Here is a 72,089-nt window from a genome sequence, read left to right as displayed (position 1 = left end):
ACCCGCTGGGGGTTTGGCTTTGGATTGCCAATTAGCTCGTGATCCATCAAGTGGGTGTATCGCCACAACGAGGAGTAGCTTGCCGGGAAGCAAGTGAACCTCGGTAAAAAATCTTGTGTCATCTCTTGCCGAGGTCTCTCTTGTGATTGTGTACGTGATTGATTGGATATATCTCTTCTCTACAACGTCAGTATAACAATCACTATCCTTTCTTTACATACTTGCCTACCTTGTTAGTTTAGCTTGTGTAGGTTAGTTCTTGTTAGTATAGAGTTGTTGTGTAGCCTTCTCTAGTTGTTGTGTTTTAGTGTTTAGCCTTCTTGCTAGACTTGTATAGGTGGCTTGCATAGCTTAGTTGTGCTAGTGCTAGAATAGCTTCGCCACTTATTTTACTAACTCACTTGTTTAGTAAAGTTTATAGAATTTTTAATAGGCTATTCACCCCCCCTCTAGCCATTTGGACCTTTCAAGTGGTATCAGAGCCGAGGCACCATTTATTAAAGGCTTAACAACCTACGGTGAAGAAATGGCTCTTAGTTTGCATATCAACAACACTAAGAAGGCACCTTACTTTGATGGCATAAATTATGTTTATTGGAAGGTCAAGATGACCGCCCATCTCAAGTCAATCAATAGAGAAGTTTGGAAGGTGACCGAAACAAAGTTTGAGGTTGCAAATGAGAATGCACCAACACCGGTTGAAGAAAAGAAGCTTCAATGCAATGACATCGCAATTAGCACTACTGCAGAAAGAATAACTGTGGCGGGCATTTTCCCTTTTCCGTAGCGGGCAACCGCGTCCGCCACGGCCATAAGGCCACGGTAAATCGTTGCCACTTCCGTGGCGGGCGCGGCTGACCGCTGCGGTTAATCTATTAACCGCAGCGGGCAACGTAAAGAGCCCGCTACGGTTAATTCACATTTACCGCAGCGGGCTGTTTACGTTGCCCGCTACGGTTAATGGATTAACCGTAGCGGGCATTTTATGTTGTCCGCTACGGATGCTGCTATTAACCGTAGCGGTCGGGTTATGTTGCCCGCCACGGTTAAGTGTTTTTAAATAAAAAACACACTGCAGAACCATTGCTGCATATGAATTTAAACAATTTACAAATTCCAGAATCTAGATTTCATTTCAGAAACAGAAGATATATATATATATATATTATACACATATGAAACCCACGAATCCGCTACACATCACAATTCTACTGCGTGGGTGTAATCCGTCGGCCGTAGCATGGTGTCCCATCTCCTAAGCTTCTCGAACTCTGGTCGAACTAGCAATTCACCTTCATTGTCGAAGAATGGTTCGCCTTCGAGCACACATTTCTCTAGGATGAACTTATAGATGTCCGCCTTGATTTGCTTAAAAGCTTGGCGTTCATTCTTCATCGTCTCTCCATGATTCTTCACTGCTTCTTTGAGCTTCTTCCAGCTGTTGGTGTACTCCTTGCTTTCCCTTAGGTTCTTGTAGGTGTACAAGCCACATGCCTTTGATCCCAAGGGTTGTTTGGCGCACTGCACGATCGATACAAAAGCATTAGAACACATATATACCAAAAGCATAATTGAACTACCTTTGAATATACTTACGGGGAAATCGCGTCGGATTTTGAGGTGGTGCTTATGCCTCTTTTTGAATTTCTCCGTTCTCCGATCCCAGCATTGCGGATCCTTGAGATATGCACTATAAGCGCTGCACGAAGTGTATTAGTGTTAGCGTCAATTTAAATACGATAACCGTAAAGGATCAAGAAGCTCGGTGACTTACTTTTTCAAGCAGTCTTCGAAGGCCTTGTACCCCTTTTTGTTCGGTACCTGTAACGAGTCAAATATAACAGCCCGACCATCTTGAGGATAGACGAGGAAGGCAACCCAGTGGCCGCCGGCTAGGTCATTTCTACACCATTGAAACAAGTATAGGTTATGTCAATGAGAAGGCATGACCCTAGCCACTTTTGCTCTACATGGATGTTTTCGACTTACCCAAAGTGGTAGGCAGCCATAATACAATGCGGCCCATCCGGGTTGAGCTTCTTCATTACCTCAAAGATGTACGTTGACAATTTCTTCTTCTCCTCTTTCATGTTTTCTTCATACTTCTTTTCCCTCTGCCGCACGGTCAACTCTGGGTCCGTTATCTGGAAACCCTTGATCACTCTCTCAGCAATATGCATTGGAGAGAGGTATAGGATAGGATGGTGTCTTTTGTTGCTCATAGTGACCGTCAACCTGCACGGACAAGTCATCGTGTCCTAAAAATCATATAGTTCTCCAATACAAATGTAGAGATTGGTCTATGAAGGTCGCAATCATCACTTACAGAGAGAATAAGGTGATTTGGACGATGTCAAGGTCTTCTTCCCGCAATAGGTTGTACATGTCCTGGAAGTCCACAGGCAGCTGAATAATGGCACCGGGCAAGTGGAACAACTCCGAGGGAATCTTGACGGTGAAACCTGTCATCCCAGCTTTTGCTGCTTCCATATACCACAGGTGGAACTTTCTTGTATCCCACTTTTCATCGTCGATGAGCTGGGCCTTAGGTAGCATGAACTTTCCAAGCTCATAGTGGCCAGGATAGTCTTCCGCCTCAGGAAATAGATTGATCTGTAGAGTATTTGTAGGCCTGGCAAAACATAGTTACATATGTTATTACCATTTCATGTGTTAGAAAGGTTACGAGAATATTATGCTTGTTTGTCACATACCTTTCAGATGTAGTAGTGTACGGGAGCACTGTGGCGGTCATGCCTGCATTCTTGCTCGGTGGAGGAGGGGCTTCAAGCATAGGAGTAGATGTTGGCGGTGGTGTCTTAGTCCTTGTTGCCTCCTCCATGCCTCCTTCTTGTTGTCTGCTTGGGCTCCAAGGCGGACTATTTGTAGGAGGGGCACAGGTTGCCCCCATGTCATTGTCCCCCTCATCTACTTGTGCCTTCTCCTTATCTCCGCCATCGTTCTTGTCTTGTGCCTTCTCCTTGTCCTGGCCATGGCTATCGCCATCACCTTGTCCTTTGCCCTTGTCCTCACCATCGCCTTCAGCATCATCGCCACTGCCATCAGGATCATCGGGGGGACAAGATCCAGCCACCGATCATTGTGATCCGACAGTTGATGGCTGCGATCCTTGTGTCGGTGTCGAAGTTGGTGTCGGTGGAATGATCTCAATGTCTTCCTTGTTCCACAGAACTTCATGACCAATGGCCTGCCCAAGAAATCTGACATGTTGTATGTTTGGAAGATCCAATTCATACTCTTCTTGCTTGGCACATTCCATAGTGGGGTCACGACCACATAGCCTTCTGGGATTTCCTCTGGGCTGAAATCTATGCTTTTGGGATGTAGCATTCCCTCAGCTATATACATCTTCTTGGATCTTCCGAACGGGATCAGGAGCTGGATGTGTGTGTCTTTCTGGACGTCCTCGGTCCAGTGCCTTGGTTGACCCTCGATCATCGGCAGCCCTTGCGGTTGTTGAAGTGGAGCCATGGCCAGGCCAGCCTCGCGAAACATCTGTGACCTCATCGCCACCATTTCAGGCTCATTGCTCGTGAAGGCTTCTTTTATAGATTGTTTGATCACCTCGGACATGCCTTCTTCGAAGCCTTTCTGATACAACGTGTCCTTGTACTTCTGCCTCGACTTGTATGCGGATGCGTCGGCCTGCCATGACTCGACCAACTTCCAGCTCATCTTGCACTGGACTCCACGAACACGGCTGTGATGCTCTGGGGTTCCGAGGACCACGGTCAGCAAGTCATGGCCCCTGCGGACCTCGATGTTGTCCTTAGATTTGGCGGCCTGGACGAGAGCCTTCTCCAACTCCTCATATTGCGACTCGTTGTACTTGGTCGCGCCTGGCTTTAGCTTCTTTGGAACGCGGGCATACATGAACTCCTTAGCTCTGACATCGACGTCTTCATACGGATCGGGAATGCCAGCAGCCTCTCTAGCCTGTTCTTCTACCCGCCATCGAGCCCTATGTCCGACATAGCCAATCATGCCCAAGTGGTGCAGATGCTTGTTTTGTTTCGCCAGAGCACTGAACTTGGCACTCTTTGCCTCTGCTTCAGCGGTCATCCTCATTCGGCAGAATTCTTCCCACACATGCTCCTTCACCATAGTGTATTTCTGGCAGGGTGACTTCTTCTTCTTCAGAAACTCCCGTGCCAGCATCGACTTGAAGTTGCGAAAGGCACAAGACGCCACATGCATAGCCCACTCACAACACTTCTCCATGTCTGCGCCTTCGGGATAAGTGAACTTCTGGGTAACCTCACCCCATACATTGCCCTTGACGTCTTTCGGGACCTGGTGCCAGCTCGGCCAAGTGATCAACACCTTATCCCTCACTATACAGGACACTTGATTGCTGAATCAGCCTAGTACCTCTTGCGGACTCACTGGGTTTCCCTCTGGCCCCACCTCAAGGATCACGTGCACCACGTCAGTCAACTCCCTCTGGTGCCTCCCGTGTTGCCCCCTCCTCCGCTTCTACTCGGATTCTGAGGTTGTCGTGGAGGGAGCGGCGCCTTCTTCATGTCTGTTCTCTTCTCCGGACCCAAATTCTAACGCCCGAGGCACAACTGGGATCTGTGCACTGTGGGCTTCATCATCCGCCGGATTGTACGTCGGATCTACGTCTTCCTCGGTTCGACGTTTCTTTTGTGGTGGGGTTACAGACGCACCACTTGCATAGCTAGTTGAAGATGAGCTAGGGGTAGGCTCCCTCTAATTCTGAAACGGGTCGTCCGCCATTTCTAGGTGCCCAAACACAAATATAAAAATTATATTTCAGTGTACAAGATATCACAAGCATGGCATTAGGAACTTAAAACCACATTTATGGTGACCATAATTACTCCAAAAATTGCATAGTCCGTAGCATTAAACAAATTTCACATTTCAAGGTACTAATTCTTTCAAGGTACATCAAGGTACTAATTCTTTCATTTGTGGAAAAAGTCCACAAACTCTGCTTCATGTTCTAATTCTTTCATGTTGCTACATGCTCAGCTGCTTATCTTATGTGTTGGTCTATAGGCAATACAGAGGTTGCTCTTTCCTGAATGACACAACTCACATGCAGCATAGCAGGTTCTGTTATTTGATGAAAACACAGCCAAATTTCACATTTCAGCTGCTTATCTTATGTGTAGTTCATGAATTTTCTGCAATCCTCAGTTAGAATAATACCTAATATAAGAACAGGGAGTGCTAACTGCAATCTAGTCAATAATCCTCAGTGCTTAAATGCTAACTGCAATCTAGTCAACAAGAACAGGGAATGAAAAACGTCATTAATCCATGGAAGATAATACACATAGCCAATTGCAAGCAGGGAATAATGTAAGAGCAAGCAGGGAACAGGGAATTAAATTTCAATCCGAGCAAGCAGGGAACAGGGAATAGGGCTTCCTTACCAGCAACTGGGGTTCGGTCCGATTCCCGCTCCGCTCAACACCGACCAAGCAGCACCAGCGCAGCGCGATGGCGGCTGCGATCGAATCCTAGGGGGCAGGCGGGTGGGGCGGGGGCGCCGGGATACGAAGAGGCAGCACCTGCCGGCCGGGTCAGTGGCCTCGCAGCGCCGCCACGTGGGGAAAGGGGGACGGTGTCGACGAAGACGGCGCAGCCGGGGACAGAGAACGCGGCGCCGGCGGCGTTCGAAATTTTGGCAGCCCTTCGGGGTGAGGAAGAACCGCGCGTAGGACTTAGAAAATTCAGTGGAGCGGAGCAAGCCTTTATAGGCCAGACATAACCGAAGCATGCATCCTAAGCAGCCCTCTACGGTAAATATTAACGGTAGCGGACAGTTAAGGAAGCCCGCTGCGGTAAACATTTACCGCAGCGGGCGCCTTAAGAAGCCCGCTTCGGTTAACATTTACCGCAGCGGGCTCCTTAACACGCACGCTACGGTACACAGTGAACAGAAGGTTTTTATTTTGTATATATAATGTAATTTTTTATGATAATTTGACATTTGTTATTAACTACAGGGATATTAATAAATTGACATTTATAAATAGCTAAATTACAAAATTACATATCTGAAATAGCTGAAATATAAGGCTTCTCTTAAAAAGATGTGTATTATACAATAATTGTCCACTACTTCATTACATAGATGTGTGCTATGTAATTGTCCACTATCTTAAATTGTCCACTACTTCATTAAATATAAGACTTGTCTTAGAGGTATTACAATAATTGTCCATTATCTTAAATAGTTCTCTCATTTTGGTGCAGGCGCTTTCACGGACCGCACCTCACCATCGTGTCGGGCCCACGGCTTCATTCCACTCTTGTTGCAACGGTCCTCGATGGTCTTCACCTTCTTTGGTAGATCGGTAAATAGCTCAAGCTCTTCATAGTTGTTGTATTGTTCTGGGCTCTGTACCCCATCAGCTCCAACGATCCGTTGCTTTCCTGACACGACCACATGCCTCTTTGTGTCCTCCGGATAGATATAGTAGGCCACTTGGGCGACATTGGTTGCAAGTACCCACTGATCATCTTTGTAGCCAGTACTTTTGAGGTTCACGGTGGTTAGCCCATAGTTGTCCACCACAACCGCTTTTGGGTTAACCCAGTGGCATCGAAAGACGGTTACGCGAACGTCTTTGCCATAGTCAAGTTCCCATATTTCTTTGACCTACCCATAGTATTGCGTCCTCGAGTTTGTGGCCTCGTCGACACCCTCATATCGAACACCGCTGTTCTGTGCGGCGCTCTTCTTGTCCTTTTCTTTCGTGTGGAACCGGTACCCTTTGAGATCATACCCTTGCCATGTGGTGACTTGGGTGGACGGACCTAGCACAAGCTTCTTAACGGTGTCTGTATCTTCATCAGGGCAGCCTTCTAGGAGTACGTGTTGCTCATTAAGCCAGGAAAGGAAAGTGCTCTTGTGCTCTTTCTGGACCCATTCCTCTGTGTGTTGTCCATCATGCGCGGCGCGGATCTCTTCTACATGTCTGTCAACATACTTCTCCATGCTGACTAACTGATGAAGGATATTGTAATGAGCTTGTTCCACATCTTTATATGGTATATCAGTGCGTACTTTGCGTCCAGTACACCCCAACCCCGCGGTTCTGCCCTCGTGCTGATGGACAGGCATCCCAATCGCTCTCCCATCTCTTATGTACCTCATGCACCAGTTCACGGACTCCTCAGTTGTGTATGCCTTGATAATGGAGCCTTCTGGGTAAGCACGGTTATGGACGTATCTGCTGAGGGTGGACATGAACCGCTCGTACGCTCACATCTGGTGTAGGTACACGGGGCCAAGTTGCTCGATCTGATCAACCATGTGCATCATCAGGTGTGGCATAATATCAAAGTAAGACGGGGGAAAGCACATCTCGAGCTAGCAGAGGGTCTCTGCAATGAACTCCTTCAGGGCAGGCAGGTCAGCCTTACCGATGACCTTTTGGGTGATACGGTTAAAGAAGTATGACATCCGAGTGACCACCATCTTCACGTATTCTGGACCGATAGCCCTAATCACGATTGGAAGGAACACCGTCAGCATGACGTGACAGTCATGTGAGTTGTAGCCGGCCAGTGTGAGGTCTTTCATGGACACCAGACTCTTGATGTTGGAAGAGAAACCGGTTGGCACCTTGATACCCCTCAACAACTTGAGCATAGCAATCTTCTCGTCATGCCTTAGGTTGTAGGACGCACCTGGTAGATCGACTTTGCTGTTATGAGTCGGACCTGGGTGAAGGTCCTTCCTGATGCCCTGGTTCACAAGATCCAACCGTGACTTCAAGCCATCCTTTGTCTTGCTCTTGATGTCCAGTAGGACACCGATGGTGCTATCGAAGACGTTCTACTCGAGGTGCATGCAGTCAATGGCATGGGGTGTTTTCAGGGTTTTCCAGTATGACAGGTACTTGAAGAAAATCGATTTCTTCTTGAAAGGGACAGGCAGTGCGGCGTCCTCCTTCGTGTCCCGCTTTCGCCTCCTTGTCTGTTTTGTCCCCTCTTCTTCTGGTACCTTCTTCTTCTTCTTGCCAAACTCTATGTGATCCATATCCTTCACCATCTCATACACCTTTGGCCCCCAACTAGTTTGCGCCGGTGCTTCACGCTGCGGCTCTTCCTGATCAGCGAAGAACTGATTCATAACACTTCTTCTGTACCTGTGCTTCTTGACAAGGAACCGTCTATGCCTCATGTACACCATCTTGTGAGATCCTTGGAGATAAGTGTAGCAGGTCCCGTCAATGCACACTACGCAGCCGGTCTTCCCTTTGATCTGCCCTAATAGTGAGAAGAGACCGGGGTAATCGGTGATGGTGACAATGATGATGGCTTTTAGGGTGAACTTCTCTTTGCGGGATGCATCAATCATCTCTACCCCAACATCAAATAACTCCTGCATTTCCTCCATCAACGGCTCTAGGAAGACATCGATATCGTTACCAGGCTGCTTCGGCCCTGAGATAAGCATGGTCAGCATAAGATACCTTCGCCTCTGACACAATGGGAAGGTAGGTTGTAGACTGTGAGTACAACCGGCCAGGTGCTGTGCGAGCTGCTAAGCTCACCAAAAGGGTTCATCCTGTCAGTACTCAGCGCGAGCCGAACGTTCCTAGGATCCTTACCAAATTTCAGGTATGCCTTGTCAAAATCTTTCCACTGTTGGCCATCGGATGGGTACCGTAGCATGCCATCATCCTTCTTGCGGTCAGCTGATGCATGCCAGGACATGAGCTTGGCATCCTCTGGGTTCCCGAATAGTGCACGCAAGCGGTCAGTCACAGGCAGGTACCACAACGATAGTGCTGGACTTTTCCTCCGCGTGTAACCCTCTTCTTCCTCATCCTGCTAAGATGAGATGCGATTGGCTGCGGCACTGCTATTCTTGGCCCCCTTCTTCCTCTTCAGACCACCCCGCAAGGCCACATCATTGTCTTCGTCCACACGACATCCAGCATTCCTCTTGTAGTGACTGGCGCCGCAGTGCGGATAGCTCGTCATATTCTCATACTCCTTGCCTCGATACAGGATGCAGTGGTTGGGGCAGGTGTGGGGGGATAGACCCCTATACCCTTACGGCTAGACTTCGGCCAGGAGGCTTGGCCCATTACGAGACGAGTTCAAGGCTTGATCCGACAACCTGGAGTTTCGCGCAAGGAAACAAGATGTGGAGATCAAGCAGGATTCTAGTCGGTTAGAATAGGAATTGATATCGAATTATCCATGGCAATTGTAACCGACTAGGATTAGTTTCCAGATCTGTAACCCTGCCCTTCAGACTATATAAGGAGAGGCAAGGGACCCCCCTAGGACATACGATTCTCTCAACACAAATCAATACAATCAGACGTAGGACGTAGGTATTACGCCAACTCAGCGGCCGAACCTGGATAAAAAGCTTGTCTGTGTCTTGCGTCACCATCGAGTTCGTAGTTTGCGCACCGTCTACCGATAAACTACTACCGTGGGTATACCCCAAGGTAGACTGCCGACCAGCTTTCGTCGACAGTGGCGCGCCAGGTAGGGGGTGTGCGTACAGCTCTCCCGACGAACAAGATGGCCATCATCCCCGACTTCGCGGCCATGGCGGGCGACTTCACGTTCACCGTCAGCTTCAACAACTTCACCGCCATGACCACGGAGGAGGTGTAGATCCGATCTGCGCCAACCACTTCTTCATCGACGTCGGCGGCGGCTTCAACCACGCTGGCTACGACTCCGACTACTCCAGCAACGTCTCCGACCACGCCGACAACGCGTCACCCGCTTCCCTGCTACAAAGAGAGGCAGATCGACAACACCGACCTGCTCGGGCCATCGACCAAATTGTTTAGCCTACTTGCTCTGACCACCAGTCGCAATAATAATCGCCGCGAAGAACGACGCTACGACAACAGCGACCACCGTCATGACAAGTCGAAAAGCTCGAGGGCCGGACAATTTTGTCGTCACCGACTAGACTTTCATCCAAAGATAAGTACACTTCTAATATCTTATTTATTTTTGGCATAATATTTTTTATTATCATTCAAAAAAACTTTTTGTTTAGCCACACTAGTTTTTTCTCCTACACAAGCTTTCCAGAGCCGGTACTGTCTCCGACTCCTCCCTACACATGCACGAGATCCGCCCTCTGCGTTCCGGGTGGTCGGCAGTAGCTCTCTGGCGAGGCTGGCAATCCCACACGTGTCTAGGTTCCGCACCTCATGCTGATTGTTGGCTAGACCAGAGCTGGTACAAGCTCTAGGATGAATTAACTACTTGTGCTAATTTTATAACAAAAAATCTAAAACTTATCTCAGTACTGATTTTTATCTAAAGTTTATTTATACATCATGTACTACCTATTCTTTATATTTATTTTTCAGGGGTTTGGCCCAGTCGACAAGCTACGCTCGGGGACTCGTCGACTATTCCCTATACTGTGCCCGGGGACTGCTCCGACCACCGAGCACGTTTACGTTCCCAACCACGCTCGGGGACTTGTCGACTACTCTCTATGCTATGCTCGAAGACTGTGCCGACCACCGAGCACGTTTACGTTCCCAACCACGCTCGGGGACTTGTCCACCGGTCCCTACGCCGTGCTCGGGGACTGTGCCGACCACCGAGCACTATACGCTCGGGGACTGGTCGACCAGCTCACCAATTTACGAGCTTGGGGACTGCACCGACCACCGAGCACTATACGCTCGGGGACTGGTCGACCAGCCCACCAATTTGAGAATTCGGAGACTGTACCGACCACCGAGTGTTCTATACTCGGGGACTGGTCGATTAGTCTATTCAATTGCATACGAGCATGATATGCTCGGGGACTGGTAAATTCAATTTTTTAGACCTTGCTACAAGGCTCATACTTCGCCTTCCAGCAAGCTCGGGGACTACATCGGTACGATGCATCTAGCGATGCATCTCAGTCTCAAAACTACTTTGGGGAATTTTCTTTTGACCCTGGCACCACGTGCCTACGTCACCTACTACCAGGCTCGGGGACTAAGTGGGCACACTTCACCTTGCGGTGAATATGCTTGCTTTTTTGATGTTTATACCTTTCAAAAAAGTAAAGTGGGCACACTTCACCAGGAAAGAAATCTTTTTTAATTGAGAGCACCATGCATTCTTCGAACAACTCGCTTCTTCGATGTCAATGTTGATCAACTGTCTTTTGAGTTGGTCAAAGAACCGTTGCAACTGTTTGGGCGACTTTCCCACTTATTGAAGACGTCAAGTCTCACTGATCGAAGAAGCTCAAGACGGCGTGCTACATCACAATACATGGTGCTCGGGGACTAGCTGTGGGGGGATAGACCCCTATACCCTTACGGCTAGACTTCGGCCAGGAGGCTTGGCCCATTACGAGACGAGTTCAAGGCTTGATCCGACAACCTGGAGTTTCGCGCAAGGAAACAAGATGTGGAGATCAAGCAGGATTCTAGTCAGTTAGAATAGGAATTGATATCGAATTATCCATGGCAATTGTAACCGACTAGGATTAGTTTCCAGATCTGTAACCCTACCCTTCAGACTATATAAGGAGAGGCAAGGGACCCCCTAGGACATACGATTCTCTCAACACAAATCAATACAATCAGACGCAGGACGTAGGTATTACGCCAACTCGGCGGCCGAACCTGGATAAAAAGCTTGTCTGTGTCTTGCGTCACCATCGAGTTCGTAGTTTGCGCACCGTCTACCGATAAACTACTACCGTGGGTATACCCCAAGGTAGACTGCCGACCAGCTTTCGTCGACAGCAGGCATCAAACTTTCTAAGTTTCATCGCAACTGGACGAATCAACTTCTTCGCACGGTAGGTATTTGCGGGGACCTTGTTACCCGTCGGATACGTGGTAGCAAGGTAACTTAACAGCTCATTGAAGCTAGTATCAGACCAGCCATGCCGGGCCTTCATCATCCACATGTGGAGGTTGAACCGGAGCACTGTACACTCCTTTGGACAATTACCGCCGTCCTTATACAGTGGATCAAGTGCAGCCTGCTTCATCTCCCTGAAATTTTCCAACCACTTCGGGGAGCCATACACAACGTCGTCTTCATCGATGTGGCTGACTAAACCCTCGATCACCTCGATATCCACCGGTTCCTGAACGGTAGCCGCCTCGCCATCTGCAACACCATCTGCCATCTCCCCGAGTATATCCTCCACTCTGTCTGAATCAACGTTGTCATTGTTGCCACAGGTTGGCCCTGCAGTCGTTGGAGATGAGATAGGCGCTCTAGGTTCTTGGTTCATGGTCGTCGACATCGAGCTCAAACCAGATGCATCGCCACTAGGGTCCACTCTTTCACCGTGATGAGTCCAGACTGTGTAACCCTCCATGAAACCAAACCGAATCAAGTGAGACTGCACCGTACCATCTTTCGTGAAGGCTGTGAGGTTCTTGCAGTGAGAACATGGACATATGGTTGTCGTCCGCTTCGATCTCTCATGGTGAGCTTTCGCCGTGGCAATAAACTTCCTCACTTCGACAAGGTACCGCGGGTCAAGCACCCGATTCATCCCATACATCCATTCCGACCTATCCATCTCGTGCCTGCGAACCGTTACACATCGAACAAAGAAGGTTTCATATGCATCCATTAAGAATCTAGACAAAAAAACATAGCTTTCTCTCTCCTCCATGAAACTAGATCTAGATCTAGATCTACCTATATATAGAGAAAGAGGAGGGAAAGAGGGGAGGGAGTTCCTATGTACCTCTTATGATGTCCTACTCCACCAAATCAAAGTTCTAAACCACAATTCAATTGTTTGGTCAAATTTTAAGGCAAAACCACTCCCCCCACGATTTGGAAGAGAGCAGCCGTGAGGAGGAAGAAGAAGGGGTCGGCTGGCTGCTATTTATACAGCCAACGAACTACCAAAGCGGGCTTCATAAGCCGCCCGCTACAGTAAATGTCAATTAACCGAAGCGGGCGACGTAACGTGCCCGCTACGGTAAAAGCATTAACCGTAGCGGGCATGTTACGTCGTCTGCTTCGGTTAATACGATTAACCGTAGCGGGCTCTTTATGATGCCCACTGCGGTTAATCATTTACCGCAGCGGGCTTTCCTGTGGCCGGGCCTATACGCGTGCGGTTGAATAATCGTGGCGGGCAAAAACTGTGCCCGCCACAGAGGTGGAAATGGTCTCGTTGCGGTTAATCAATCCTGTAGTAGTGTAGTGCTCTTCATGAAGCTCTTGATGACAAGACCTTTGAGCAAATCAAGAACATTGAGGTTGCTCATGATGCATGGGCAAAATTAGAAGAAACATTTGAAGGCACCAAAGGTACTAAGACCGCCAAAGCTTACATCCTCCAAGAGAAGTTCTCAAGCTTCAAGATGCAAGAAGATGAAAGTGTGCCGGAGATGTTTCACCGGTTGCAAGTCATTGTGAATGAGCTCAAGGCACTTGGGGAAGAAGTGAAGGATAGTCAATTCTCTATGAAGTTCTTGAGAAACTTGCCCAAGAGATTTGACACATTGATCACCGTGCTAGTCAAGACAACTCTTAGGAATCAACTCCCCAACAAGTCTTTCAAGAGGTGATGACCGATGATGCCTATAGAGAAGATGATGAAAAGGATGAGTTGATCAAGAAGAGGAAGAAGGATGGTGAGAAGAAAGATGATGAGAAGAAGAAAAGTGTGGCATTCAAGGCCTCCACATCCAAGGGCAAAGCCAAGCAAGAATCATCAAGTGAAGAAGAAGCAAGCTCTTCTGATAGTGACAAAGATGAGGAGATGGCTCTTCTTGTCAAGAGATTTGGCAAGTTTATGAAGAAGAAAGGCTATCGGGCAAGAAGGAAGAAGAGTTCCTCAAAGAAGAATGACCATTCCATGAGGTGCTTTAGATGCCATAGCAAGGATCATCTCATTGCCAAATGTCCTTATGATAGTGATGATGAAGATGCTATCAAGAAGGAAAGAAAGAAGCAAAAGAAGAAGCAAGAAAAGAAGGAAGGATCAAACAAGAAGGGTGATGCCCATGTTGCAACTTGGGATAGTGATTACTCCTCAAATGATGATGAGAGCAACAAGAAGATTTGTTTATAAGCGGATTTGTTTCTGTATTTGATTGGGAAGAGTGGAGAGAGAGAGAGAACTCATTTGTATTCCCCGCATTCTGTAAACTCTTATCATATAGTGAAGATCGCCGGTTGGCGCTCGTGGTTTTTTCCCACAAGGGTTTTCCAAGGAAAAATTCTATGTCTCGTCGCATTATTTCCTAACAGAAGCAAAAAATTAAGCCAACCCAAATCAGAAAGTAGAGGCCCAAATTTTGGGTTCCTATGCTGGAGTTGCTCTTAGAAGATATATGATGTAAGGTGAAACCAGTTGGTCATAAGAGCTTAACATATATAGCTCAAGTACAAGGGAGTCTTTTTTTTGCGGGGACTCCGGGACTTCTCTAAAAGCTATTGATAGATCTGGTGTATCCCAAGGTAAGCTTAGTCAACGCAAAGAGATAGGGTAGGACGCACTTCCCCTGTTTATTCGATCATGTGTTACAAGGAAATGCTCCCAAATTAAAAGCAAGAGTGATTTGTTCGGACATCATCCCTTCTATCAATGAGAAGGGGATCGGTCTCATGGCTGGCCAGGACCCAGGAGGACTCTACAAGCATTATTAATCTGTATCTATGTTCGTATTCTATATCTATATTCTATATTCTATATTCTATATATCTTATATTTTTAAACTCCACCACAAGGTCTATCACAACATATGTAAGCTATTCACATCATTTCTCACTAACTATCCACATCGTCCAACTATTAGGGTTTTGGTTGCCCACAATGATTATGGGGTGTTTTGTGAGTAGGCAATGATTATGGCACATTGTGCTAGTAGCAAAACTACATGGTAGCATACGAAATATTGTATTTATGCTGGTTTGGATAGAGGGTGCTGGGTCCCAGTTTCAAGAGTTTGAAGTTGTATTGCTTGTTTGCCTTGTGCATGACATGGTTCTAAGGAATGTTGGACGGTGGTAGTCTGAGTTTTTTCTGGTCTAGGAACCCCTACCCTCCATATATTGCCCGAATGGCAAGGCTATATGGTAGTTTCCTTTCCTACCAGGATTTGGCTCTTAGTCCACTAGTAGAAAGAAGCTCAATAGTGGCGGTTGTAAACACATTTCTACAGGCGTTTTTCGTAACCGCCGGCGCTAGGGGCTAGTACAAATGAATCATTGCACTGGCGCTTAACTGAGAACCACCTGTGGAAATCTATTTTCAGAAAATATGAAATCGGCTTTTAAAAATGAGAAAAAAAGATTTTAATTGGCCTAGGCTAATCGCCCGTCCGTCTACATCGAAGTCGCAAGTCACGCATCTTTTCACGCAAAATCGCACGCTACGTGGCCGGCGAATTTCATTTCTTCAATTTGCTCTCCTCTTCTAAGTTTATAGCTTTCGTGCTAGCTTCATCGATGTTCTCCACTAAATAACTGTTCGGGTAGGCCGTCTAATTCTCCGGAAAGGATTAGTTGAAATCCCTCTGCAAGACCAACATACTTTCCTGGAGAACCGGTAAAAACTTCTGCCACAAAAAACAGTTGTGATAAGAACCGCTCGATTTTTCGTGCTCTTGCTACAGTTAAACGATCGAACCCAAGACCTCGCCCTCGCGTGTAGCCTCCTCTACAACTCCACGCATCACTCAGTGTGTCTATATTAGAATTTAGTTCCCCACATATTATCCTAAACCAAGCATACATTGATTGTTTGAGGCCCTAAACGGATTGAAATGGAAAAGTTGTCAACTACAAAGTTTCATAACTTTTTAAGATCTATAACTTTTATATTGGTAGTTTCTCCATCTGAGGCCATCTGCAAAATTTGAATTTCAAATTTAAGAAATTCAAACGTAGTTTTCGATGATAAGATGATTTCAAATGAAAAAATTATCAACTACAAAGTTTCATAACTTTTTGAGATCTACAACTTTTATTTTGGCAATTTTTTCAAATGAGTTCATTTGAAAAGCTAAAAAAATTCAAGTTCAAATTATTTCTACATTCGGTTTTCTTAATAAACCATCTATAGAAATATAATTTTTAGTGATGGTTCTTTAGGAGAACCATGCAAGTCCGTCCGCGACTTGGCAAACACCGATCTGCCGCGACTCCCACGCGCGACCGCGACTCCTACGCGCGATCGAAAAACACCGATCACGACAGCAGCAAGATGGATCAGCGATCGTGGCTCAGCGGCCACCGGCGATCGTGGACTACTTGCCGATCTCTAGAGGAACTTGCACTGCTTGTCGATCTCTAGGCACTTCTTCCAGTGACCAACTGTGGACTTGCCGATCTCCAGGGAGCCGCTACCGAGCCACGGGACGAAGCAACTGGCGGCGGACCTCCTCAACGCGAGTGGCGGCGGACTTCCTGAACACGCGAAGAAAGCCCGCGAACAGACCGAGACCACGCGCGTGCTAAAAACTTTCGGCAGTTGGGTCCACATTTTGGTAAATACGATGATGTCTTATTTTTCTCCTTCCTATTTGCTTTTCAGAGTTGGCAAACTCTAACAAATGGCAAAGAAAAAATGCCAAACTGTCATGACATATCAGTTTTAAGCTCATTTATTAATCAGCACTAACCGGGAGATGGTTGCTTCTAATATGTATGAACGAAATCTCTTTTGAAGGTTCTATTCAGGGGACGCAATGCCTTCGGTTTTGGATTCACTCGCAACGTGAAAACCAACGAGTGCTCATGTTATTACTTAGGGGCTTTGCCGTAATTTGGAGACTGCAGCATTGAGCCTCTTTGCGTCCTTTAGATGGCCTTCAAAATTTAGAATTTGGTCTTGAGTTTGTTTTGTCAAAATTTTTTGACTGTCGGGTCTGTTTAGATTTGAAATTTTTTGGTCTAAAAGAGAAATTTTTTTTGTGGAATTAGAGCCTGGTAACCAAACGTGGCTAAAAAATTTTAGGGCCAAAATTTTAGGTGCAACTATGCAGGCATTCCCATGAAAGCCTACCAATGACAACTGCATGCAGCCTAAGTTGTGTCAAAAAAATTTACCAAACTAAACACCTAAAATTTTTCACGTGCGTCTGACCACAAAAATTTTTACCACTTTGACCAAAAAAATTTCAAATCTAAACAGGCCAGTTGGATTGGAATAAGTTAGTCTAATTCCTCTTTGACGAGGATGATGCCAGATACTTCTTTCCATTATCTATAAAAATATTTAACCTGTGTTCGGGTGATAAAAAAAATGAATCCATCGGTAATCTATACTCTATAAAGGAGCAAAAGAATTGAAAATAGTATCTCACTCTGATATATTTTACCTAACTTAATTTTTATCCATTATATCTATTTTACAATCAGATCCAACGCATCTAAGGCATTGTTTAGTTCACCCCAAAATCAAAAACTTTTTAAGACTTCTCGTCATATCGAATATCGCGGCACATGTATGGAACATTAAATATAGATAAAAACAAAAACTAATTGCACAGTTTGCAGTAAAATCACGAGACGAATCTTTTAAGTCTAGTTACTCTATTATAATTGGACAATATTTGTTAAATAAAAACGAAAATACTACGGTGTCGAAATCCAAAAAAAATTGGATCTTAACGAGCCCTAAATCATCCACCGTGATCTGACGAGCGGGCTCGGTCTGTAAGAAACTATTTACATTTACAATATATTTCCCTCTTGTGCATCGTGCTCCCTGGCGTTTTTTTTTCAGCGGCGATTTTCCTACCCACACTTCTGCAGCCGCGTGTGGAAGAAAATTCTGTGGGGATGGGTCCAAAGCCCCACACGTGGTGCCTTGAGAAAATCTAACGGCTAGGGGAGGAGACTCCTCCATTGAATCTGAACAGTTGGTGTCTTAAATCATGGAGATAGTTATTGTGGCAAAATGGTGGACATGAGATTTAGGTCTTGTTTAGTCCACGAAAAATTTTGTATTTCGCTATTGTAGCATTTTTGTTTTTATTTGACAATTATTGTAAATCATAGACTAACTACGCTCAAAAGATTCGTCTCGCAAATTACAGATAAACTGTGTCATTAGTTATCTTTTTTATCTATATTTAATACTTCATGCGTGTACCGTAAAATTCGATATGACGAGAAATCTTGGAAATTTTTGGAAACTAAACAAGGCCTTAATTAAAAGCCTGTTTGAATGGACTAGGACTAAGGGGGTGTTTGAGACTGCTCTGCTTCACGTTTTTCAGCTCCGCTCCATGTTTTTTAGCCAAACGGTTTCAGCTCCACACACTCAGTTCGAGGAAAAAGGGTGGAGTTGTGAGAGCACCTAAAGAGATACTCCACAAACTCTAGTTTTTTTTGTAGAGCTGCTCCACAGTAGAGTTTGTGGAGCAGTCGCAAACACCCCTAACTAGTCCTATTAGCTCATATAAGTGGACTAGTGAACTAATCTCTGCGACTAGTGAACTAATAATTAGTCCGCTTATTTGAGATTTGAGGACTAAAAGTTAGTCAAGTTGTTAGTTCCGTGATCCAAAACTAGGCCTAACTAGCCACGTGTCAACGTCATCAAAGGGGCGCACGGATGGGCTTTGGACCCATGGCCCGTAACCGCCCGCAATACCGTTGGCCCTCCTCCGACACTCCCGGTCCGCGCCGCACCTCCCTCCCGTCCGTTTCCCATCCCATCCCACTCCCTTCTAGGCGACAACCGCCGCGCTTCCTCGCTGTAAACACAAAGGCGTAAACGTGAGGCGCCAGCATGCCGGCGTAGTCGTAGATGACCTCCTCGCCGTCGTCGTCCACGCCTCGCTTCGCGGGTCTGCACAGGAAGCATCCCGCCACCTGGATGCCGCCTAGCCCGTCGCCGTACGCTCTGGCGTTGGCCTCGCGGATCACCTGCAGGAGCCCGTCCTCGGCCATTGCACTGCAGCCGGCAAGTCGGCTCGGCAAGGACGTACAACATCCTTTTTGAAAGGGAGCGTGGCCTGTCAAGATCAGGCACTAGCCCCTCATTACCATCATCAGCGAGTGGCAGCTCAGGAGCCCCATCGAATCATAGCGGAGGAAAACAAGGTATATTCAGAGTCGATGATTATTCTGCTATTGTATCATAGGTGTTCGACCAAATGTATCTTTGGTTTGGTAGTTCAATTTATCTGTACTCGGTTTTGTCTGCTTTGGCTATTCCTATTCAGATTCAGAGTCAATGGTTTATGTATAATTATGTAAATTTGCTAAAATGCAGCACTCTTTTAACTATTCGAAGTTACCATGCTCCTTTAGAACATCTGTGATCTGTTGATAGTTCAGTGCTGTTACCTGATGCATTTGTCCAGATAGATAAGCCTGACTCAAGAGTCAATCCTCATAAACCTCTCCTTCAAGGATGCATCATTGTGGATTGCAAGCAACGGAATTCAGGTTGTTAAATTGTTTATGGTCAGGGAGAGATCATTCTGAAGGTTAACTTTTCAGGTCAGTTGGTACTGGAACATTTGTTCTGTCTCAGAATTAGCCTTACCTCTGCTGTTGGCAGATTCTTATATGACTTCACCTGACTACTTGAAATCACAAAACATATGCATTGCAGTAGCACTAATTAAATTCTGATCCTGGTTGTTTACTTGGTTCTGAATCTGTTTCAGGGTTCCAAATAAAAAGAGGCAGTTCCAATATGACTTCAAAAAATGAAATTTAATTCCATATTAAGCTCTACACGACTACACCATAGTGACAGTCTCATGTGAGAATTTAAAGCTATGCAAGACTTTATTATAGTTCTGTTTTCATTACCCCAGTATGATTCTTTTAGGTAATCCCTATAACAAAGAGTTTATTGTCATTCACTAATAACTTTGCTTAAGGAACCTTTTTATTTTTATTTGCAAAGGTAACCATGTTCATTTATGTAAGCCTGCATCAAGGTATTAGTTTTAAAATTTTAATGTTTTTTCTTTTTTTTCTCAAACATGTAAGAGGGCTCTGTATCATTCATCATATTAGATAACATGCTGACTGCACGGCTGATTCAGTAAACCAACTAGAAATCTTTCAAACTTTTACTGAACTGCACCTATATATACCACGTATTTTTCTACCACATGTTTTTTTTTTCTGAAATTGCAATTCAGTTCAACATGAAAAACCAATTGAGTGTGTCAGCCTAAGATGAGAATATCAAAGGCTTCTTCCATAGGAAATGTGTCAATAGCAAATCCAACGAGGTTTGAAATTAAAGTGTTGAACTGAATATCAACCCATCTTAAAAAATCAGGAAGCAGTTTTGAAGGTGAAATAGACACTATAGAAAATGGTCTCCTTTTTACTCTTCTAGATGCCTCTAATCTTTGATTGAGCTTCAACAAATATAATATTGAGGAAATTGGAGAAGGTTCTGGCTGGCTCATCCCAGCACAGAGTCATTCTATTCTTATCCTCTTAATATTACATAAAGGCCCTCTTACAAACTACTATTTACACTAACACTCCCCCTCAAGATAGGCTAAAGATATCTAACATGCCCTTCTTGTTACAACTCAACTCATTCTCACTAGGTCCTAAGCCTTTTGTGAAACAATCTGCTAACTGACTATGTGATTTTACATACCCTAGCTTTAGGATCCCACTATCCAGTTTCTTCTTAATGAAGAATCTATCAATCTCAACATGCTTAGTGCGATCAAACTGGACCGAATTATTTGCAATATTGATTGCAGCAACATTGTCACAGTGAAGCATCATGGTCTCATTCCTCAACACCCGCAGCTCTTTCAACAAGCCTTTTAACCATAACATCTCGCACAAGCTCAAAGCCATTGCCCTATATTCGGCCTCTGCAGTGGATCGAGCCACAACTGCTTGCTTCTTACTTCTCCATGAGACAAGATTTAAATACACAATATCTAGAGGTAGACCTCTATCGTCTTTGCTACTTGCCCAATCTGCATCACAGTAGCCCTCCAAATCTAGGTGCCAATTCTTTCTAAACCATAATCCTTTCCCAGGGGTTCCCTTTAGATACCTCAAAATCCTGTAAACAACCTCCATATGTCCTGTTCTTGGATCATGCATATACTTGCTCACCACACTCACTATATAGTAAATGTCAGGTTTTGTATGACACAGGTATATCAGTCTTCCCACCAACCTTCGATATGTTTCTTTGTTCACAGAATCTCCACATTGGGCACTGATTTGATGATTTTTATCAATCGGGGTACTACATGGTCGACACCCAAGCATGCCAGTTTCAGTCAACAGATCAAGAACATATTTTCTTTGAGAGAGAACTATTCCCTTAGGTGATTTGGCAATCTCAATCCCAAGAAAATACCTTAGTGGTTCAAGATCATTTACTTCGAAAGCCTTTCCCAGATTCTCCTTCAAGCATTTGATTTCCTCTGCATCATCTCCTGTAATCACAATATCATCCACATATACCGCCATAATGGTGATAAATGTCCCTCTATGCTTATAGAAGATAGTATGATCACCATTACATTGAGTGTAGCTCATACCACAAACTGCTCTCCTAAACCTGTCAAACCACGCCCGAGGTAATTGCTTTAGTCCATAGAGTGACTTTTTAAGTCTACACACCTTCCCAACCGTTTGACTATTCGCAAACTCCGGTGGGATCTCCATTTAAACTTCTTCTTGCAAGTCACCATGAAGAAATGCATTCTTCACATCCATCTAATGTAGAGGCCAACCAAAGTCTACAACACAGGAGATTAAGGTCCTCACAGTACCCATCTTAGCCACAAGAGCAAAGGTCTCATCATAATCAATGCCATATGTTTGACTATATCCTTTTGCAACCAATCTTGCCTTGTACCTATCCACCTCTCCTTTAGGGTTTTGCTTCACAGTGAAGACCCACTTACACCCCACTGCTCTCTCCCCTTTTGGATGTGGGACCAATTCTCATGTCTTGTTCTTTTGAAGAGCATGCACCTCTTCTTCCATTGCTGCCTTCCACTTAGGGTCCTGTTTTGCACACTTCCAGTCCCTTGGAATAGGCACTGTTTGTAAAGATGCAACAAATGCTCTATTTGCAGGTGAAAGACGAGAGTATGAGAGGAAATTAGCAATGTCATGATCTGTAGTAGGGAGGTTTTCCAAAATTAGATCTAATATCTCTACGTTGTGCAAGAGGTAACTCTACATGCTCAAGAGTAGGAGATACATTACCACTTGACCCAGATTGGGTCGAGGAGCTCAATGGAGAAAGGTCCGAGGAGAGATTTGGGACTGGTAAAACAGGCTATTGTGGCTGTGGTGTACAAACTTGCTTCCCCTGACTCCTTAATCGCCTCCTTTGTACACAATTGGCTTCTTTGCAATTGTTTCCCTATTCTCCGCTAAACATAGGTACGTCCCATCAATCATCTCTTCACCCCCTTCAACAATCACCTCCTCACTCTTACCATCAATCATCTCTCCATTCTCATGGCTACCACTCCTCATATCCACAACATTATCCTGATTATCCTGATCCACCACCTCCTCTTGAACTTTAGATACATCCATTGGACATGGGATAGCACCACCAACTATTACTTTCTTTTGAGCAGCAGCTCCTTCATTCTCCCCCTCTCTACTGTCACTCTCAGTGACTGAAGAAAATTCTTCCAACGGATCAAGATCCCATGGTTTTGTGTAGTATGGCTCAAACTCACGAAATGTCACATCCATACTCACAAACAATTTCTTTCCAATAGGGTCCCAACACTTGTAACCCTTCTGTGCAGATGAATATCCAACAAAAACACACTTTACCGCCCGTGGATCTAACTTGCCAACTGAAGGTCTATGGTCCCTGACAAAGCAAACACAACCAAATATCTTGGGTGGTATCTTGAATTCCCTTTGTCCTAATAATAGTTCAGCTGGAGAATGCCAAGAATCCTGGGTGGCATACGATTAATTAAATATGCTGCTGTCAGCACTGCCTCACTCCAGAGATACTTAGGCACATTCATTTGAAACATCAGTGACCTTGCTACCTCCAACAAATGTCTATTCTTCCTTTCAGCCACGCCATTTTGTGATGGAGTATTAGGACACGTGGTTTGATGAGTAATGCCATGACTCAATAGGTATGCCACAAAATCATTATTCATATACTCCTTTCCATTATCAGTGCGGATAATTCTAATCTTGGTATTAAATTGATTGACAACCAGGTTATGGAAGTCTTGGAAACATCGGAGAACTTCATGCTTACCCCGAAGCATGTAGATCCACGTCATACGAGTATGGCAGTCAATAAAAGTGACAAACCACTTAAACCCACTCAAAGATGTAACCGAGCAGGGACCCCAAACATCAGAGTGTATCATCATAGAAGGTTCACAACTACGAAGACCAATACTAAGATAGGTTGACCTTGTATGCTTCCCAAGTACACATGCATCACACACAAGTTTGTTACTATCCACACCCTCAAACACAGCAGGATATAATTTATTCAAGCTTTCAAAAGGCATGTGTCCTAACCGACAATGAAGCAAGTAGATCTCCCTCTCCTATGCTCCAACAGCTACCGCCAATGTTGACTCCTCCTGGTTGATAACCCACAACCCATTATGCCTGACTCCAGTCCCAATCACTCTCCCCGTCCTCTTCTCCTAAAAAATACAAAGGTTTTCGTCAAATGTAACAATGCACTTGAATTGATCAACTAATGAACTAGCAGAGAGGAGGTTGACCGGGAAGGAAGGAACATGCAAGACAGATGATAAGTAAAGGGATAGAGTACACTCTATAGATCCTACACCATGAATGGGTTGAGATGTACCATCAACAGTTTGAATAGTTTCAGAGTTGGAGTGTGGAGTATAAGTTTTAAAAGAACTAGATATGCCTGTGACATGCTTGAAAGCTCCTGAATCAATAACCCATTCTATGTTATGCCTATATGTGGATGCAAGTGCCTGTGCCTGAGTACCTTTGCCCAAGTGGGCATAGTTAGCAAAGTTACCAAAGTGACTGGTGGTGGCAATCACAGGACCATCTGAAGTAGTTTTGGAACATTCAGATCCTTTCATCTTCTGCCATTGTTCCCACTGCTTGACCTGCTCCCCGGTCAACGTGACAGATGAAACATCACCTGTGGTAATAGTAGTGACCTGAGAACCACTCTCCGAGGTAGCAACATTGGCTTGAGGACCACCACGGCCCCTGCCACGACCCCTGTACGACCTCCTCCACGGCCACCACGACTACCTCCTTGATCGCCACGTCCACCACTACAACCTCCACGAGTACCACTCCACCATAGTTTTTAGGAAGAGGACAACTATAACTCAAGTGACAGTTGAAGCACTCCCTCTCAGCCATTGTGGTGTAAGCCGACTTCACAGGATTGCTACTACTCATCATCTGAAGCCTACTCTCTTCGATAACCATGGCTGACACAACCTCTTCCATGGTAGGTAGGCTATCCTGATGACAAAAAGCAGCCCACCTGCTGTCCTCTACCCACTTGTGGATCCCTCATACGAAGTGGGGCATAGTGGTCCAACTCCCCCCATAAATACTGCAACTCACTGGCATATTGCTCCACTGATCGCCCTGCTTGTTTCACTGCATCCGCCTTATTGTGAATCTCCATCATCACCATCATATTCCCTCGTCTGGAGTACATATTACTCAGCGTCTTCCATATCTGTGCTGCAGTGGGCATCGCTTCCACCATCTTACTCACAGATGGTGACATAGATGCCAATAGCCACGCCACAATGGTAGAGTTTGTTGTATGCCAAACTCTTCACTCAGGGCTAAGTTTGTTAGCCGGCTCAACACATTCCTCCACGAGATAGTGCTCTACCCCTTTTCCACCTAGGAGCACTTGCACTCTTCTAGACCAGCTCAAATAATTCTTGCTTCCCTCTAATTTCACATCATTTGGCACTAGTTCCAGCTTCAACTCAGGTGGTCTGGAACCAATTATGCCGATCTCCAGAAGCTCCAGAATCATAGACCTCATCTCACTTTTCATCTCACCCTTAGTAATTAGAGGGCCACTTCCACTATTGTCACCACTGTGAGCCTTATTCACCTCATCCTCTGCTTTCTTCTTTGCTTCCCCATATGGATCCATCTTCCTCACCTCAAGTGCAGCACCTCACCAAATTTCTGCCCAATTACAACTCCAAATCAGTAGCCCCACATCTGGTACAAGGGAGTAACACAGTAGCAGCAGGAAGCAAATCAATTTCTTTTCCCTCACTCACAGTGCAACACACATCTGCACAGCAGCAGGGCGTCCACACAGCACTACCGCAGTTGAGCAGCACACGCACCAGCACCTCCTTCCTCTGCTGAGCAGCACACGCACCAGCACCTCCTTTCCCTCTCCTCACCAAGAGAAGCAGCACTCAGGCACGAGACCAGCAGGCAGCAAATCCACTTGGCTAGCAACACAGGCACGCAGCACGCCTGCTCCTCGAGCCACAACACTCGCGCAACCACCCCTGGGACCGTGCGAGCCAAACCCTGGACCAGCGCAGCCGCTCCTGGACCCGCGCTGCCGCACGCCTCATGCTTCGTCCGCCTGCACAAGCACTCGCGCAGAGTCAGGCCACCGCCCGTGCTTGCGTTCGCCGCACAGCCTTGCGCCCGCTGTGCCCGCACACACGAGCCTTGCGCCTGCTCGCGCGTCTCCCCGCGACACCTGAATAGTGTAATAAAATTGTCAAATCTTAGGAAATAGGTCAAATACATTTTGGACCTGAATCTGTTTCAAGTGGACCATGCACTACGTTGAGCTGTAACATATAAATGGATGCTAGGTGTTCCAATGAATCACCGCTACTATCTGTGATGTTTGGTTTAGGTGATCATTAATATTCTCATCATTGCATTCAGTGTCCAATATATGTTTCCTTCTATGTGGGACACATGCAAGATGCACTTTAAGCTTATAAAATTAGAAAACTAACGAAAATAATTAAACAAACATCTTATCATAAACACGTGCGTGCGGCACGTGCATGGCCACTAGTCAAATAAAATGCTAAAAATGCAATACTATTCAGAGGAAAAACTTCACTTTTGTAGTTCATAGTAATTAAGAAAATTAAAGTGTACATGTAATTACATAAGGATTAAACTGCACTCGTCTTTATTTAAATGAATTCACAATGCCAGAATACATATACATAGCATTAAGATGTTCCTCATCAAGTAATCATCATTGCTCATCCTACACTGGTCCCATTGTATTGATCATGTATGCCTTGCACATCCATGTTTTTGCTCTAATCTTCATCTATCTTCGTCAAGCTTGCCCACTTCACAGCCACAAATACATAGATTCTATCACAAAGCTTGTCAAAGAGTTGGAAGTAAGCAATTCTCCAAGTCTTCTTGAACAGCAGAGCACAAAACACCGTCCAGAGCCCCACCACAAGTCCCAACCCTAGGCCAAATGGAAAGGACATAGGTTCAAATTCTTTCCTGTTGCTTCTATGGTTGGTATGGATGGAACTATCATTTGTTGAGCAATTCCTTTTAAGAGGAGGCCCACAAAGTCCACTGTTTCCAATGTACATAAGTGATGGATTGTCTGCACTTAGTGTGTCAAGTTGGCGACCTGACGGTATGGTTCCAGCTAAATTGTTGTAGGACAAGTTCAAGTAGCTTAGAGACGCCAAACTTGATAAACTTGATGGGATTTCACCAGAAAGCTTGTTCTCAGAGAGGTCGAGAGATTCCAATGAATGCACAATGCCAATGTTGTTGGGTATTTTTCCACTTAATTGGTTGGATGATAAATTTAAATTTATCAGTGAACAGAGGGAAGTGATCTCTGAGGGAATTTCACCAGTCAAGAAGTTTCCTGAAAAATCAATGCTCACAAAATATTGAAGCCCCCGACCATATCTGAGTTTTTGTCCTTTCGTAATTATAGACCATTCTTCTTCGAACTGACTTGCTACGGTGATTTCTATTATATTTCCGCTCTGGGTAACAATAACGTCTCCCGTAGTGAGATCCTGGTAGCTTTTGAGGGTCATACCAGTTAGATTCGACAGATGCCAAGGTATAACACCAGATAAGTTGTTGGCTGACAAATCCAAGAATTGAAGACAACTAAGATGTGTGATCTCAGGTGGAACATTCCCAGAAAATGTATTGTGGCTTAGTCTTAGAAAATGTAAATTTGTCATGGTCCCTATAGATGCAGGTAGGGTTCCAGAGAATTGATTCCATGCAAGATCCAAGAAGAGCAGGGTAATGCAGTTCTGTAGAAATGACGGGAATATTCCAGAAAAACTGTTATTGCTTAGTACGAGGAATTGTAGTGACTCGGTTGGAAAGCATTCAGGAACTTCACCTTCCAAAAGATTGCTTGACAAATCTAAATCAAATAATCCTTGCAATTTGCACATTGATTCTGGAATGCTACCACCAATTTGATTTGAGAACATAATTAATGTCGCAAGGGTAGGAGCCCCAAAGTTTAATGGCAGTTTACCTGAAAATAAATTGTTGGATATGTCTAATGTTATGATGCTTCTTGGCAAGGATGGAACTGGTCCAGTGAGCAAGTTTGAACTCAGGTTGAGCTCTAAAATGGCCATTCCATCCAGATGTGCTGGCAAGCTACCACTTAGTTTGTTATCAGATATGTCAATATATATGGCCTGTGAGAATGTTAACCAAAACCACTCAGGAATTTTGTCCTTCAGATATGTGCTTGACATGTCAAGGTGACTGATTTGAAACTGCTGCTGAAGCCAAGCTGGAAATAGAGGGGCCATCTGGCAGTTTGCAAAATTTCCGTATTCCAGTCTGAATGGTGGAAACCAGTCTCTATTCACTGTAACCTTCAAATTCTTGTTAGAAGAAAGATCTAGTTTCTTTAAACTTATTAGGCCTTCAAAGTGTTCTTCCATGATCACACCGCTCAAGTAGTTGTTGCTAACATCCAAAAAAGTCAAATTACTACATCCGCCTATTTGAGTGGGTACACCTCCACTGAGGTTGTTGTTTCTTAGATCCAAAGAAGTCAACTTACTAAGGGAACCAATTTCAGTGGGGACACTTCCACTAATTTTGTTACAGTAGAGGTCAAGGATAGTTAGATGTGTACAGTTGCCAAGACCTGCTGGGATTGTTCCAGTAAGGTTGTTGTTACTTATCACCAGTACGCTCAAGCTGATGAAGTGCCCAATCAAATTTGGCAAGGTTCCAGTGAGATTATTGGAATCCAGATTCAGGTGCTGCAGTTTATCCCATGAGCATTGTGGTAACCTTCCAGTGAATATTGTCATGTCTCCACTCATATAATTATAGCTGAGGTCTAGAATTTCCAAACTGCAAAGATTGTTCAAGTTTCCTATCATCTCGAAAGTACAAAGATTCGACGGGCTCCCTGTCAACGCCAGGCAATTTTGATAATTATTTGACAGATCAAGGACTCGGAGCAATGTCATGTTTTCCAGTGAGTCTTGAAGATGGCCAATCAAACCGATGTTATGAAGATTGAGGTACTTGAGGCCTGTTGGTTTCCAAAACCACCAACTAGATACAATTGGATGGTTAAAATTATTCAAAGAAAGATCAAGCTTCTCGAGATTTGTGAGATTAAAGTGAGAAAGAGATTGGTTTGTGGTATCAAGTGAACATGAAGTCAGGCGAATGACCCTTAGAGATGGAACCATGTTCAGTTTTTGTGGCCAGTCAGCTATCCCCGAGAGATTTACATAGCTCATGTCAAGGTATTGTAGCAAAGGTAGATTGGTTAACCAGGTGATGTCTGCTGAGTACAAGTAGTATTGTCTCCCAAGGTCCAGATACTGCAAATTAGAAAGGTTACCAAGCTGTGGAGCCACTCCACCGGTAAATGGTATTCCCGAGAGATTGAGATATTTCATATTCTTCATTGAGCCCAAGAATTGTGGTATACAGCCATGTGGCCCTGTCAAGCTGTTACTGCTAAGGTCCATGTGCTCTAGGTATTCCAGGGAAAGTAAAGAAGGACTTATCTCACCGGATAAAGCAGACATGTATGGATTTGGATTGCGAAGCTGCAGCTTGGTGACATGGCCAGTCTTGTTGTTACATCTGATGCCTCTCCACTGGCAGCAATCTTGGCCACGCCATGAGGCGAGCAGGTTGGCGGGGTCGCTTGTGATGCCCTTCTTGAAGGAGAGCAAAGCGGCCCTCTCAGTGGTGATGCATACGCCGCTACCACCATGGGGTTGCCCGCCTGCACCACCTGTGATGAACAAAATGGTGCCTATGATTGTAAGAAGGATGGGGAGGGGATTGGATCTGGGATGCATGCTCGATACACAACGGATTGAGCTAGCTGCTGCCACAGATCAGATGTTTGGTCTATACGGTCAAGCTTTGTTAATATTGTAGTTAATCGTATATATGCACAAGAGAGCAGCTATATACAGATGTTTAGTCTACGTCAAGGTCTTTGCCCGTCGTCCATCAATTCTCAGTCAAGTCACCTGACTAGTGACTACATGACTGCAATCGCACGGCAATGTAGACATCAGAAATGAATATTTACGACAACTTGACTGGTTCAATGGAATGGCTCGGTGCTGATGATCATTGAAAAAAATCCATTATTTACTTCCAGGATAAACGTCACAGTTGCAGAGAATGTGAGATGAGTACTGAGTCCGGACGAAATTTGGAAAGGGCATGCTTGCATTGAGGTGCGCTCATGCTAATGCGTGTTACCCATCCGAGAAACAGCTGAGGCATCGCTAGTTTAATTTGGTTGCTCAACAATCCCTCCATTTTTAAATATTTGATGTTTAGGACAAGCAAATTAACTTATTTTTAAACTTACTAGCTGTTGTCGACCAAAAAATGGATAAAGCGTGAAAAGAACTTTGTGTCAATGTTTCTGGCAACAAAATGACCATCATAGTATATTGGATCAATACATTTGAAGTCTTTAAGGCGAAAGAAGAGAAGGAACAACACACAGCCTGGTTCCAAACTTGGCAGGCCAGTTTGCTTGCCCCAAACCGGCCAGCCTAGCTGCTCGGCCCCAACAAAACTGGCCTGGCCGATTTGGGACCCGGCTAGGCTGGTTTCACTTTCTTATTCTGAATTGATTGGTTTCCAAATCAGTTTTGAATCTTTTTTTGCTAGAAAACTTAGATAATACAATCTGGACTTGTTTTCTACTGGGACAAAACCATCCCTCTTATATATGTCAAAGGATCACAGCCAATTGAGGAATCCAATATCCAATCGACTTTTTACATCTACTATACATTTTTTTTGCTAGGCTTTGCTATTCCCAGTATTAGCACCCAAATAGAGGAAGAAGACAAGATGACTCCTCCCCACACGGCGGTTAGGGTGAACCCGTCCTTCTTCGAGGCGGTGGCCGGTGACCTCCCCTTTGGCAGTCATGATGAGGTCAGAGAATGATGTGCAAAGTCTCTCACGAGGTAGAGGGGGTCTCACAGTGTGGTGATGCCCTAGTTGGGATGGATTCAGACATTCCCACATTGGCGGAGAGCACTCGATGATAGGGGAAGTCACGCGATTCGGTTTGCCAAAGTCTCACGAGGCAGATGGGGTCTCATAATATGGTGATGCCTTGGTCGTAGGATGGATTTGGAGTTTTTTCCCACATTAGCAGAGAGCACTCGATGACAAGGGAAGTCGCGACGGTTTGCCGTTCGATACTTCGAAGAGAGGATTCAAGCATACTGCAATGAAGTTTTTTTCCATTGGAAGGTTAATATCGAGTTACTAATCAAGATATAATTTAAATCCAGACACTTAATTATATAAAGAGAAGAATACCTGGGTATTGCATTAAGAAGAATACATACAGCTCAAAAAAATCACCGGAACCTTAGCAGGCCCATACACAGTGACATTATAGCCCATATGAGAATGACCGTGATTGGGACTGAGCCTTAGACATGTGCTTTAGCAAGGGACAGATGACAGAGGTTTTTTTGCCTGAAATTTTCTCCCACAGGGGGAGTTGGACTCAAGACCTTAGAGTGCTACTCAGATCACCTAACCACACACTAGTACAAAGAAGCTTTGTATAGGTGGTTCATAACCGCATATGCGTACTTCAGAACCATCATCGCTAGGCGCCAATGGAAATGGATCTTTCCAATAGCAGTTCATAACCCATTTGCACAGACGTATTTCAGAACCATCATCGCTAGGGGTCCAGTGGAAATGGATCTTTCCACTAGCGGTTAACTGAGAACCGTCTGTGGACAACGATTTCATGATTTCAACTGGCGATTATTTTCACATGCTGTTAAGTCAACCGCTAGTGAAAATGCTTGTCGAGAAAATATAAATCGGGTTTTAAAAATAGAAATATAAGATTTTAATCCTAGGGAAGTCATAAGTTGCATATTTTTTCGCGTCAAATCACGTGCTAGGCAGCCAATAGGATTCTAACATGCGACCTTCCCCTTGCACATAGCCTCCTTGACCATTCCACCCATCACTCACTTGTGTCTATATTAGAGTTTGGTTCCCCACATATTCTCCTAAACCGAGCATACATTGATTGTTTGAGGCTTTAAATGAATTCAAATAAAAAAATTCAATACAAAGTTTCATAACTTTTAAAGGTCTACAACTTTTATATTGGTAGTTTCTCGATTAGAGGTTGCTTACAAAATTTGAATTTTAAATTTGACAAATTCGAACAAAGTTTTCGATGAAAAGATGATTTCCAATGAAAAAATTATCAACTACAAGGTTTCATAATTTTTCGAGGTCTACAACTTCTATTTTGATGATTTTTCATATGAGGTGATTTGAAAAACTCAAAAAAAATCAAGTTTAAGTTATTTCTATAAGCGATTTTATTAAGAAACCACTACTGATTTTTAGTGACGGATTCTTAAAAAAACCGCATGTAGAAATACATGATTTTTCTAGTGGCATTTTTGGTAGAAAAAACCACCCATGCAAATCTATTTACACTGACGGTTCACTTAAGAGAACCACCAGTGGAAATGCACACAATGTGTTTCCATTGGCGGTTCTTGAGGCGAGTCCACCGATTCCTTTCCATAGGCGTTCTTTAATTGAATCCGCATATAGAAAAGCATCACCACCACCGGCGTAGAGCTTTTGTGTACTAGTGCAACTTAGCTAGAGGTCCTTTTATTCAAGACAAATAGAAAAGGAGAAAATAGAAAATATGTTTTAGAATGAATCTGGAGTGGACCCTATTCCTCTCTCTATAATCGATAACAATGGTATGGGCAATGGCCTAGTGTCCATGATAATGCCACTAACTACCTTGCATAGCCTCCCCCAATCTTCTATACTTTGGAGACATGGACCATTACAAATAGTGTTCGTTACATGCCACCCCCACTCTCTCTTCACCCTTGATTTACGTGCTTGGTGCACACTGTTGCACATGCTTGTCGCCTTCTCTAGTTCCACATCCTCATAGGCCCACAAGATAACCACAAAAGCTAGCAACCCACACATGCCTACTAAACTGCCCGCACACCTACTCCTTTAGCTCTTTCAAAGTGGGGCCCCAACCCCACTGAAAAGACCTAGTTTGGTTTTGGATAATTGATGAAACCCAAAACACTAACTTTTATGCTAAGTGTGTGTGTTTTAGATAAGGTTGGTATATGCCAAGTGATGGAGCAAGAGATGATCATGATGATGATGGTGATGACCACAAAGGTGATCAAGTGCTCAACTTGGAAAAGAAGAAAGAGAAAAAATAAAACCCTTTGGAGATCAAGGCAAATGTATTGGTTAGGGTTTTGATTTTGGTGATCAAAACACCATAGAGGGTGTGATCACATTTAGGATAGATAGCCGTACTATAAAGATGAGAATTCTTAAGCTAAGCGGTTATCAAGTGCCACTAGTTGTCATTGTTCCTGTGCATGCATTTAGAACCTAGTGAGCTAACTTAACCCATGAAAATGTTTGTGAAAATATGCTAACACATATGCACAAGGTGGAACACTTGGTGGTTAGCACATTTGAGCAAAGGTTGAAGAGGTGGAGAGAGTTTGGGTTTCTCGGGATTCGACGCTTTCGAGAAAATAAAATGTATTTTTTCTATTTCGCTGGTGGAAAGTTTGCAGAAGTCGCGGGAGTACCGGACGCTGGCCGTGGAGACATCGGACGCTAGTCCAGCATCCAGTGTATAGTGGCTGAGCAGCGCATTGTTGAAGTGCGCGTCGGAGCATCCGACGGGTGAGCATCGGATGCGGCTCCGACACTATTATGACATTCAGGGAATTGGTGATGTCAGCGATCACACAAGTGAGTAGTTTTTGCAGAGCGCGTCGGATGCTAGGGAGCATCCGGTGAGGACGCGTCAGACGCGTCCGACATCTATGCGATTTGTAGGGCTCCCTGAGTAGCATTCGGTGTTCGAGTGCGCGTCCGGTTCGTTGCACCTGACACGTTCGACGCGTGGTTCCTAGATCAATGGGTCACATTTGAGTGAGAACATGTGGTAGCAATCCGCGCGCTTATCAGGGAAGCGTTGGACGTTGAGGCCGCGTGTGACGCCCTACGTCATAGCGCCGACGCGGCACCCCCAAATTGAGTAGCGGCTCTATTCTTTGGGGTGGCTTATAAATACTAGTTGGCCAACTCAAGGAGGTCTCTCTTGGCATTTTAATATACTTGACATCTTTGTGAGTCTAAGCAAACACCTCTCACTCATCTCCTTCATAGATTAACCATCTTTGCGAGATTAGGAGTGATTCCAAGTGCATTTGCTTGAGTGATTGCATCTAGTGGCACTTGGGGATCGATTCGGCTATGGTTTTCTTATTACTCTTGGTGGTTGCCACCACTTAAACGGCTTAGAGCAGCGGAAGAGCATTGGCACGAGTTGGTGATTGTTTGTGGCCATCTCCTGGTGAGAGCTAAATGCAACTCTAGTGGATTACACATGTCATTGAGCTACCTCACTTGTGGGTAGGTTCTTGCAATACCCTATTGAGGACGAGGTTTGTAACACCTCTTAGTCGTCGAACCACCAAGTGTTGGTTGACACAATGGGGGGATGTAGGCGTGTCGGTAAGCACGTGAACCTTAGGAGAAAAATCTTATGTCTCTATTGTGATTGTTTCATTGGAATTCTCTCGGTGATTGGACTTCATATTATTATGATTGGTTCATCCCCTCTACGCGGTGGTATAAGAATCAAATCCTCTCATTTACTTTACAACAAACTAAAGTAGGTTACTTAATTGTATAGAAACTTTAGGTAGCTCTCTTCTGTAAATAGATGTATAGTATTTGTGTGTCTAGTGACAATAGCAACTAGAATTGTTAGATAGGTGGCTTGCAAATACCCCTTTAGAGCTAGAGCAAAAATCTTCGCTTTGTTATTTACTAACCTCTTGCTCTAGTGAGTTTGTAGAATTTTTAAATAGGCTATTCATCCCCCTCTAGCCATATTAGGACCTTTAATTTCAAGTGGTATCAAAGTCATGGTCACCATTTTGTGAAGGCTTAACAACCTCGGTGCTCAAATTATGGCTCAAATAGTGTTCAACCATGTTGGGGCAAACCACTATTCTTTGATGGCACAAGTTCTTTTGACTATTGGAAGAGAAAGATGAAAATGTACCTTGGATCAATAAATTATAGTGTGGGAAGTCACCGAAAATGACTTTATGATCCTTGACCCCGCCAACCCCACTGATACCGTCCATCTGAAATGAGCAATCTAGAATGAAGCTACAAAGCAAATGCTACAGTTCCAAAAAGGTTTGCAGAGTGACTCTATCAACCGTGCATACACTACATTGATCATGCCACAAAAGATCTAGTTCCAAATCTACTTAATGTTTTACTTCTGATATGTTTGATGGTTGCCACCTAATCTCTCTTGTCCCTCCCAACTTCCCCAATGCACCATAGCCCTTTGCCATAGCCACCGTGAAGGGTCGAGATGGCGGACTAGAGGGGGGGTGAATAGTCCTTTCTAAAAGTTATTACGCCGGCTAACCGAAACAAATGCGGAATTAAAAATATCGGTCTAGCCAAGACTACACCCCTCTATCTAAGTTCTCTAGCACCTTGTAAAAGAACCTAAACAAGCAAGCAAGGTGCTACCTTAGCAAGAGCTCACTTAACCAATTCTAGAAGCAAGGTCACACAAACCTATGCAACTAGTACTTTGCAAACCGGGGGAGCTCCTATTCAAACTAGTGAGGCAAAGCGCACAAAGCCTAAGCTCACTAGCAAGCTCAATAACAAGGCAACTAATGCCAAATTAGAGAGCGCAAAATACTTAGCTACACAAACTAAGCAATGTGACTAACAAGGTTACACAAACCAAAATAGTCAAGCAAGGGAACTACTTCTAGCTACACAAGCAAGAAGGCAACTAGCAAGCTACACAAGCTAACTAATTACAAGAGCAACTACACAAGCACAAGTATATGAAGTAAATACAAGCTTGTGTTAGGGACTTGCAAACCAACGGGAAGAACAAAGTTGACACGATGATTTTCTCCCGAGGTTCACTTGGTTGTCACCAAGCTACGTCCCCGTTGAGACAAGCTCCAAGGTTGCCGCCGGTCCTCTTGCTAGTGGTGACCCGCAAGTCACACTCTCCCACGTGGAGTGCTTACCACAAGCTCTAGCACTTGACCCGGCCGGACCACTTGTCGCTCTTCACGTCTCGCTCAACTAGAGTTGCTCTTCGCGATCCCCGCGAGGTGAGCACCGTACCCCTCACAATGTCTTCTCCGGAGCACCGCACAATCTCCTTGCGTGCTTCGACGGAGTCACAAGCCACCAAGCCGTCTAGGAGGTGGCAACCTCCAAGAGTAACAAGCACCACCGGCTTGCAACACGAACACCTAGTGCCACTCGATGCAATCTCTCAATGCAACGCACTAGAATCGCTCACTCACACAATCGGAAGATCACTATCAAGCATATGTGAGTTAGAGGCTTTACTAGCACTCCCCAAGCATGGACACTAAGTCCCAAGGGTGCTCAGCGCCGGCCAAGGCCGGCCACCACTTCTATTTATAGCCCCAAGGGCTAAACTAGCCGTTGCCCCTTCACTGGGCAAAACACGTGGGCACCGGACGCTCACAGGGAGCCACCGGACGCTCAACCCCTAGCGTCCGGTGCTCAGGCGTCAGCCACGTGTCACTAGCCGTTTGAAAGCGACCGTTGCCGCCAACGGCTACTGCGCACGCGCGCCTGCACAGCACCACCGGACGCTCTACTGCGTCACACCAGACGGTCCGGTGCTCACCGGACTCGTGCGCAGAGAGGGTGTCAAACTCGCGACCACACCGGACGCTAGGCACCGGACGGTCCGGTGCTCACCGGACTCGTGCGCAGAGAGGGTTGCAAAACGCCTTCACACCGGACGCTGAGCACCGGACTCACTCCGGTGCGTCCGGTGCACACCTGCGCCACAGACACCACACCAGACGCTCTGGACCAGCGTCCGGTGCTGCCAGCACCAGCGTCCGGTGAGTGTTTCTCAGCGAGAAACACTCCCGCAACTTCTCCAAACTTTCCACCGGCGCAATAGAAAATATGCACTTAATTTTCTCAAAAGCGCCGAATCCCGCCTCGCAAGCTCGGCGGGAGGGAGAGAGAAACCCACACTTCTCTCAACCCTAGGAACACCACCTCCTTTGTAAAGTGTGCCAACACCAACAAGTGTACACCACTATGTGCAAGTGTGTTAGCATTTTCACAAACATTTTTCCAAAGGAGTTAGCCTCTCAAACTTGCCACGCCACTCGATACTAACACGTATGCAAAGTTAGATCGCTCAAGTGGCACTAGATGACCGATATGCAAACAAGTTTGCCCCTCTTGATAGTACGGCCATCTATCCTAAATCCGGTCATAATCTCCTCTACACACCTATGACCGGTGAAATGGAAATGCCCTAGGTTATACCTTTGCCTTGCGCTTTCCATTCCATCTCCTCCAATGTTGATGCAACACATGCACCAACCAATCACCAAATGATATGATCCACTTCATATCATCACGTGACCGTATTGGTTCATGGATCTTGACCTTACTTGCTCTTCACCGTTGCCTCGGTCCATCGGCGCCAAGTCTTGCTCAAGCTTCACCGTCACACGCGGTCCCTCGCTTCAAAGCCTTCGACTTGCCCTTCACTCTTGCAACCGGTCCATCGAGCCAAGCCTCATCTTGATCTTCTCCACCTTGGTCACATGACTCCATGTCATGTCTCATATGCAATGAGCTCCTCCATCATCACATCATCACCTGTGGACTAATCTCCTGTGTATCTCACATAAACACTATTAGTCCACCTAAGTTGTCACTCAATTACCAAAACCAAACAAGGACCTTTCACACCGCCACCGACGATGATGACAAGATGATCACATCTCCATTCCAAGGTTCACCTCCACTGCCCATAGAAAGGTGCTTCTTTTAAAGTAACATGTCATGCTAAGTTCTTGTTATATATCCTAGCTGCGGGGATGATTTTGTTGTTGGATTTAACTTGGTTTGTCTAATTTTTATTCAGCAATTAAATCAATTAAAATTTCAAGATCAAAGATAATGCTAGGTGTATTAATGTGGATCCTTTATGTGGTGTAACTTCTAAGTTGATGAGGGTTAAGTGCGTGATGACCATTATGTGATGGTGAATCATGATTTAGTGGTTCATGGTGTCTTAGTGATTTTCATTACAAGTAACAGGCAATTGAATTGTCGGTTTTATAAGTTACTTGTAATGGACAAGGACATGATGGCTGTTGACGGTAGATAAGTCCTCTTTTTAACCATCAACATAGCATGTCAAAGGACTAAAATCAGAATACCATCTAGCTATAGGGGTTATCACTAACAGAATTCCACGAGTTTTGGTGATTGTCTATTTGTACAAGGGGTTATCGGAATAAGAACAAAAGGAGGTCTACATATTCGATTTACATAGAGAGAAGACCCTCAGGAATACTTTAGAAGACACGAGAAGGTAACCCTGCAAAGTGGAGCCTGTTTGGCAACCACACAGGGGTGGGTGCCCAAGGGCCAGGGGCGGCCGCCCAAGGCTCTCAGCCAATCAGCTCCAACCTCGCGGATCCTGCCTCCATCGCCTTTGAGGAGTAATCTTGTCCATTTATCAAGGTTGGTTTGATCCAAGGGTTGTGGTGCTTCCTAGAGGGCTATAAATACAACCCTGACCCCTTGGGAGAGGGGAATTTATTATTCTCTGAGGAATTTAGATAGAGAGGATTCAGAGAAGCTTAGAGCCACCATCTCAATCAGATCTCCATAGTTCTATAGCATAGCTACATAGGAATAGATCTAGAAGGAGTCAAGCCTAGCTTGGAGTCCGGATCTATCTTCGTTCTTGGTAATTTCTTATTCTTCATTGTAGTATTCGTATTAGTTCTTGCTATTATGAATATAACTTTGATCTATTTGATTATATTCCATTTGCTTATGTTCTCAATTATATTGTTATTAGTCTACTTTGATTATATGCTTAGCATAGTTAGATTAGAATTATGTTTATGCATAGGATCGTATAGCGCTTGCTCATTGGGCCAATGGGTGAATGGTAGATATTGTGTAGGCGAGGTGTCTAGACCGTATTTATCTACGATTACCCCTTATAGTCCGGATCGCGAGGTAGATTGCGGGAGTGACAGTCTTGTTGAGTCCTCTATAGTCCTCCTAATTATAAGGATTGTAGAGCACCATTATTACAGGAAAGTGATTGTTATGTTCATGATCTTTCTTAGTAATATCACTATACATAGATATAACCTTTTCTTATGATGATGCTAAGTGTAATTGCACTAATCATTGTATGCTTTGATATTATAGTTAGAGTACTTAGGATTTATTTGTAGATCATCCTAGTCCATGCTAGTGTTATAGACTTAGAGTATTCTATTGAGATGATTATCATATTTATATGTGGCTATGTGCTCTTATTTATCTTCTATCACTTATTATTCATATTTATATTATTTATCTTATGTGACACTTATCCTGCATGAGAGATAGATAGAGACATGGTTAAGTTCTCCATGATCATATGTAGTGCTCATTGCTCATTATCCAATACAGTCCCTTCCTAGTGGTAAAATATAAATAACGATACATAGATTACTCCCGGTATGCTACATCGGTATTATCTGTGCGCTTGCAGATCCTTTATTTATTATCTAGAATAGCATATACATTTAATGTCAGCACTTCTACATCATGCTGGGGATGACAACCTAGCTTAAGTGATGTAAAGTAATTTTGGTGTCGTTGCTAGGGATAGGTTTAAAAATCTATTCATAGTAATTACGTTAAGAAGTGTCAACAATGGCTGCTAACTCTTCATGCACCTAGCCCTTTGGCTTCATCTTCCTATGTCACTGCATAAAAGAAGAACTCCCTCTCTTGTTTTGAGAGAGTTGAGAACACATAGACAAAACATCCTCACGCTGACATTATGCTGCTATCTGCCATCTCTGTCTTGGTTCCTATGCGCGGGTGAAGGGTGGCAATCACATTTTTGAGTGAAGGGCGGCACGACTACTCACTTCATTCTCTTCTTCGTGGTGATAGCACACGTCATCGGGTTGATCGGTACTGCTACATATCTACACGGCATCGAGTGGGACAACTAACCGACAAACGCTATGTCAACTAGCGCAACCGACTCTGGTGTCGCTATAGGTATAATCCTAAACTCTTCTTTCTAGTAAGGTCTTGCGTTAGATTCTTGCTAGTTAGCTTTGTCTACATGATGTTCATGTTAAGAACACATAAGCACAATTTTGATGTCACCAACGTTATTATCATTTTATTTTTCTAGATTAAATTACTGGTGAATTTGCCTAATTTTCTAACATTTGCATCCCAACCCAAGCTGATAGTGTCGAGATGCACCACTTAGGCAAAGAAGGGCATGCATACATTCAAGATCATTGGGTATAGCCTAAAGAAAGGCATAGGCATCGGCAACTTCATCTAGTCAGCCATCTTTAGCGTCGGTGGCCACTCCTAGGCCATTCGTTTCTATCCTGATGTTGTCACCCAAGGCGCCAGGATGTTTGCTTCCATCGCTCTAGTACTCATGAATGAGTGCGCTAAGGTGAGGGCATTCTATGATCTATTTCTGGTGAACAAGATTGAAAGTCGGTTAGAGAGTATTATGTGTTCTGAATCCACTACAACTATGTTTGCTGTGCACAATTATTTTGTTGCAAGAGAACGCAAGCTGGAGCTTCCATCGAATGGCTACATCCAGAATGATCGCATGAACATTCAATGTGATGTCACACTCGTCAGGGATTTTGAGCTATGCAAAACCAAGGGGGCTTCAAAATTCAAGTGCCACCCTTAGATCTATTAGAATATTTTAGTAGGCTATTGTTGGATGAAGAGGAAGCAGATGTGATTTTTAGAGAATTTCCCAACACACAGGATTGTACTTGCCACACGGTCCCCTATGTTTAAGGCACAACTATATGGAAATATGAAGAAAACCAAGGCACGGTGTGTGACCGTGGAAGTCCCTGCTGAATTTCATCTATACTGATGTATTGCTTGTCTTTGATGATGACATTGATGATGATGATTACAGTGAGATGATCAAGCATTTACTTGTGACTACAAATAGATATGCCATGGTCATGTTGAAGTTATTGTGTGCAAGTGTTCTTGTCGAGCACCTTCATGTGGAGACTATGGCAACTACATTGGCCTTAGCGGACCAGCAATAACTGCAAGAGCCTTAGAGACATGTGCATTGAGTTTATGGACTCTTCGCATAGGATGAGAGCTATTGTGGCCACCCAAGGTTATGCAAATCTCAAAAGAACATGTCCTTTGGTCATTGTTGATGTAATGATGAAGACAAGCAAGTGGCAAAGTATAGATCACCATTTCATAGGAAGTTTATTAATTCTTATAATTATTTTTTTTGTTTTATTAGAGTACTATATGGTGACTAGAACCTGTGGATGGTAAGTTTAAGTTTAATTAGCTTCTTAAATTATGCTGCACATGTTATCTTATCAAGCTAATGAACTAAGAACCAATGTTTGGCCATGTCACTGTCACAACTTTTGTAATGCAAAACTGTAATATCAGTAACAGTAGCAAGTGAATGAAGGAACACAATGATGTTATCATAATGTCAATTCCATTACATTAAATTGATAGATAAATCTTTATATGCAATCTTGCAAATAATTCCTTGAGGCCCATATGATACAAACATGCCTTATTTTAGTTTATGTGCTTTATGATACCTTGTTTTGTAAGCACACAGATACAACATCTTGGTGAATATATGGTTTTTGTTGATGAACCATGAAAGTCCATGCAGTAATGTAATTTTTGGGATAGTTGTGTTTGTAGTCAATCATATCTATCCTTTTAGGCTGAAGTCAACTAAAATTGGGTTATCTAGTTATTAATTAGCAGTCATAAACGTAATGTAAAAAATGGGGTACCTCTGGTCTTAGTGTCCAAGATTATATCTAGTGCACTAAAATGGAAGTACATGAACTGACAACACATTTTTTCTATTGTTTCCTAGAAATTGACATAGAAATGCAATTCTCTTTGTTACTATATCATTAGTATCATGTAGAAATCTTAAATGCAATTCTATGGTTTTATAACTAGCATGATGCAAGTTTTATTTAGAAACAAATTTTTAGTTGTCCAAATGGTTATTGACTTTATAAAAGATGGATCCAAAACTTTGTCGGTTAATGGCATGTCGAGTTATTTTAGAACTACAAATGAGAGTTCACCTTGGTTTCTGGTTCTCGGAATTATGATTACCCTATGTTTGCTTATTTATAATATGCAAGACAATTCGTTCCTTTGTTTAATTTTACTGTTCTAAACTTTTTTGTAGCTATGGCCTAGGTGATTATGGAAATTAACTTCGCTAGAAGTTATTGTCCTATTCGTAGAATCGATTCTCATACTTTTTTTGTAAGGGTCAACAAAAGCTTTAGTAGGAGAAAGTTAAAAAAAAAGATATACAGAATATTTACAAATCACGAGAACCCAAAAAACACACAACGAAGGCACAACCAGCCGAACAACATCTGTCCACACAAGATTAAAAACACATGTTTGTTATCCATCTTAATCATTTTCAAATGCTATAGAATACTGCTGAATGTCTTCTTTGATTAGGTAGGCACTTCAATCGGTTGTAGCTCTTTGTGCTGCAATGTTCTTCATTTTCTTCCTTCTATACGTTCTACCAGAAATATATTAAGATCTAGTCGACGCTTGTCTTTTGTCCTTATCAATTTTTTGCTTCTCTATTTTTCTAGAAAATTTGTAGAGCAACTATAAGTTTATACTCACATGTGGTGCTAAGTTCCACCCACCCGCTGATGATTGCCTAAACTCTATTGTTGTAGATGCAATAATTGCATAAATGCCTTGGATTTTCTTGTTCGTTATTACTTAATTTACAAATTAGTTATTCTCAAAGCAAACAAAATGCTAGTCCAATGTATTCCTTTGACACCATACTACAATAAAGACATTACTTTTTTCGATGACAAACGTTTGTACGCGATTATTATGTTATTGAAACTTTATTATTATTTTTAAGCATCTTAGCGACCTCAAATGGAAAAATTCAAAACTACAAAGTTGATCTAATCAAGATACTACTTTTATATAATGATCATCTTCACTGATATCGTAAGAAAAAAATATGATTTTTCTAAGGTTGAGTCTTGTAATGTCACTAGCATAGCGACGACGGCAACAACGACGAAGAGCACGCGCAGGACGTCGACAACAGCAAGATGGGAAGGGCAAGAAATCGATATGATGATGGGGACAAGCCTTTTCCCCTTCTTTGTGTGCGAGGCTCAGCTGAACATGTGGTGGAAAATTGTAGTCTACGTGGAACAATGATAACCATATATAGTATTCACCATATAGGTAGATTACTATTTTCATAAATACACTAGATCAGATAGTTTTTACTAGATGGAGAATCATTCAAATAGCACTCAGTTCAGTCAATATAGTTACAGACATGGACACATATGCTACCTACTAGTTCATCTCATGTTGATGGGGACACATATGGTGATGACATGGATAGCGAGGACTCGTCGTTGAATAGCTTATGCGTTGGCTGTCTTTTGCCTCTTGAACATGTATGGTTGAGCTTAGGTAACTTAGTACAATGTTAGGTGTACTTAGCTAAAACCAGGATGTGGCATGTGACATGGTTGTATATGAATAACCTAGGAAGCATGTGCTGGTTTGTAAGATTTGTCTTCTGACAATTTTGTGCACTCTTTTGCAGAAAAATGGTATGAGATTGGATATTCACTTGATGAAGAAGAGCAATACCATATAGATACTAGAATGACACAAAAGATAGCTTAGTTAAAAACAGATTGAGGTAATAGTTTACATTTCTTTATTCTAGCAACGTATTAGTTTATGTTTAGTAACGATAAACTTGTGACACTTCTTACTGCATATATAAATGTTGTTTCCAGGAAGACAAGTACAAGAACCTTTCTTTGGTTGTTTCTGGAATGCGGCCTATGTTTTATCTTTGATCTGCAGATGGCAACCTTAGATTTTTGTACTGGATGTGCTGTTGGATAGAACTGAGTCTTTGTATGTGATCTTATAACCTTACTTTTGTACTAGATGTGTTGCTAAACAAAACCTAAGACTTTGTATGTGATCTAATATGTACTATGATGTTGTATCAATATTTTTGCATTATGGAAATGGGCTGTTCATATCAGTTGTATGTCTGAAGTAAGGCTAAAAACTAAAATGTAAAAGGGCTAAAAATAGATTGGAAATGGGGCTAAAAAATGGCCTATCTTTGATGTTGGGCTGTTAATAAATGGGCAGGGATGGTGATGTCATCACCCACATCATCAACCATGCCATCTTCCACGTAAGTAGCCATGTAAGCATTCATGATTATGTGGCAGTTTATCCGTGACAGTTATTTTTCGTCACAGAAAATAGACGTGCGATGGGCTAAATAGGCCTTGGGCTCTATCATGGCGGTTTAAAACCATCACCAATTCCGTTAGTCCATGATAGTTTTTGGTAAACCGTTACGAGATCAATCCATGATGTTCTCTAAAACCGTCACTGATGTTGCATAGTGACGGTTTTTTGGTGATTCATGACGAAAAATTTTCGTCATGGATTAACACGTTTCTTGTAGTGATTCTATTCATTGTGCAAACGTAGACCAATCAGAAAGCAAAGAGATGAAGTGGCGCATAGATGTACCAATCAAAACATTTCAAGCATTGTGTCCATCCACCCTAGCCTTCCGGGAAGCTCACGCGGATTGTAGAGGTAAAATTTCCATTGGTGTGAGAAAACACTACTGCTTGGCCGATGACAATAGCACAATAATATTTGCCACGTGAAAATCACTATTTAACGTGTCAGATTTTACTTTGCCACGTCAACACATATGGCGTAACAACATGATTTGTCATGCCAAACGTAATGACATGATCAAAATAACTATAAAATAAAATTTAAAAAATAAGTGAACTTTTTTAAAATAAAAATTTAAAAATTAATTAAAAATAAAAAATTCACCCCAAGCCATCGCTCAACCAACGCTTGGCCCTGAGCCGGTACTCACCGTGCCGATGGACGGGGCAGGCTTGTGAATCCTCAATTGGAACTATTCCTGGGACTGAATCCACAACAACCGAACGAGCCCTCTGAAAGTCGACCTGCCGTGTCTCATGACGTCATCAAAATAGAGGCTAATAAGTAATCCACGTAGTTTAGGGAATGTTGAAACTACTATTTACACAATATAAAATATCACATCTTATACTTTTCACAGAACTTTTTCTTTCATTCGTTATGTCTCTCCTTTATTTTCTCTCCCTCTTTTCTAAAACATATATAACTTCTGTAAATCACAAATATAGTACAACTACTTTTCTCTTATTCAATTGTACCTAAACCCCCGAGGCTATTACTTCCTTCTTTTCAAATTACAAGACATTCTAACAATCTTGAAGAGTCAAAATATTTAAAATTTAACCAAAATTATGAAGAGAATTACAAAAATTTATGACATCAGATAGATATCTATGAAAATATAATTAATAAAAAAATAAATGATATTTAGTTGGTATAATAAATGTTATTATCTTACCATATAATTTTGATTAAACTTGAGATGACTTTCCAAGATTCTTAAGACCTTGTTTAGTTCCCAAAAAATTATGCAAAATTTTTTAGATTTTCCGTCACATCGAATCTTGCGGCTGCATGCATTAAATATAGATAAAAAATACTTCTCTCCGTTTGTGTTTACTTGTCACCAACCTTTTACTGTAGCAAATTTGACCATCTGTTTTTTTCTTCTAAAAAATCTTAGATACTTCAATATATATAACACTAATGAAGTATATTCAATAAAGAATCATATATGTGAACAGTTGATGTATCTAGAAATCTTTTGCAGAAAAAACATATGGTCAAAATTGCTACAGTAAAAGTTTGGTGACAAGTAAACACAAACGGAGGTAGTAACTAATTGCACAGTTTACTTATAATTTGCATGATGAATATTTTAAGCCTAGTTAATTTATAATTAAATAATATTTATCAAATACAACTAAAATGCTACGGTATCCATTTTATAAAAATTTTTGGAATTAAACCGGGCCTAATTTGGGATGGAGTGAGTAGAAACAATGAGCCGTAGGAAGACCCACCGTACTCGTGTCTTGCCGAACGGCCCATTCCATTTGGCACATCTATAATTGTTAGTTAATCCATAATTAGATAATATTTGTTAAATAAAAACAAAATTGCTACAATGTTCATTTTGTAGAATTTTTGGAACTAAACAAGGGCCTTGTTTAGATCAAAAAGTTTTTGAATTTTGCCACCGTAGCATTTTCGTTTTTATTTGACAAATATTGTCCAATTATAGAGTAATTAGACTTCAAAGATTTGTCTTGCGATTTACAGACAAACTATACATTAGTTTTTGCTTTCATCTATATTTAATGATCAATACATATGTTATAAAATTCGATGTGACTGAGAATCTTAATTTTTTTTATTTTTGGGTAAACAAAGCCACCTAAAAACTTAAAATTTTTCAAAATTCTCTGTCATATCGAATCTTTAGACGTATGCATAATGTATTAAATATAGACGAAAATAAAAACTAATTGTATAGTTTGGTCAGAATTTACGAGATGAATCTTTTGAATCTAGTTAGTCTATGGTTGAACAGTAATTACCACAAACAAACGAAAGTGCTACGGTGTCTTGAAATTTTTTTAATGGAGCTAAACACGGCCCAAGGCCAAACTCTGAGCCTGGCGATCACGCCCCCCGAAGCAAACTTCCCTTTTCCCAGGAGCCGGCTCGTCGCCATCCTCCTCGTTCGTCGCCGACTCGCCGCCTCCGCCTGCCGCCGCTCACTTCCTCCCCCATCCTCCACCCAGGTTTGCCGCTGCCGCCTCCTCTTGCCACAAAGAAAGGTGACTCTTTTTCTAGGAAACCCCTTTCCCACGATATTTTTTTGGATCTTGTAATCTGCAGGGAGAAGGATGGGCTCCGAACCCAAGAGGACGGAATCGAGTCACACCACGGAAGAGGAGACGGGCACGCATTTGTTCAAGATTATCGGGTACACGCTCACGAAGGGCAGAGGCGTCGGCAAGTCCATCCGGTCGGGCATCTTCACCGTCGGCGGCTATGATTGGGCCATCCGCTTCTACCCGGACGGATCTACCGAGGCTACCAAAGATTCTGTGGTCGTCTCGCTTGTGCTAATGAGCGAGAACGCTGAGGTGCGGGCGTCCTATGACCTGAGTTTGGTTAACCAGACCACAGGGTTGCCAGAAAATGTGTTCCGGGAAAGCACCTTTAGAGTGTTCAATTCTTGCAAGGGAAATTGGTTCACCCCAAGGATCATCATAAGCAAAAGAAATAAGCTGGAGTTTAAATCAGCTGACTACATCGTGGACGATTGCCTGAAGATTGAGTGTACTATCACGGTTCTCAAGGAATCGTGGGTGGAAACTACAGGGGACTTTGAGATCGAAGTGCCGGACACGGACTTACCAGAGCATTTTGGAAAATTACTGTCGGAGAAGGAAGGAGCAGATGTCACATTCAGTGTTGGAGGTGAGACTTTCCCTGCACACAAGATCGTGCTTGCCACACGGTCCCCTGTCTTTTAAGGCGCAGCTGTATGGACAGATGAAGGAGAGTAGGGCCCGGAAGATAACTGTAGACGACATGCAGCCTGATGTTTTCAAGGCCCTGCTGAATTTTATCTATACTGATTCGCTGCCAGCTGACTGGGATGATCTTGATCATTACGAGTATTGTGAGATTGCCAAGCTTTTACTTATTGCTGCAGATAGATATGCTATGGATAGGTTGAAGTTGTTGTGTGCAAGCATTCTTGTCGAGTATCTTGATGTGGAGAGTGTGGCCACTACACTGGCTTTAGCTGATCAGCATAACTGTAACTGTCTCAAAGAAGTTTGCGTCGAGTTTATGGCCTCTTTAGATGAAATTGATGCTCTGGTGGAAACAGAGGGTTATGCAACTCTCAAAAGAACTTGCCCTTCGATCCTAGTAGATGCACTGGAGAAGAGAAGCAAGTATCGCAAGACAGGTTGCCAACTGAACTGATGTTCGTCTATGAATATATAGCTTAGTTCCTAATTTGTCTTAATAGCATGCTGGTTTTCCTAGAGAAGATCATTTTAACTTGGGCCAATGGCTGGTAAGTTCAGTACTCAAATTTCTGTACCTTTTGTCAAAATATTATATGCGCATATAGTTCAGCCTCAATGTGTGACACTACCCTAACACCTTTTGTAGTGAAACAGCCCGTGACAGTAGCATGTCACTGAGGGAACTAGTATCAGTTGTGTTAATTCAAAACAAAATCTCTTCATATGTAATGTTGTAGATAATGCTTTATGCTGCAAGCATATCTACTTATCATTTTCGGAAAATACTTAGTGAGCGTAGAGGTGGTTTCGCACCCTCACTTTCAGATGTTGGAATGGCACAACAGGGCAGAAATTGAGCCACATCACCACAGCCCTTTAATGGTATGGCTCAGTCTCACCCCTCCGGTACTGATGATGGTCAGCCACAACATAGCAAGGCCATTTTTCTCGAAAGTTTTATCAACCACAATTTTATATTATAGAACATGAATACACAATTGTAGAAATGAATTGTTTTGAATAGTCAACCACAGCTTTGCGGTATTTTGATTTTTCTGGGATAATTTTGTTTGTAGCTAATTCATAATTAGGCCTGAAAAAGTTACTGAAATTTGGGTGTGTGTACTGTACCAGTTAAATTCCAATTAAATGGTATATCGAATCTAACTCCAAAAGCAAACCGTTTATTGATCTACACCTGTGTCAAGGAACAGAAAGTTATATGCTTTTCTATGCTTATTTTACTGTTGTTTTTATGATAAAGTAGGCATTTTTCTGCTATTGTATTGTCAGCTACTGAGTGTAATCCTGGATAGCAGATAATCATAATATTACGTATTTATTATACTATTTTATTATCGAACATGCAAGAGAGATGCATGACCTTATATAAAGAACAAAAAGGGGCAAGAATCCTTACAAAAACAGACCTACGCGCTCATATATCTAAGCTTCGCAAACTTTGTATATAGCAGAACAATGACCTCGACCAAACGCATCTCTTATACTAATGAGCACACCACCATATAAGTCTGAAAAATTGTAGTAGCATATGGAAAAATATAAATATAAGCCTGAATAAATAATGTTCTAAGCTTCAAAGCTACACATATTTTTAATTTAAATCTGCTCTCCAGTCTCCGTTACCTTATTTCCTTTAGTGAACGCTGAACACCATTTCTCTCCAATGGTGCCAACCAATAGTGAATATCATGTTTAAAGGTAAGTGTCTTGGGGTCCTTCTCATACAAATAAAAAGTAAAGAGGTCAATATTCATATGTTGCCTTTCCCTCGAATGAAGTGAAAGCATGCCAAAATATGTTGATAATTTCGGAGCTTTAAATTCACATCCAAATAAGCTTTAGAAAGCATCTTGATGGAAATCTTGCATGTTTGTCTGACTATTCGTTCCCTTTGGTTGAGCACAAAGAAAGGGCCCATACCTGCTCATTGTCATATGAACTGAAAAGGTCAAAGAATAACAGAGTTTCTTTAGAATTCCAGAACTGTTGATGCAATTACGTCAGTATAGCCTGTGGATCCTATGGTGGTAAACATGAAGCTTCTTGTTTTGATTACCTCAGCTGGTGGTTAGATTGCATTCTCAGATATTTATAAGCTGTAGAGTGTCTTCATGAAAGCCCTTACTTTTGGTATGACTACTCACTGACCAGATAATTGGAGAAGTCTTTTCTATATTCAGCTGGAAGCAATGTCCAATTGTCCATACCAATGTAGAGTGCACTCCAAAAGTCTGTCGCATTCCTTACGTATGGCGCATAGCACAGTTAGTGTTCAGTTTTCTGATGATTCTCATAAATCTCTGAGTTCATACTCGTTTTTTTTTACCGAAGAGTTCATACTCGTTTGAGTCATATACTGAAACTTATGGTACAAATTTGCATATAGTAAAATTGAGAAGCTATATATTGAAACACATAGGAGCTATGGGTTGCTGATGAAATGCTTCATTTTGGAGGGATCAAGGTTTTGATCTGCAGTTCTGAATTCCTAGCTAATTTTCCTTGTGTAGACAAATTTATGACAAACATTTGAAAGAGAAACTCTCATGAGTCCCAACTTCAGTTTTCTCATCAGTGCAGTAATATTGCAAAAAAAAGTCAGTAAAAGTATTGCTAGTTGGGTCAACACGGTGCAGCGCACACGTACCTTGTGCAAGTAGTCTATTTTTTAGATCAAAGGCTTTTGCAAGTAGTCTGTTCTGCATAATAAACTGCCGCATTATCAGCAATTCCTCTGTTTAGTGAATGCATCTTTTCTGGTTGTACTCTTGCTGTCATCTATCATGGGCTCATTTCGACCCACGTGAAATATGGCAAATTTGTACCATAAGTTCATACTCTGTTTATTGAATGCATCTTTTCTGGTTGTACTCTTGCTGTCATCTATCATGGGCTCATTTCGACCCAAGTGGCGTTAAGCATTTACCAGGCACTTACTCTAAATCGATCCTAAATGTAACGGTAGTTTGTCATATATGATTTCTTTTGTGAACTGAAATGATGCTATGCTGATTTTCTATTTTCTTCAGGCTCTTATGGACCATGCAGGTTTTTTTCTTCTTCTGGTCATTGGGGAATCAATGACACTAGCACCATCTACATATTAGTTTGACTTTTTTTTTATTGGGCCCTCTCTTCGGGAAGTCCCAACCCAGAAACTGGGATAATCTCTACAACTATTAGTTAGGTACTCCCTCTGTCCCTGAAAGCTTCAATTCCTAGAATCCGTACCAGTCAAACTTGTTTAACTTTGACCAACTTTATAGAAAAGAGCATCCATATGTATAACATAAAATGAGTATCTTATGAAAATATATTCAACGATAAATCTAATGGTATTAATTTGGTACTATAAATCTTAGCGCTTTTTTCTATAAATTTGTTCAAAGTTTTAAAAGTTTGACTTAGGACAACTCTATAAGTTGCAGCTTTTAGGGACGGAGGGAGTATCATTATTTGAAGTTGTGTGAAGTTGATTAGGTTTGTATCTACATATTAGTTTGACTTTTTTTATTGGGCCCTCTCTTCGGGAAGTCCCCAGCCAGAAACTGGGATAATTTCTACAACTATTAATTAGGTGTCATCATTTGAAGTTGTGTGAAGTTGATTAGGTTTGTATGGCCTTCAAGATTTATTTCAGAATTTAATAGTGCTATTCTTTTGATGTGCTTATTGATAAAGGTAGTAGTACGTCTACCATAGTTTTTAAGGCGGGAAGGCGAGCTGCGGCGCTCCACCACCTTCTGGACGCCTAGGTGAGTTAGGTGCTTGGCGAGGCGACGCCATACACATAATCTAACCTTCCATAGAACAACACAAGCATACACTTATACATACCTTTCTGCAGCCAATTCTGGAGCCCATGTAGCAGTGATTCTCCTGTTTCCAGTCGTCTTCTTCCATGTGCCATATAGACCCTAACAAGTTTCAACATGTGACTCATTAATATAATTATGTAACAGAAATACTTTATAATCTAATCAGATTAAATACGGATAGTGAAATAGCTTTTGATGATTTGAGCTCTCTTTTCTTCTCCCAAACAACAAGCTGCATATACAATAAAGAATTTAGCAACATCAAGGAAATTTAGCAACAGAAGACAGGCACAAGCAAATACCAATATATCATCATTACATCGGCCCACAAACTTAGATAAGAGTCTTAGTGGCATAGTTAATCACATTACAAACATTCCAAAAATATAGATAAGACATAAGAGTCTTAGTGGCATAGTTAGCCACATTACAAGCAGTTCACAAATATAACTAAGATAGTCTTAGTGGCATAATCAGTAGTGCACAACCACAATTACATAACATAGCCCAGCCACCAAAAGTTAAGAGTCTGATACTCATGGCATGCTAAGTAGTGCACAAGTACAACACAAAAGTAATTTTAGTGCAGATCTGAAATCTGCTAGCAGGCACCTCTCAACAATCAATATCCATCATCAAACTCATCAAGGATGTTTGGAGCCTCCATGTTTTCGCTGCCACTGTTGGAGCCATTAGGATCCTGCTCACAATCACTCACATCAGCATCGTCATGTGGATCTTCATCTTCCTCTTCTTTATTGGACAGAACCAAGTTATGTGGATCTCCATATCTTGCACGCTTGCTGCTGGCATTCCTTGGAAGATTGCGGCCACGCAGCAAGCTTGATGCACCAACAGCTTCATCCACATGTTCCCATATAAGGCCATTACCATTGTCACTATTGTCACATCCACGGGCACCTTGAGGATGAACATAGGAGGAATCAACCATTGTCCCAGTCAAAGTCCTCAATGACCAAAGGATCAAAATTTTTCCCTTTTTTCACGCCTTAACTGAAACCTTATCTTCATCTTCTAGTTGTAGGAAACAAACACAATGTTATTCAATATCTTATGCAACAACCTATTTATTTTCTTTGTATGCATCTACAAAAGAAGAATGGGAAAAGAACAAATAAAATTGTCAGTAATTGGCTAGCTGAGCACAAATTAATTAGAAGAAAACAGTGAAGACGGAAATACTCAAACTCAATTGTACTCCAGTTTCTCACAACTAAAGGATGAAGCACAAAGACTAACAATGCGTTTAGCAAACCTATGAAGCTCAATGGCACGACCACCATATGAACACCACCAATCAACTATATTGCCAAATACAAACATATATTAGCATTTTGAGATGAAATATACTTGCAAGTATTAAATTGCACATACTAAAACCTGCTGCAATTACAAGAAAAACATCACGTACGATGGTTCAAATTCGGTAGGTTTTGCTTGGCCAATTTGTTTGTGAATGCATCTCCTCTAGGGCCTTCATAATCCAAGGATTGAGCATCAATCTTGCTTCTAATTTCTTCATCCTCCACCATTCTTCTAAGCACATCAAGAAAACAACCTCTTAACTGCCCAACAGTTGCATCATCATTAGATTGTATGAGAGAATACAGTCTTGAATGATAAGAAGAGGGGCTGAAGCCTTAAGACAATCTTCAACTGAATTCCAAAATTCCACAGAGAGCACAATGGTGTGCACTTCTTGACCGGCTGCAGTCTTTGCCAATTTGTTCCCCATCAATTCTTCACTAACAAATAAAGCCTTCAAAGCATCTCAATGCTTGTACAAGCTTTTTAAAGTGAGGAAAGAGGTGGCAAATTGAGTGGCTGCAGGCCTCACTGGATTAGCCCCTGTCTTTTCTCTCATCAAACTAAGAATTCTTCCATGCTTATAGATGAAAGTTGTGACACGTTTGGCTCTTGCAATGGGCTTCTTAAATTCCTTCAAGTTTCCTATCTCTTCTAGCATAAGATCCAAGTAGTGTGCAGCACATGGGCTCCAATACAGTGTAGGAATTCTTTCCATTAGAATTCTTCCAGCTGTCTTGTAATTAGCCCTATTATCAGTGATAACTTAAACCACCATGTCTTTCACAATCTCCTCAATCTTTGCCTCCAACAAATCAGCAAGCATAAATGCATCATGTACCTCACTTGATGCATCAACAGACTCCAAGAAATAAGTCCCCGCAGAGCTGTTCATAAGGAAGTTGATCAAGTGGCAACCTCTCTTATTAGTCCAGCCGTCTGACATAAGTGTGCAGCCAAGGCACGAGGACAATACAGAGGGACACTTAAGGCCTTGTTCAGTTCCAAAATGTTTTTGGATTGGACGATATTGTAGCACTTTCATTTGTATTTGATAATTATTGTCCAACTATAGACTAATTAGACTTAAAAAATTCGTCTCATAAATTTCAGGCAAACTGTGCAATTAATTATTCTTTTAATCTATATTTAATGCTTCATGTATGTGCATTCGATGTGACGTAAAATCTTAAAAAGTTTTTAGATTTTGGATAGAACTAAATAAAGCCTTAACTCTGTTCTTGGAGTCGACCCCATCAGCATGGCCCCACCAAAGTGACTATGGAGACTAAAAAGACCATTTAGTCCCATTTAGTCATAGTATTTGGGTAAAAAAGTGATTAAATGGGACTAAATGAGACTAAATCTAAGAGCTGTTAGGTGAATTAAACACCCTCTAACGCCAGCAAACGTTAGACTAAATGAGACTAAATCTAGCCAGCATTCTCATTTTCCAGGTTGTAGTCCAGTCAAGCTACATGACGTTTGTTCACATATGATCTATTAGTATATGCCCTGTTCACTCGATCTTGTCTGCCGAATCTGCTAGCATTTAGCAGTGTTTCTTTCAACAAATCAGCGAACATTACTTTTAGCCATGACTTACAAATAAAAGTAGTAGTTATTTCATTGTATAAATAAACTTCACAGCTTACAAATAAAAGTAGTAGTTATTTCACATCCATCAATATTGGGAAATGTTTCATTTCTCCAGAACTAAACCCTCAAGTCGGTTGGTAGGGAAGGATTATTTGCCATGCTCATACCAGAAGCCTCATGGCTAAAATTTGTACAAATTTACATTGGCGCCGCTAACATAAAACAGTGTCAAACATAGACAAGTGAAATAAATCTAAAATACAACACCAAAAAAAGGGGAAAAATTGCTATGCTTAACTTTTTTTTCCCCTCGTCAAAAGAGCTAGGGATCAACTCTGGCTGGATTTATTGACAAGACAAAGGAAGACAAATAAAAATAACTATTTTACAAAACCTGTTAGCTAGCAACAGCTCCACCGATTTTGGACAGAAGCCATAAATGAAATAAACTAACTACTAGAAAAGGCAACATCCCTCTGTTCCTCCTCTCTTATAAGAAAAGCGACCTGACTTGAGATAAGAAATATAACTTTTTCTGAGAATTTGCCTTGTAAATTATTTCCATATATTTGAACAAGTACACATCTGTAGATAATAGAACACCGAACTGTTAAAATTTAGTGACACTCTTTTGAGCTGCAGTCTAATTAAACATATTTTCAGGATCACTGGATGAAAAGCAGAAACTGGCTAAAAGAAGTATCGTAACTCATAAGGTAAAAACAGTATGATGGAACACCACAAAATTCCATATGTGTGGGGTCAATAAATATATTAGAGCTCCATAAATTTATTAGATACTTCCCCAGTCATGAATCCTGAGGAAATTAACAATTTAATATGCAGATGTGTTCTCCTAATACAGCTACTGTATAATTATGTGCTGATCTGCCAGACTGTTCATGTATCTATACATTTCAACGGTAACATAGTTAACATTAACACTAAAATAGGATTAGAATAATATAAATAACACCACACATTATGATTGATGGCATAAGTGTCCATTGCTATCCATGCTTCTTTGTTCCAAGAACCACATGCTTTTCTTCACTGCACCTTTTTCATTACATAGATGAGAACATGAGAATTCCACATATTTATGTACAGTTAAACAGTAGAAAAAAGAAAACTCAACTAGGGGGAGAGACGTCTCCCAATTTAGTTCTTAAGAAGTTTTGTGCTAGCCTTCAAACCAGGACTTATTATGGGGGTTTCATCGACCCCAGGACTTTGAAGGTATATATAAATAGTGTAACTCAGGAGAAGTTGGTGTCTGACAGAGTACCAGGTCGAACAAGATAAAAAAAAAAAAGGAATTCGGAAGTGCTAGATCATCTCAATCTAATAACTGAACTAACCACCCACTGACTGAAGTTAAAGAGCCGCTCTTCCAAAACAGGTAGCTATAAATTAAGCCCCTCATATGTCCTACTGACAATTAATTAACTAGTCGAATTCAGTACACGATGAGCAGCTTGCTAAGTTTTAAAAAGCTTACTGGTTTTCTCGTATAAATCTACCAAGACAGAAGGGCAGCTTCTTTTAAGACTTGAGTATCCCTGGGTTGCCACTAAAGCACTCACATCCCTTGAAGAGCTGATAAATTCGATGCAAGCAGCTTTCAGCTCGTCACAGTTCTGTTGATCAGCTAAAGCCAATGTAGTTGCCACTGTCTCCACGTCAAGATTTTTACGAAGGATACATTGGCACATCAACTTCAGCCTTTCCATGGCATATCTATCAGAAGCCACAAGCAAATGCTGGATCATCTCGCTGTATTCATCTCTGTCAAGATCATCCATGTCAGGTAACGAATCTGTGTAGATGAAGTGCAGCAGCGCCCTGAAAACATCAGGCTGCATGTCTTGGACGGTCACACAGCACATTCCTGACTCGCGCATTCGGCCATAGAACTCAGCCATGAAGACAGGTGACCGCGCCACGAGGACGATCTTGTGCGCCTCAAAGGAGTCACCGCCCACAATGAACGAGACATCTGTCCCCTTCTTCTGCTCCAATAGCTTGCCAAAATGTGCCATCATGTCACACGGTGGCACTTCGATTTCAGATTCCACCCTGGTTTCAGACAGCTGCGGCTCTCTGATGACGGTAACTTCACATTCGATCCTGATGCTATCATCGACAAGGTAACAGGATTCTTCCTCCTCGAGGTCACACCTCAGTATGAAATCCCAGTTCCGCGGACCGAAGCGGGTAACATCGCACGACTTGAACAGCCTCGGACCGCTTTTACAGCCCCACCAACACAGGGGGGACTGCTGGCTGGCCAATCGCAGGTGGTAGCTTGCGCGCGCCGTGGCGTTGCTGGTCATGAGCTCGAGGCAGATCGTGACGTACTCTTCCGAATCGGTGGATGAGCCGTCGGGGTAGAAGCGGATGGACCAGTCATAGCCGCCGACGGTGAAGGTGCCGGAGCGGACGAACTTGCCGACGCCGGTGCCCTTCTGAAGGCTGTAACCGACGATCTCGAACGTGTGGCTGCCGGTCTCCGCCACTGTGATGCATCTCGACGATGTCTTCTTGGGTACAGCCGACATCCTCATGCGGCCTGCGGCTGCGGCAGGGATTAGTTCCAAGAATTGGTCAGATTAAACGAAGAGAAAAGATGCAATTTTTGTTGGGGAGAAGACGAGGAGAGGCATTGAGGGGACATTCTTTTCAGATGGGGAGCAAGTGGGTCGAGGCGGACCTTAAGAGAGGACGGTGGAAAGCGATCTTCGTCGTCCCGGGTGGCGGCTCGCAGCAGCGGCGGCGGAGGGGACGAGGGTCAACCGACGAAGTCAATGAGACTGCAGGTGGCGAGTTCCTATTTTTCCCCACTTATTTTCGGGATTTGCTGGTGTCGTTGATAATCCTGATTCCGATATTTCTTTTGCCATATATAAACTGTTCACACCGACCTCCAAAATACTCCCTCCTTCCCATAGAAGGACATTCTCGTCTTACCCAAAAAAAGAACAACTCTCCTTAATCTATACCTATCTATAAAGAGGGAAAATTTCAGTCTGTCCCTAAATTTCTTCTGCCAATCTGTCTGTCCCCTGTCCGTGTCCGGGTCGCTTGCTGGAAAAGGAGTACCTCTATACCTAATTTCAGCTGTTTTTTTGGTCTGAAAATTTTTTGGTCTGTCTCCTTATCTATATACCTAATACTAAATTCAGGCCTTGTTTAGTTCACTTCGAAATCCAAAAAGTTTTCAAGATTCTCTGTCACATCGAATCTTACGACATATGCATGAAGCATTAAATATGGACGAAAACAAAAACTATTCACACAGTTTGACTGTAAATCACGAGACGAATCTTTTGACCCTAGTTAGTCTATGATTGGACAATATTTACTTCAAACAAATAAAAGTGCAACAAACTAAACAAGGCCTCAGCTGAAATTTTCGTCTGGTCAATATTTTCGTCTGGCCGCTTCTTACTCCGGAACAATCTCCACTCCGATATCAAAGTAGAATAGCCATTGCAAAAAAGAAAAAAGGAAAAAAAAACAAAACAAATTATATCTGAATCCAACACATCCAACACAACGTCCGTCTACTGGAGTGCACAGACCTCGCGAAGTCCAAATCTTTCTCAACACACAAATCCAACAATCCGATGCCAAAACAAAATCACAAGAAAATCAAATCTACACCCACCCCCACCTTGGCAACGGAGTCCTCGACGAGGATGTACTGCCAATGGCCGTTAAGCCAATCCGAATGCCTAGCATAACCCGACCCCGCACGGTGCCATCGGAGAAGCGTGGATCTGGGGAGTGCCCGCTAGATCCGTCCCGATGGGGTCGCGAAGTCCGGATTGGAAGGTGTTGGGCACCAAACGAGATGATGGGCTAGAGGAGTCCCGGTGCTGCATACCTCAGCGAGGGATGGTGTCTTGGCTTCCGCGGCCATGGGCGCAGCAGTAGCCTCGAAGCTTCTAGAAGTGGCGGCTGCGAGGAGTGAGGGAGAAGAGGGAGGAGTCGACTCAGGCCTCGGAGCGATAGAAAAGGGTGGGTGGCGCAAGGGGCAAAACGAGGGACTGGCCGACGGCAGTGCTGGGCGGTGGCTGCGCGAGCGATGGCCCAAGGCGTGCAGCCAAGAGAGAGAGAGATTTGGAGGAGAACGAGATGAAAGATGACAAGATACGAGTGGACGAGGATGAGGATTGCTGTGAACTATTGGTCAGATAAGGCCACAAACCAATAGGCCCCACATGGAAGTGAGAGCGAGAGGAGATAAATGACCCCACATTCTCCAGAAAAAGTTGTTTGGTCCCGCTGAAAGATACAACGCAGCCATGGAGGGGTCCAGCCTGTGGGCCAATGGCCCCACATGTGCAAAGTATGCAACTAAAAGGTTATTAACCACTGATAATGAGCTTTTATCCTTTACATGTTTTGAAAATCTATACCCAATAATAATTATTAATAATATAATGAAGAGATAAAATTTCATTTCGACTTAGATTTTCATCAATCCTATAATCATAAATCAATATTTAAATAAAAATATTTTTATTTGATTCCGTGCATATTACGAATTTGATCCTATTACGTACAACAGAAATAAACAAGGTGTCCTCTCCAACCAAAACCAGTATGTCTCAATCTGATCTGAAGAAAACAAAGGGGAGGAAGGGATCGATCGATCGGAAGAAAATAAACAATGCAAACGACAATGGATCATGGCGCCAGCATGGCTAAAGCGACGACGACGTCCTTGCAGCACCCCTGAACGATGACGTGGTGGCCGAGATCGTTCTGCTCCCACTACCATCAACGTCCGTGCTCCAAGGTGTGAGATTGTACGTGCATGGTATTTTCAAGAGCGGCTACAGCTTGCATACGTCGACGGTGGGCTGCTATTGTTAGGGCTACTGCTATTCGAGATGCCGACATTTCACTCTACCTCTGGTGTGTGCAATTAATCCGGCCGGTGAGCCGGCAGTTGGTCATCGTGCCGCTGCACAGCAAAAAGATGACACGGCCCTGCGCCGTCCATCGGCCGTCCGGCGAGCATAGGCTGCTTCTGATCTGTTCACCAACAACGACGAGTGTTATGGCTAGGGCAAGTGGACATCGCACTACGTCGGCTCGCTACGCAAGGCACGTTCAAGAAGAACACGTCCACGACCTTTGTGAACACAGCCAACGCACGATCTGAGGTGATGACTACATTGAGCAGTTCAACGTCATCCACGCTCGGACAGGGCCCGTGCCTCCTCAGACATGTATTGCATCGATGAATTCGTCGCACCGGTAGGGAGGACTACACTATCGACGAGGTCGGCCACTTCGAGCCCGCCACCGGTATTATAATACTATCCGAGATGGATGGGCTCATGTTGCAGTACCTTTGAGCTTATCTATCGAATATATGCTAGCCATTCAACAGTATTTTTATTTTATTTTAATAATTTGTATAATATTATTGCCAATATATATATATATATATTTAATATATATTATAGATGCTATGGTCGTTACAAAAATGAATTATAGCTTCTCTTTAGGAAGTGTGAAACATAAATAGATATATAACATTCGTAATAACTTTTTTCTCCCGTAGCAACGCACGGGCATGTTTGCTAGTTTAAACTAAACTAGTATAATCCCCGTACTAACGCTACGATTTAATCTTGAAAATATCTTTTAAAAAAATAAAATTATTTTTGCATAATCTAATTTTTATAAAATTATATTTGAGTCTATATATAATTTGAAAATAGTTTTGCATGTAAGAATGAATAGTAAAGTTATTTCTAATATTATATAACCATCTCAGTTACATTCTATCTAACTCCTTAATCATATATTATTTTTTAGGTACGTAATTAGTATTATTAAATAGATCTTTACATATAATTTTATAATCAATTTATTTAGAGATAAAAGCGTTATTGAGCAAAACTAGTTAAATTTAGGATCGAGGGAGTATAAGGTAAGAATGCCAAGCACATAAGTTACTCCCTACAATCCTAAGTAATTGTACATGTTATATTATATCAGGAGTCAAATTTTTAAAATGTAACTGAATATATATTAGAAGATATAAAATTTTTTATAGATCTCTATAAGTTGATAATATTTTCTATATAAATCTCTTTAAAAGCAAGATATATGTAGTTATTTTGGGACGGACAAAGTATTATGTGCAAAAGTTATAAATTTCTTTGTATTATTATAAATGATGCCTAAAAGAATTAAATTGGACCAGCTACTCTTGTTTTAGGTCTTGTTTGGATGTTATCGAATTCATCTCAATCCACATAATCTACATATGTTGAGATAGATTCGTATAGAATTTAGTTTAAGTTTTATTTCAATCCATCCCAACATAAAAGTGGAATGATGTGAATCTGACTATATCCTAACAAAAACTTAGTTATTAAAAGAGGGTTTTCTTTATTGGCCAAAATTCACCGAAATCTCGATCCTTAGGGTTCAAAAATATTAGATATCGGCAAAATTTTTAAGTTTTTCCTGATCCCACGCAGACGGCCCAATTCATCCACGTGACAGTCCAATAGCACATATAGCTCCTCCCAGCCTATCAAAATCCTACAAATCCAACTCTTATCTCAATCGTTCGTCAGGCCACGTCCACGTCATGGTGGCGCCTCCGTCATAGCCACAATCCCACACTCATAATGTTTTATTCTCATTTTTATTATCCATAACACGTGATGTTTAATAGCTTAGTTTCAAGTTAATTCTATGAATTTTTTCAAAACAATTTGATTTTTTTTTGAATTTGGTCTGATATTTCCAATATATCCTGTTTATCATATTTATCCATGACTTCCAATAATTTTTTATTTAAGAGTAGAGTGTACTGCCGGTCTTCAAACTTGTTTGATTGTGTCATTCTAGTCCCTAAACTTGTAAATTAACCATTTAAGACATCAAACTTATTCATTAGTGTCATCAAGTGGCGGATCTAGAATTTTAGCATAAGGTATGCAAAAAAAGAATCCTTTTGTAATTTAGTAAAATCATATTTTAATTCGGTAAACCAAGTAGATTAAATAGAATGATAACCTTTAAATTCAAAGATTAAGGAGCTGTTTGGTTACTCGCCACTTTTTTCCACGCCACACTGCCGCTGCCACAAAAAAAATTGACTTGTGTTTGGTTTGCATGCAGCCCTGTAGTAGCTATAAGTTTTTTCAGTGTTGATTCTCGCCAACTGCTGTGGCAGGTGATGGCCGTAAAGCAAACAGGCCCTAAGAAATGAGGGGAAATCTCGATATGACAGAGGAGACTTACAAATATTACTTGGTTGAACATTATCCGCAGCTGCTTTGTTCGCTGCGTGATTTAAAAAAGAGATACAAGGTCTCCGCTTCTCTTCATAATTCAACAGTTCTGGAAAAACATTTTAGCAATTAGCAAAACTCAGCATGCTGTTTTCTTTGATAGATTGATGCTAATTAGACTTTAGTATTCTGTTGAACGAACTCACAAGAGGAACTGAAATACAAATAAATCAATCATAAATCTTTCCCTAATATATAATTATGAAAATTTCAGTCCACCATATCTTTATATGTCCACCGGTCTAAAGATTATTAAACGATGCTCCTCTCGTTCAGATCTGGTTTCCTATTATTTTTAGCTTATTTTCTATTTATGGCATGAGGAGTCCTGGTCCAATTGGGTTAGGGGAAAAAGGAAAATTATTGGCTGAATCTAACTCGGAGTCCTAACACGAGTTTAAACCAATTTTAGACCGAAACAAGCGAATAGTTGGGCTCGACCAAAATCCAAAACGACCAGAAATTTTGCCTTTTATTATTAGAGAGAAAGAAAAAGGAACTACAGATTAGGACTTTGATTTTCTTTTACCTCTGATCTGACATCTAACTAAATAAAGAAAGCGGAGCAAAATAAAGAACGTAATTCTTATCCTTTTCTATTTGACTATTAAGAGTTCTATTTAGAATACTTAGGATATGAGCAATATATTTATATTAGGAGTCCTACTCCATATTGGTTTAGACGCACACAAGTTATATATATAAGTCCAGATAAAAGAAACTCTGCATCGTTCGGTAGTTAGAGAAAGACAGACAAAAAAAAATAGATGGACGAAAAAAAGTCTGAAATTTTTGCTAGGTGAATTCTCAGCGCGTTGCTGCGGAATTTTCTTAAAAATAAATCATTATATACATAGTATTACTATATGATATTCAGTCTATTATGTATGTATACATATGAATTTGACTTGCATGTATTTTATTGTATTAGATCTAGTAAAAAATTGCTAAACTAATAGGACAAAAACTAATATGTGGTTACATTATAGAGGAATTAATTGGTGATGAAACAAATAGCGTATGTACATGACTTGTATATTAATAGATTAAAGATTTAAAGTATTTCACATGATATAGATGATATGGTCATTTTTTTTTAATTAATATGGGATGACATGGACTTAGTGGGGAATGATGTGGACACCTTGCATGAAGAGATAGAATATTTAGTGGGTTACTTAGTAGAGAATGACGTGGACACCTTGCATGAAGAGAGAATTCATCTAGTGGGGTTTATCTCTATAAGAGTTATAGATTAGGTAATAGAGATTTAGATTTAGATTCGATAAGTTTTTTTCTCCTATTGCAACCATGGTCATTTTCGCTAGTAAATAGACAAAAGCACGAATACACAAGTTATTGACAAATAATAAGATCCATACATGCAAGTAAGTAAAGTTGAGCATGCAGCCCGCGAGTCAAAGACACGGCCTAAAGCATGGCGATTTGGTCCGGCCCAAGCACGGCACGACCCGAATCCCAATCGTGCCCGTGTCGGCCCAAAGCATGTAGCGGGCCGTGCTTGGGTCGACCCCTCGGCCGCCGGGCGGCATGGCCCGGCCCGCTTTTAACAGCAGGCACGGTGTCGGCCTGGTATCAGGGAACTAGTGAAACTTGAAGTATCAGGTTCGCTAACTTGTGAAACTTATGATTTTTGGCATGTGAAATATAATCTGTGAAGTATATTGTGTTATGTGAATTGTAAAATATCATGGTCTGTGATTTGAATGTGATTTACTTATGCTTTGTTGAATTCTGTATTAAATCTGGTGTTTTTCATATAGCAGGCTATGGGCCAGCCCGATGGACTATTGGGCCAAAAATTGGCCCACGTGTCGTGCCTGGGCTATCAGGTAGGCACGATGGCCTATGGAAGCACGGCTTGATGCCACGCGGGCTATACAGGCCCATGCCCTATCGGGCCGTGTCTAGCATAGGCTTGTGCCATGCCGGGCCGGCCCGACCCTTGCTCAACTTTACAAGTAAGGCCGTATGTCAGAGTCTTGTCGGTTCGTCGTCTCATTGACCGTCGAGGTCCACTCGACGACGGACTATGGAGCACTGATGACTCGGCCACCGGCGTCATGCGTCTCGGCAGATTGGGGGCAGCTGACGAAGACGAAGACTTGACTTCTCCTTCTGTTCGATCAACCACGTCCGGTTACTCCCTCCGTGGTTCGAGGCTGGTGCAGTTACTCCGTGTCGTCCGCTGTACGCAGCGAAAGCGTAGAAACTGATAGAGTGCTTCACATCTCTCTTTTTTTACAAATATAAAATTTATATTATGTATGTATGACTACGGAATCTAGGGTATTTTGTGGCCCACCTGGCATACTCTATGGGTCTGCCTCTGGTGTCATCTCAGCCCTGAACTCTCAAATCGCTCATTTTGGTTCTCAAACTTGTTTAGTTGTATTATCTAGGTCCCTAAACTTATAAATCACCCGTTTAGATCCTCAAACTTCTATAAGCATATATTGAATATATAATTTATAATTTTACAATATTTAGGGACCAGGATGACACACTGAACAAGTTTGAGGACTTAAATCAGTGATTTGTAAGCTTACGGACTTAGATGACATAGCTGAACAAATTTAAGGACCTAAATAAGCGATTTGTGAGTTTAGGGATAAGGATGATACAGATAAGAAAGTTTGAGAATATAATGGTAGATTTAGAAGTTGAGACCGGAATAACACAAATAAATTTGAGGAGCACAATAATCAACTTGCTTATATGGAAAATGGTAACTTGACAAGCTATAGTCTAATTTGTACTTGTCTTTTACAATACATCTCTTTGCTGTATCCAGATCAGCAGGTTGTTGACTCTTGAACCATGAGAAAGCATCACACATTCAGTATATGACTATAAAACCATTCAGAAAACCACTAGCAACAAGATTTAGTACCCATTAAAAGAACATCATCTGATGGAACTCATCAAGAAATACAGGTTTATCATCCTTCGCCACCAAAAGGGAGTGCCAGAGAAATCAAACATTGTCGTAGAATAAACTAAAAGAAGAGGTGAAACACAAAGAAAGATAATAAACTGCATCCGCTGATAAAAACACCAATTCCTAAGATCCTAAGAGGACCAACAAATCTGATAGAACATACTATCAATGGTCCATCTGTGGCACCAGATTGGACATTGTCAGGTAGGATGAAGCTGGAGAAACTTTATTCCAAGACACCATCATAACCATCAACTTTTTGATATGTTAGGAAATCAAATACTAAATAAAACAAGGACCATAGAGCGATTCTCACTTCTCTTACTACCAGCGATATCGCTAGTAGGGAGAGGTGAGGGGGACCGAGTCTGCAGAACGGAGGAGTCTCTGAGCAGTGGTTGCTAATGGGTGAGTGACTGTAGTTGTGCTAGTTGCACCATGCATTGTAGGCCTTTCTCTTCTTTCTCAGTTAAATATGTAAAGAAAGAGTGAAGGCAAATCAAAAGGTATATATTTATCAGTTTGGTCTTTATATGACAACATCATGATGTTGACACCAGAAAAGTTATTGGGGAGGTTCATATTTGAGTTGGGAATTCAGATATGCCAAAAAGAAATAAAATTAGAATACTGGTACGATTTTTAGTAAAAACTAGCCCAAGCTGGTTTGGACACCATTCAATGTCCGACACAGCTAAAATTGGCCCAGGCTGGTTTCTTAAGCCCGTTGCTACCATCCTGTAAAAAATGGCAAAGGCCAGTTGGAAACTGACTTGAGCTATTGGCTGTCCAATTCCAATTCGAACCTAATTCAATGCAAACTTCTTTAATTTTGTTGGAAACTTGCAGATTGTGTAGGATAAAGTTTTTTGTAGTGGAATAGATCACCCCTCTATATTTCAAGGGTAAGATTGATTTTTTGATTGATTGTGTATGGATGTGATAATATAAATGGAAGTGGTGATATTATAGTATGTTTGTAGACTTCGATGTAAACATTGGCCTAGTAAGAAAAAAAAGTTGTACCTCTTTCCTAGAGATTGATTTTTGTTATTGTATGTTTTTAAATCCTAAATCTTTTCTAAATTCATGTATGCTATTGTTCAAGAGTTTCAGAATGGATTGAAATGATTCTATCTAAAAGTTTGGATGGATACACCTCACTGGTGTATATGCTAAATTAGTACTAATCAAAATATGTAGCTTTACATTTAGAGCCCATATACAATATAGACAATCCCAATTTGTGCTAAACAAAATAGAACTACAATACACTTGAACGGAACAAGGATTCCTCTTTTAATTCCAACTAAAAGAGACACATTCTTCTTCACCAGTTCTTCATCCTTCGACTTCTTCTTATTCACCTTTCCATGCACAGGTGCACTCTCAACCTCTTAATGCAACCTTTTCAATTGAGCAACATAATCTTCCTCCCGATAGAATAATGGACATCCACAATACCATCTCATTTAAAGAACACCAAACATGAAAATGACTTTCTAATGAAAATCACAAGAAATGGCTAGAAATTGAAGAAAAACAACCACAAAACCTAACATTGTAATTCAGACACTTATAGAAGATGCAGCCATAATTGCCATTGTCTTGCTTCTTCACCTTGAACTCCAACTTAGTGTGGTGCCCACACTCGTTGCACTTAATAATGAGAGGGAGCTCCAGCCTCTAATGCTTACCATGTGCAGTGGAGCACCTAGATTGGGACGCCATCTACGATGAGTATCCTCAGCGGAGTCTCCTTGTTCGCCAAAACTAACGAAAACATGGGCAATGGCTGCTTGGCAGGTTGTGACAAGGATGAGAGATTGGAGATGAGTGGGCTAGGAATTAGTAAACCTTACATCTACAAAAATAAAGACATGGATTGGTTGTCACTGCTAGGTCAAGCAAACCGACAATTATACCAGATGTCACTACTGGGTGAAAGTAGAACTGGTAGTGATACTAAACTATTACTGCCGAATGACTGTAGACCCAACAATGAAACAAGAGCATCACTGTCGGGTCACAATAGACCTAGCTATGGTACAACAAGAGCATCATTGTTAGGTTATGTGTTGACATATAATGAAAATTTGATCCCTGTCCTCAGCTTTGTCCTCTTGCTAACATTTCATCTCCCTCGCACCACTGTCTGCATCTGCATCTACATGATGTGCCAAAGGAGTACCAGCCACCATCCCCAGCATGTGATGTCACCTCTATCCCTGGCCATGATCCACTTAACACTATACAAATGATTTATGAGGCACTACCCAATCATTAACCAAGACATTTGCAAAATCCAACCATCTTGGCTCATGCCTAGCAATTAACACAGGTGGTTGCTTTATTTATCGAGGCACCAAAAAATGACGTTCTCACAAAATTAATTTACAAAGGCGGTTGGAAAATGCACGCCTCCATAGATTTTCTCCAAAAATGATTTATTTTTGGGGTGGTGTCTTAAGGTGCCCGCCTTCTTAAATCCATAGCAAAACCCATTCTACTGGTTTCCTATATAAACTAGAGTTAGGGTTACCTCACCTCCCTCCTCTCCTAGCCACACACCTCCTCTCCCTCTCTAGTAGCGGCGTCAGCCTCCTCGCCTCCCTCACTCCTCTTCCTCACTGTAGCAGCACCGGGCTCCAGCCGTGCCCCGAACTCCTCTACTCTCTCACTCCTCTTCCTCTCACTCCAATAGAGATGGGCTCCTAGCCACGCCCCTCCTCCCCTTCCTCCATGTGTCCACCATGATGTGGATCTGGTGGGGAGGAGTCAGCTTCCTCCACAGTGGTGGTAGATTTGGTAGCATGGCTCCAGATCCAGCTTCGGGGAGCATGCATGCATGGCAGTGATGCAAGGTTTAGATCTAGGCCCGGTTATTAGGGTTGTGCTAGGGAATTTGTCTTTTTCCTTGCTTTTTGTTTGATTTACTGAGGTATACATTTGATTTGTCTTAGTAATGTGGCAGAACCTCCTGAATTAAATGGCCCACATGCACACATCATTGTCCCAAAGACTTCTGATCGACGTGCACGAGTTCCAAATGACTCAAGAAGTCTGTCGGGTGTCCTCGGGAAACCCGAATCATCCACGTAACAATCTTTTCAGGAATTCCCTCATCAAGCATCACAGTATTACAACATTTCATAGATAAGAGAAATCAGAGTAAAAGCGGAAAGGTTACATAACATAGATTGAAACTTAAGTTCATAGTTTACAAACCATAAGTATTTGATACATAAAGGCTTCGGAACTTTATTATTACATAAACCATAGATTCACACAACGACTTTTACTTGCCCAAGGTCACACATCAGAAACCTCATCGTCACTTTCCTCCACAAGAGTAAAGTAACCATGACCATCGAAAAGATAATCAAGAGATTCACCTGCAACATGGGTTAATAAAACCCTGAGTACGAAAGTACTCAACAAGACTTAACCGACTATAAAAGAGGTGAAGACTCAAGTATGCAGGCTATGGGGATTCAAGGTAAAGCTTTAACAAGATCAAGTATTTCTTTTGCATAAAAGCTTACTAAGATTAAAGCCTACTTTCAAGTTTTAACTCAAGATTATCACTTATAACTAGCCAAGATCATTATCCAACTTGCATAAACAACTCATCTCTTTCTTATACCAAAGATTCACTTATTACTACGATGATGGTACGAGGATTGAGGCTCCATATCCGAGGAAACACGGCGATTCGAATCGATTAAACCCAGCTGGGGATTCAGTACCACACGACATATGTAGAACTTAATCTTGCATATGTCAACCTTTTCTATAGATCCTCCCATACAAGAACGGGTCCAGCGTCACCCGAGAGTACAGTACACCACCATCCTACAGCCAATCTAGATGTTTCCCGGTCATCTCAGATCCGTAAGGTGGGTACACGCTACTCTCGCCATCTCTCCACTCCCAGTACGCGGTTAGCCGTTCTCAAGTATCGGAATAGCTATAGGTAAGGCTTACCGCCGCATGTGGGCTGTACTCAAAGGTCTCAATCACAACAGGCCAATCAACGGTACGGTCCTTAATCGACTCAGTTGGAGACACTACTTTAAGACTCCATTCTTAAAGCAAGTCCACCAACCGGTCTCAAGTTAAACATCATTAACCATAAAAGTATTCCACAACAACCCTTCAAACTTTCTCATTTGAAAAACTTATCTAATAAGCAGGGCTAAGCATACTAAACATTTTCATAAAGCAAGTACCAAGGTAGATATTGAAATCATCAAGGTAGATAATGCAGCAAATAGGATTTACTCAACTCCTATTCACCTAATGCATCATATTAACTCAAGTGATATAAATAACTTTATGAAAATACAAGGATAGGGTTTAATGTCCGGGGCTTGCCTTGGTCGGAGGGGACGTTCGGCAATTCAACAACACCCGAAGGATCCACAAACTCGGAAGAAACCCACTGGGGATCAGATTCTTCCGGAGCGTACTCTATACGTAAAAGTGCATATGCATGATTATGATATACTCATGGCATGATAAAGACAGGTTACATGTTCTTGGATGATAACAACAAAATATGATTATCTCGAGTACACTTTACCTTCATGGTAAAGAAACAAATTAATCTAGTTATCAAAGCATAACTCGCTACTAAACAAACTTTATGATTTTTATTAAGCAATACTGTGAATCTATCATACCATAAAGATTATTTATATGAAAATAAACCATAACCAGGGAGCATATCATGCTAAGTAACCATGGTTGTCAAACAATCCAAAATATCACCCAAATCCTAAAGGGATTAATTATTTCTATTTCTTTTATAAGCATTTTAAATAGCTTTATTAAGAAACAGAGCATACTTGATCAAACAGAGCTGAAATTAATCATGAAGCTAAATAACAGTAACACAAGCTCCCATATTAAATTTCATGATTTTTGGATATACCCATAATTTACTAAAAATCATGGAAGGTTTATTCATTAATAAACAAAGGCAATTTAAAGATATATACAAACTATCATAAAACAAAATTTAATATTTTTCCTACACTCTTTACATCATCTGGAACCCACACAAATATTTCCATGATTTTTGAATCATTAAACAATTTATAGCATAAATTCAAACATATATATCATAAATTGCATAAAAGAAAAAGAAATCAGCATTGCACAGTGGACGGCCCGGAAACTGGGCCGCAGGCCGGCCTGCCTGGACACGGCCCAAGTTGGCCCGCGCGCTGTTCTCCCGCGCGAACTGCGCGTGCTCCTCCTCACGCGGCCACTGACGGGCGGGTCCCACCCGTCAGAGGCGTCTTCCACCTCTCGCCCGTCGCTCCGATGAGCTCCGGTTCCGCGCCGGTGAGCTCCCGGCTCCCGCGGTGGGATGGGTTAGCATCTCCGGTCCCATGCGCACCTACCAAGGTATATAAAGCCCAAGCTACTCCCTCCTACTCCCCTTGCCTGCGTCCATGGCGGACGACGCGGCCTACGGTGCGGACACCGGCTACTGCGAACGGATAGAAAACAAACCAAAGGGCGCACGAGCTTAAGGGGCTCACCAAGACTTCAAAGGAGCAAGGAGAGGCAGTGGAGAGGGTCGGAGTGATGCTGGCCACGGTGGAGCTCGATCACGGCGGCGCTCGGTTGGATTTGGAAAAGAAAGAGAATCTCCGGCGCTGGAATGAGTTATACAGCGAGCTTGGGGATGCGTTGGGTTCGCAAGGAGGTAGCGAACATCGTGGATGGCTCAATTTGACGCGAGGAGGATCGAGCACGGCCAATTTCAAGGAGAAAGGTGTCGGGCTCCTTCGGCCGTGGTCGGTGAAAAAGACCGACGTCGTCCACGTTGGTGCTCAAGTGGAGGGAAGAGCGAGTCCCGAGCGCCCACGTCGCCTGGCGACTCTGGCAGCCAAGCAGCTGCGTGCCCTCACGCTCGCAGGCGGCGCTTCACGGACGGCGGCCGCGGTGGACAGGTCACCGAGGTCCACATCGGCCACTGTTGCCGACTCTATCCTTCCCCCCCTTTTTGTCTTTTGTGAAAACCAGCCAAAGTTTGAACTAAAGTCAAAAGTTCACCAAAATAAAAGTTGTACAAAATTTTGTGAGCTACAAAACATCTTTAATGACCAAAGACAGATTTGAAATGGAAAGGGATGAATTTGAGCCAAACAGTTTGAAATTCAAGTTTAATTCCAAATTTTTGAATTGGGGCAAAACAGAATTTCAGAAATTACTTTTGATTTTACACAACAACTTGAAAAACTTCCAACATGAAAGTTGTTCAACTTTTCAAGCTCTACAACTTTCATGTTGACAAGTTTTCAAAATTCCAAACAGATTTTGAATTGGAGATTTAAGTTTGAAAAGGGGACACTTTTCGGAAATCTGTATTTTAAAAATTACTTTGAATTTTGTACTGAAACTTCAAAAACTCAAAACACCAAAGTTGTACATCTTGACAAGATCTACAACTTTGCTTTTGAACTCAACTTCAAATTTTGCTTGGTTTTTGAATTACACAAAAGGGGGTAAATCTAGGGTTTTGCAAACTAGGGTTTTCCCCCCCTAAGCTTTTCGGAAAAACTTTCACCCAAGGTTTTTAAACTCCAAAACAAGCATCCATACATAAAATAAACACACTTAAATTCCTAAACACATTCATCCAAAATAAACTTATTTTAGGTTAATGCATTAGTGTGTGTTTAACATATTTTTGATGCAATGCTCATGATGACATGTCCCATTTTTAGTTCGCTTAACACGAGAGTGTTACAAGTAAATAATGATTAACCATGATCTTTAGACTGAGGCAAACATGATGCCCGCCTTGGTTAACTCATTTTTCCCACCTCGGTTAAAGTTTCTATTATAGTGATCACACTTTGTCCCTGCCCCTGGCCTGAAGAGCACCGACTCCTTGTCCCTAGCCCTAGCCTGAAGAGCAACATTGCCTCCATCCCTAGGCCCAGGCTATATAGCGTTGTCACCACCGTGCTTGGCTCCATCCGGCATGCTCCTATGCTTAGCCCTGGCCCAAGGTGTGTTGTGACCTCTATCCCTGGCCCTGACCCATAGAACATTGTGGCCTCCATCCCTGGCCCTGTCCACTGCTCGCCATCCCTAGACTCGGCTAAAAACAGCCTCATCGCTTTTGTCATCGGCCCTGTACGCCTCACATTTCCCCTATTCTTTTTGGTCGCTGGACACCTCTGCCACCTAGCCCAAGGAGTGTTGTCTCCTACATCCTCTCCTTCAACTTACAATGACCCGCCCAACCTACATTCTCCTTCAACTTAAAGTGAATTGCAATACATTAGTACAACCTACGATAGATTACATGAGCTTCAACTTTAGTGTGCATGATGAATCACTACAAGAAATAGTGCTTTACATGACGTTTTTTATGACCTTCTCAGCAATCATCACAAAATTATATTGTTTGTGCCAAGGGTGATACAATTATGACGATTGGATGTCACAGAGTATTTTGACAACGCAGTTGTGAATTTGTGACGCCCACCTTGAGTCACTAGGCTTTTACTCTAAATCTCTACCATTAGGGCTAGCTTTGGAGCGGATACAATTCTCATTTTTGCCCATAGTAAGTAATCTTATCTTACACTCAATTTGTTGTATTTTTTATTATCCTAACACACTTTTGGAATTTACCTAGATAAGTGAGGCGATTAGATGGCTCCAAGATACACTATGGTTTACCAAACATCAAATCAATATAGTGACAGCCAGCGTCCATGATGGAGAAGCATTTAGTTGTACTACCAATGTCAACATTTGTGCTAGATGGGGTGGGCCTAAAGACATGGTAGAAACTACCAAAATAGGAATGATACCA

At 42.3% G+C, this 72,089-nt stretch overlaps 2 protein-coding genes, 1 long non-coding RNA gene and 1 pseudogene across 4 annotated transcripts; 2 read left to right on the top strand and 2 right to left on the bottom strand.

Moving 5' to 3' along the window:
* LOC110436794 lies at positions 18,634-20,029 on the top strand. Its single transcript, XR_002454641.1, has 3 exons — positions 18,634-19,041; positions 19,305-19,443; positions 19,614-20,029. It is a non-coding gene; the product is annotated as an uncharacterized LOC110436794 (long non-coding RNA).
* Positions 25,422-29,903, bottom strand: LOC8086065 (receptor-like protein kinase BRI1-like 3). Its single transcript, XM_021464295.1, has 2 exons — positions 28,973-29,903; positions 25,422-25,648 (listed from the first exon to the last, which is right to left on the bottom strand). Exons 1-2 carry the CDS (start codon positions 29,265-29,267, stop codon positions 25,551-25,553), a joined length of 393 nt encoding a protein of 130 aa, XP_021319970.1. The 5' UTR covers positions 29,268-29,903; the 3' UTR covers positions 25,422-25,550.
* Positions 46,269-47,799, top strand: LOC8072175 (annotated as a pseudogene).
* LOC8072174 (BTB/POZ and MATH domain-containing protein 2) lies at positions 55,153-56,927 on the bottom strand. 2 transcript variants are annotated; one of them, XM_021464574.1, is made up of 2 exons: positions 56,664-56,927; positions 55,153-56,528 (listed from the first exon to the last, which is right to left on the bottom strand). In XM_021464574.1, exon 2 carries the CDS (start codon positions 56,515-56,517, stop codon positions 55,432-55,434), a length of 1,086 nt encoding a protein of 361 aa, XP_021320249.1. In that variant the 5' UTR covers positions 56,518-56,528; positions 56,664-56,927; the 3' UTR covers positions 55,153-55,431. The 2 variants fall into 2 exon arrangements, with proteins under 2 accessions (XP_021320249.1, XP_021320248.1); XM_021464573.1 differs by having other exon boundaries at positions 55,153-56,522.

Source organism: Sorghum bicolor, chromosome 7 (genome assembly GCF_000003195.3).
Source record: "Sorghum bicolor cultivar BTx623 chromosome 7, Sorghum_bicolor_NCBIv3, whole genome shotgun sequence".
NCBI lineage: Eukaryota > Viridiplantae > Streptophyta > Magnoliopsida > Poales > Poaceae > Sorghum > Sorghum bicolor.
Note: the sequence above shows the minus strand (reverse complement) of the source record. Positions and strands in the feature narration are given on the sequence as shown.

Coding starts and splice junctions, on each gene's coding strand:
- LOC8086065 (XM_021464295.1), bottom strand. CDS start 29,267: ATGCATCCCAGATCCAATCCCCTCCCCATCCTTCTTACAATCATAGGC. Junction 25,649..28,972: donor ATACATGTCTGCTTTATCCG/GTGAGATAAGTC, acceptor TACACTATTCAG/GTGTCGCGGGGAGACGCGCG.
- LOC8072174 (XM_021464574.1), bottom strand. CDS start 56,517: ATGAGGATGTCGGCTGTACCCAAGAAGACATCGTCGAGATGCATCACA.